Genomic DNA, 72089 nt, shown 5'->3' with positions numbered 1-72089 from the left:
TGGAGCTCAACAGGCCTCTCAGGCTTATCAATATTTATGGACCTTGTCAGAACAGAGAAGCATATTGGAACAGGCTTATGGGGGTTGAGTTTATGAATCAAGAGAATATAATCATAGGTGGAGACCTAAATTTCTCCCTTGGGTTAGCTGAATCTTGGGGTTCCTGGGGTCAAAGCGATCATCTCACAGTTTTTTTTGAAAATATTCTGGATTCCCATGATTTATTGAATATTGACCCTGCAAAGATCAAGCCGACCTGGCGGAACCGAAGATCGGGGGCAGAGGCTCTAGCTAGAAGGCTGGACCGTTTTTTGATCAAGGCCCCTCTTCTGGCAAGTTTGAATCTGTTTCATCAATGGGTGGGCTCAGGAGGGATCTCTGATCACTCTCCCATCTTTTTGGAGTTCAAGGATAATAACTTTAAACCACCTTTGCCTTTCAAATTCAACTCTTCATGGATTTTGGAGGCAAGCTTTCGGAAATTGGTAGCGGATTCCTGGATTCACTGCTCTCAGGATGAGCTCTCCTCTCCGGGGGAGGTTTTTGCGAAAAACTTAGCAGCTTTAAAAGCCAAAACAATAATCTGGGCAAAGGAGAAACGAAGGAAAGATGAGGAAGACCTTATAAGGATTGAATTGGCCCTCAAAGCATTCGAAGATTTGGCTCCTAGTGGAATGTCTTTGGCTGCCTTAAGGGCTCAGTTGGTTCAACTTGAAACTAAAAGAATCAAACTTCTTCGATCACAAGAAGAAAATGGAGGTTAAAGAGCAGAGCACTCTAGCTTCAAGTTGGAGATGGAAATTCAAAATTTTTTCAACAATATGCAAGGGGCCATAAATCTATCAACACAATCTGGGAACTACAAGACCATGAGGGTAGAAAAGCAAGCTCCTTTGAGCAGTTGGCTGACATGGGGGTTAGACACTTCTCTGATATCTACAAAGCTCCCACAGGAATAACTCTCCCAAGCATCATCCGTACAACTGAAGCCTTGCCCAGGTTTGTCGATCCAGATGAGGTGGAAAATTTAAATTCCTGGGTTACTAGAGGAGAATTAGAAGTGGTGCTGAAGTGCTTTAAAAAGGATAAGAGCCCGGGCCTGGATGGTTGGTTGGTTGAATTCTACAGCTCCTTCTTTGAGCTAATTGGAGACGATCTTCTTCAGACCATAGAGGAATGTAGAAGAACTGGCAGAATGTTAGAGGCTTTCAACTCGACCTTCTTGGCTCTTATTCCTAAAACAAACAACCCTTCCTCTTTTGATGATTACCGGCCCATATCCCTCTACAATAGTATCTACAAAATCATCTAAAAATTTTTTCCCTCCGTATCAAACCTATCCTCTCCCGAATGATCTCCAAGGAACAGTTTGCTTTCCTCATCCAGCGCCAGATCCATGAAGCTATTGGGACAGCCCAAGAAGCCCTCCATTCGATCAAAAAGCTCCATAAAAAATCCATTATTCTTAAAATCGATCTGTCCAAAGCCTTTAATCGTGCCTGTTGGTCTTACCTCCAGATTACCCTCACCCACATCGGCTTTCCCTATGCCTTCATCTCCTGGATCATGGGCTGTCTCACTTCAGTCTCTTACAGTATCCTCATCAACGGTGCTGTCTCAGGGTTCTTTCATGCGAAACTTGGACTTAGACAAGGTTGCACTCTTTCTCTGTTGCTCTTCCTTCTCATTATGGAAGGGTTTAGTAGGCTGATTAAAAAAGGAAGAGAGGATGGCTCTCTCGCTAGTGTCTGGATCTCTGATATGTCATCTCTAACCCACCTTTTATTTGTAGATGTTGTTCTAATTTTTTAAATGGATCCTTTAATAACTCACATGCGTTCAAGTCCATACTATCCCTCTTTTGCAAAGCTACAGGTATGGAGCCAAATTTTGAGAAATCTACAATTATCATTGTAACCTGTCAGCCGCATGAAACAAGATTTGCTTGCCAACAATTTGACTATGTGCGGCAAGATCTAGACTCTGGACTAAAATATTTGGGATTCAGATTGAAACCAAATGGTTATCGAATAGCGGACTGGGCATGGCTCATTGCAAAGATTGAAAGCAGAATCAACATCTGGCAACAACGTTGGCTTTCTAGAGCTGGTAGGCTCACTCTGCTCAAATCAGTTCTGGAAGCAATCCTGGTTTATTGGATGTCGTTGGCCTGGATTCCCAAAGGCATCCTAAAAAGAATCCAACAAATCTGTTGTCATTTTCTCTGGAGAGGTCAAAGCACAGGGAGAACATTTGCTTGGGTTGGCTGGGATCGAATTGGTAAACCTAAAAAACTGGGAGGCTGGGGCATAAAAAACCTTTAGTTATTCGCAGAGGCACTTGCTGCAAAATTGGGCTGGCATCTCATAAACTCTAGAAGCCTTTGGCAGGAGGTAACCTTCTACAAATACATCCATCCACTCTCAGTCTTGGACTGGATCCGCAGCCCCTACAATTTTACTACTGGAGCCTCTATAATTTGGAAAGCAATAACTCAGTCCCTCCCCCTCATTAAGAGAGGACTGGCTTGGAAAATTGGTAAAGGGGACCAAGTGAGAATCGGTCTGGATGCCTGGAGTGGCTGCGGAAATGCTCACATCCTCCCACGAACACTCTGTAATCACCTCCAGAATGCTGGTATCACCCATTTAGCACAAATAGCAAATGTTAATCAGGATCTATGGCAGCAACAGAGCTGGATGGATCAAAGAATGCTCAACATCCTAGCTTGTTGGGAAGAGGATTGGCAACGGTTTATTGGGTCACTTGAGGAGGCCAATGTGTGGATCAACGATAATCAAGATGTCCTTATTTGGGCTCTTGACCCCCATGGTAGACACTCCCCTATTGCAGTTTATATCCTCTATGGCAGCAAGGAAAATTGGAGATATCTCTTGGTGGTGGTGCCACCTTTGGAAATTAAAAGCCCCTCCTAAAACTAGGCTATTTATGTGGTGCATCCTTATGGACAAAGCTCCTACAGAGCTTAAGATAATGCGCAAAGCAATCAAAGGCCCCTCCAGATGTTTCCCGTGTAAGCATCAAGAGGAAGATATAAACCATTTATTTCTTACCTGCATGGTGTCAACCTTCTTTTGGTCAAGGATCACGACCTCCCTAAATTTACAGATTGTCTGGGCGGGGCAAAACTTAGAGGAGGCTTGGCTCAGATGGTGGACAGAAGCGCAATCTCAGAAAGTCAGGAATCTGCCATTGCTTATTTGTTGGGGTATATGGTTAAACAGGAACAAATCTATTTTTATGGATGCCAAGATAAATTGGGAAACCTCCTGTACATCGCTGATGGCTATTTTTAATTTGATCCCAGAGGACCCTGTCAGCAAACCCCCTCGGGTCATTACCCTGGAATCTATTGACACTAATACCCCCTGGGGTTATTTTGATGGCTCGGCTCAGGCCGAAGGCTGCGCGGGGGGGGGGGGGGGGGGGGGGGGGGGGGGGGGGTGGTGGATTTGCATATTGACAATGTCGTGTCCTACAGAATTCAAGTTGGCTTAAGCATGGGTACCAACAATTATGCTGAATTGAACAGTCTTAAATATCTTCTACTATTTGCAAGAGAACTAAATTGCCAAAAGATTCAGATTTTTGGGGACTCACAACTCACTATAAACTGGATAAACGATGTATATCACTGTCACTTGCACACACTCAAAGATATTCTGGCTGATATCATCACTCTAAAGTCTCAATTTGATTCTTTTGCATGCTTACATATATACAGGGAAAGGAATGAGATCGTTGATCGTCTTTCCAAAGAGGCAGCGTAGCTGAACATAGGACAATGGCAGATTCAAGAATTCAGGGGAGGAACCTTCTACAGTTTTTACCATCAACCATCCATGGAGATGAATGGGCACATCATTGAATGATCTCTTGATCATTCCTTTTTTCCTTTCCTTTTTTTTGGTTCTATGTATATAAACTTTCTACTATTCACAGTTGTTTATTTTGGGACCGAACTCAGTTTTATCCTATTTCTGATGTTATCTGGACTTCTTTGAAGTTTATTATCAGCTACATCATGAAGGTTTTTTGTAAAGCTTATATATACTAATTGATCTGCACCTCAGAGATTGCATCTCATACATGCAACATTATACAACATGTAATTTTCTTATTATATTAATGAAAATTGCACTTTTTCCATGGAAAAAAAGTAACCAACGCAGAAGTTTTTCCCCATTCCAACGATTGAATTGTGAGATTGAATTGAATATAAAATGTTATTTTATGTTGTAACATGAGGTTCATGCTACAAGAAATCAACCCAAATTGAAACAATTATGCAATAAATCCCATTGACAAAGAATTATCACCATAGACAAAATCTAGTAAAAGAACATAACTCACCAAATAGCTTATTTTTATGGAACACAAATGACCAACTAATTAAAAAAGATCATGCGATCTCTACCCAACCATAAGTAGTTTACTATAGAACTCCACCCTCTAGCCATGTTATATTACCACTAGGGTGAATTAGGAAGAATTAGATTTTGAATCATCCTAAATGGGTTCCAAGCCAAGACAAATCTCACTACTGAGTTCTCCTGAAGATAGAACAATTCTAGGTATACATATTACCTACCCCTCATATTACAAGGAGGACTTACTTCTTTTCTAAATAGTCCCTCATTTTTTTTCCCTCCAATTCCCTTCAATGTGGAGATAGAAAGGTCCAACTATTATCTCAAAACTATTGTAGAATTTTTTAGTTCCTTTGCTCTTCTTAACCTGCGTATATCCTTATTTTCATGGCATCTCACATCTATTTGGTAATAGCTCTCTTCTTTCGTCTTTCTCACCCTTCAAAACTTCCTCTTCTTATTTTTCTAGCAACCTCTCTCCATCCATATAATTTTTCCATGCATAAATGCCACCAAGAATGTTTCCCTGGCTACTTCTTCTTGTTTCGAGAATATAGAGGCGACACATTACTAAATTACAGGGATGGTGGCTTAATCCTAGGAATGGTTTTCTCCACTAATTCCTACTTAAATAAGATGAAGATGATCAAGTAAGATAGATGGAAAATATATAGAATTTTAAACATGAAGAAATCCATTAGATTCCTCACCTTTCCCCACTTGTGGAATCATAACCACTATAGGTGCTCATGGTCTACCAGTCTTAGTCATCATTCATTTTTATGAAATATAAAAACAAATACATACAATATTCAAGAGTGTTAGGTTAACAACTTTCTTGCTTATTAGCGGCATCACATATTCTCTATCTAAAATTTAATTCTTGATTTCCTTCAGGATCAAGGACAATCCCCCATGCACTTGTCGCTTCAAAAAGTATGGTTGTAGCCATAATAGTTAGTGTCGAATCTTAATGATGATAAGAGGGTAGTATTTGATCCACTTATGTTTCTATGGGGAGTGAAATATAAGCAACACACATTGATCACTACCTTCGAGGTTCCTCCATGGTAATTTGAAAGACAAAACACTCTCATAAAAATTGAACCTTGGTCACGTATGAAAAACTCCTATATGAATATATTAAAAAGAACATATGTAAAATATTAGACCTTGGATTGAATGGGATACAAGATGACATCGTGTTTCTGAAAGGAAATGAATTATTTATTTAATTTAAGAAATGAATGAATTGTAAATGTTTGTAAAGAAATAAAAAAAGAATATTCCATTCATTACTTTCTTTAAGCAAGTTCCACAAGAGTGGCAATTGTTTATGCATAAATTTAACTATGTATATTGGTAATAACTTTATATGCATAGTAAGTAAAAGGAAAAATAGTGCTAGAAGAGTAGTATTGATATTTTAAAATGTTGGTATGCATATTAGTTAAACGTAGCAATGATCTTTACCATAGTGACTTGAATGCACAACAAAGGAGTTGGGTGATCAAGGGTGAGAGGCCAATTCACCACTAAATGCAAATATCGTTGCGATGTCTATGTAAGGCTTAATGGTAGCGACTCTATTCTTGTTGAGTTGGATAAGAAAGAAAAACCCTTCAACAACCTTGGAAAGCTATAAAAATCACAATATAGTGATACTTTCTCATAATTAAAGCAAATAAGAGTTATATACATAACACAACTTATTATCCTTATAAAAGTATAGCATTAGTTATTAATACATTAAGTGTAATTTATTTTTAAACAATAACTTTAAATCCAATCATTTAAAGGATTGGAATCATTACAAAAAATTATCTACATATATACATAAACATTTGTGATCTATGAGATAATATTTATACTATGTGTTGTCTAGGAAATCCTATATGCGGACAAAGAAGATCCATCTAGCTCAATGAGTGGGACTAGAAACCTACGTGACAATCTACTAGACACTTTCCTGAGTTACAATCGAAATAGGAGAAGAGGAAGATGGCCTACCTCAATTTGATGCTACAATGTTCTCCTTTGTTGAAGACCTTCAATCGCTTGCGCCACGGGCTCGGTCCCACTGCTCACAAAGTTTGAATTCCTGCACAAGAGATCAAGACACAACAAAGCATACGAGTACAAATAACATAATCGAAAGTAACATACTTAATAGATCAAGTGGCATTAAGATAAGTGATGCATTAACATACACATTTCTGGAAAATGAACCAGCAGTTGTATATATTAATAGAATAAAGGAGGAATCATACAACCAAGCCTTGATGTGAATAAGCTCTCCTTGAGTGAATTTCCAAGTCCAAGCTCAAGCTCTCCAAGCACTCCTTCACCAAGCCAAATGAGTAGCATGTAGGCATAATCTCAGCATAAGGGTGCAAATAGCCAAAGACCAACCATTTGGGAATGGGAGAGGATGAATATATAGGCAGGGAAAGGGAGTTAGGATCTCTCCAAAGATAGGAGAAGACCCTCATCTCAAGGAGGTAGCTTATAGAATAAGACCAAAAGGCCAAGTTGAGAGAACTCGACCTCATCCACGCTGAACAACCTCCAGCTCATTGTTCTGGAAGACTCTAGATCACGAAGCTTCTTGTCCTCTTTGGGAAAATTTCCTTTTAGGGATCATCGCGGGTATTAAAGAAAAAAGCGTGTTGACATCGCAAGGCTAGTATAGTACAACTAGCGACTAGCATAGGTTCCCAGTGTTAGGGGAGCGATGATGCCAAAATTAGGGTTTTAGAGCCCTTTCTTCAAGGGAATCTTTAAGGCATTTTTCCATCAGTGTTTTAGGGAGGATTTGGGCTACATATCTGGATGAGTACACTGCATTATGGTCATGTTTCGGACACTTCGGGGTATGTCATAGGAAAGTGTGGGAGATGTGACAAAATAATGTGTAACAGATGCCCTCTAAAGCATGAAGGGAGAACAAGGAGCGATGGCTAAGATGCTTTACGAGCTTTTGTAAGGACAAGAAAAAACACTGTCAGGAGACTACAAATAAAGGACACATATACATATACATATCTGATATCAAAACATGAATCCACGGTATGGACGCAGCCATCTGGATAGTAAGGACTATGAAAAAGATCCACGGTATGTGTGCAGCCATCTGAATGAGAAGGACCATTTATAAATCTAAGATCCAAGGTATGGACGCAGCCACCTGATATAGAAGGATCATCATAAATGTAAAGTCTCACAGTATGGTCACAACCATCCGTATAGAAGAAACATGTGTACAATCATGAACATAACTCCACGCAACCTGAGTCATATCAGACAAGACTCAAGGTCTTGCGCTCCATCCCAACCTGATTAAAGTATGAATTCTAACATGCGAATGAATGTGTCAAAGTCGAACATGCTAGAAAACCACCTGATTAGTAACCAATGATGTGGATCATTAACATGCACGGGAGAAACCGCCAATAATGACAATGGCTCTCAAGATATGACAATACAATCCGTGAATGTGAAAAATGAAGCTGAATTCGAACACTCGTGGAATCACCCAATTGAAGGCCAATGATGAAAACCTGTTGTCAGATGCAAAGAACTTGCCATTAAGGCATGCAAGCTCTAAGGTACTGCAAGGGAGTCTCTAAGTAATCTTCATGGATAATGAGCTGAAGTCGACAGGAAGTGACCCATTGAAGGAGGGTCATAATGATTCCCCCATCATCGACACGAAACGAGGAATATAATGGAAAGAAATGAATAGGATCCACGACTGTAGCAAAGGACCAGACAATGTATACGTAATAGACTGCAGATAGGACTTCTCTTGAACATCGACGACAAGACTCCGGAGTGTGGCAACATTTGACTCAACATAAGACCAAAGGTCATGATGACGAAATGGAATAGTGAGATGAGAGGAAAAATGGATCACCAAAACTCGGAAGGACAAGTGACTGAGTGAGGATATGCAAAACCCGACACGAGAAAAAGATGAGTGTCATGTTCAAGAGCAACATGTTGCCTATAAAAGGGATGTTTCACTTTCATTTTCCTCACTATTTCTAGTGAGTACCTCTTTATTTTTACACAAGCTTGAAGAGGATAGCATATGCTTCTCGTATAAGTTCAATCTTCAAATGAATCCATCCTAGTAAGTTTTATGAGTCCTAGGAGGGAGAAACTCGGTCTCATCACGGTGATAAATCTTTCACCGTTTAATTTTTTACGAGTCCGACGAAAGAATAACTCGATATATTTTCATATTTAGAGAGTTTGAAAAAGAGACAAAAAAGACAACTCCATCATGTCCCTTTTCGTAATATGTCTCTCAAACCCTCTAAGGCAGAAAACAATATTCAAGAGAAACTCTTCACCATGTTGACCAAGGTGTGCCTATTTCGTAAATAGACAATATCAGCCCGAAAAAGGGGTAAACGTATACTGAGACAACGTCTTCATTTAATTTAATGAGTTTGAAAAGACAAGTACTCGACAATCTTTTTATTTTTTGAGAATCATAAAAGAGCTTAAAGATGACTCCACCTAGAGGAACGAGTGGTATAAAAGGATAACAACTGGTTCTGGTCATGATGGAACTACTCAAAACATGTAAGGGTCAAGAGGCTGGCTAATAAGACCACCCATTATAGATGTTCCTCAGGGAAGGATAAAACAACCAAGTGAAAGTGTATGATCAGCCAAAGAAATGGTTTCATTTTTACACAAGCTTGAAACAAAGATAAACTATGCTTGAGATAAGTTTGTGTGCCCCCAGCATCATGACTCAATTCAAGGTACATGCCCCCCAAGCTTCATTTCATTCACATAAGTAGGCTACTGGTTACTAACAGGTGGATGGAATGAAGGTTCACTTACGAGATCAAGTGAAAGACTCGACTGGGATTTTAGGAGACCTAATCGAAGACTCGAATTAGAAGGGGATTTGTTTCATTTTTTAATGAGGTTGACATAGTAAAAGAACTATCCTCATGGATATCTAATTCATTTTTTAACAAGGTTGACACAGTAAAAGAACTATCCTCACGGTCCTTGTTTCATTTTTTAACAATCTTGACACAAGACAAGGAACTCTGCTCCATGGTCCTTGTTTCATTTTTTAATGAGCTTGACACAAGACAAGGAACTCTGCTCCATGGTCCTTGTTTCATTTTTTAATGAACTTGACATAAGACAAGGAACTCTGCTCCATGGTCCTTTGATCATAGACCAAAAGAGACCATGGCTTCCAAGAGGTTCTCATTAGATGGGAGAACAACACTCTGGAAGGGATACATGTCCAGGGATCCAAATGAAAAATCAGGATCCAATGCCCCTAGTACATGATGAACTACATCACCTACTAGATCATTAGTAGATGTGGACAAGGAACATGTGGCCATGTAATTAACGTGTCGTGGGGGTGATACTGCTTACACATAAGAACCATTTAAGGATGATGGTTGATGGGGAGTTGATTCAGGACCAATGAATGTAAGCTGATCAATGATCACAATGCTTCCTTCATGCGGGAAACACATCACTCGAAAGAGGGAGGAAACAAGAGCTCCCATGACGTTAACATAGTCACAGCTAAGGAGTATATTAAAGTCTAAAGGGCCTTTGACAACCATCTCATCTATATATACAATCTTCCCTCCCAAAGTAGCAGGTAACTTAGGAAGGATCCCTAATGGTTGACTGGTTCCTCTATTAAAAGCTAACAGATTCTAGGTGATGGGGACAAGGTGAGGAGAACCTAAATAGTGCCAAGCAGTTGAGGACAAGATGCTAAGAGATGCACACTCATCTATGATTGTTCTAGGTATGACCATATGGTAAGCATGTACTATAACCTGGAAAGGCACATAAAGTAGAAGATGATATCCTACCAATCGACTCCAATCAAAAGAAGTGACCAAACTACTTGGAGGGGGTGTTGTAGGAATGAGAGAGCTGCCCCTTGCTCTATGGGAACAGGAGAAGTGCTCTCATGCACCTCAGGAATGGGAGGATTTTCCTCTAGTTCAGTCGAAACTGAAGAAACCAGAAGAACGTGAGCAGTATGAGGTTCCCTCTCTACCAGAAAGGTACGATTAACCAAAGGTGGAGTTAGGTCTACCGTTTTCTCAACTAATGGTTGGTTGAGAATGGACTTACGAGACTCACTTTCAGAGAGTGGGGTTGACCAAAGATGACTTTTGATCAATCACTAGATCAAATAGTGAAGGATCAGGGGAAATATTTTGATACACAATCATAAGACGGGGTCGAGAAGCTATAAGTTTTCCAACTCTTTGGAAACTTCATCCATAAGAGGACAAAGGTGAATGAGATGATTACCTTCACATTACTTATAGGGAAATTTGACTTTCCCATTTTTCCCATATGCTTTACTGTCACTAGTTGAAGGTTTATCACCAACATGATCACCAGAGGCTGATAAAAAAGGTCGATGTGAACCTATGGACCAAACTTCTAAGACCTTGGGAATACTAGAACAATTCCGAAGAAGGTGTACATAACATGCAAGGGAATTTTACTTTCTGGCACTGGTAGGAGGATTTTTCGTCATTAGTTGCATCCATAGCAATGGCTACTTGGTTGCCCCCTTTCTTATTTTTCTTCTTCTTCTTCGTCCTCTCCTTCTTCTTCTTAGCTTCCTAGTTACTAGAATCCAGACTTTCACCAGGCGAAGAGTAAGAACGGGGTGAAGAAATAGGCAAGAAGGCAAGGGGTCAACTTTAGGATCAAAATGAGTTTGATGTTATTCAGGTGGAGGAGAACTTGGTTGAAAATCAGTTTGAACACTTAGAATCACTGAGGTCAAAAAGGACCAAACTGGCAGACCAATGGTCAATCCAGGAAGGGACAACGTTGTCATATAGGGAGCACCAACATTTCCAAAAGAAGGAAAAGGACTAGGATTCCCATCAAGGGGGTTTCCTTGGTTGGTAGACTCAGGAAATGTTTCCATTGGTATTAACCTAGGATATAGTAAGGAGTATTTCCACAGGAAAGATGCTTTTTCCACGCTCAATTAATTGATTTTAGAACTTAAAAAAATAAAAATAAAAAAAGGGGGAATCTAGGAAAAAGGGTTTACCAAGTATGCGTGAACTGCTATATACACCTTAGCCGAAACCAAGGACTTAACATACGGTGGAAAATCTCCTCGAATGTTTTATTTTGTGTATGATGTTTACAAGGCAGCTGACTCGGTTACCTGTGGCTAAAGGATAACAACCTAATGGGGTCTCCCAATATATACTCGACGGTACGGGGAGAACAATTCCGTGTTAGCACTGTCTAATGAATAACCGTTCGGTGAGAGCATTTTCATATACTTGCCATACTGAAGTGCCTCCGATAGACACCCGAAAGTACTGGAGAACCTTCGATATACTTCCGTACTTGAACAAGATTTCATCCCTGGAATACAATGCAAGAAGTTAACGACAATTGTTATGTTTAAAGACGTCGAAACACATCTCTAGCCTAGACCTCTAGACATTTGTGTTAAGTTCCAAATGCTCCTTAGGTTAATTGAGTTAAATTTTAAGTTTATCTTCAATTAAGTTTCGGTTTTAATGGCTTAAAAATGTCACCTGTTCCTATAATGCAACTAAAAAAGAAATCTAATCTTTCATTTCACTAACAAATGCAATGCCAAGATGTGATCCTATAAGAAACGAAAATCGCTTCCCTTTCACTAAGATGCAATAATGATTTTTTCCTTTCACTTTGATTCAATCAATGAAAACTAATGCAATGAGCAAAGGAAAATGCAATCAACTCAACTCAATGAAAATTTCTTTCACTTTATGGTTTTGAATGCAAGAAATGTCTCAAAAATAATTAAGTGATGAAATCTTTCAATTTTGCTTTCCAAAACATAAGAATGAAGACAAGTACTCTCTTACAGTTCAACAAAAGAAAACAATTTGTAATCTATGCTTGACAATGGAGCTAAATAAATCTTCAAAGCATCAACACAACTCGACACTAATGAAAACAACTTCACATCAATGAACCAAAAGAAACTTGAAAAATATGTCCTGATTGCAGGAAGAGTCTTGAACGGGAGCAATCAATCTCAGAAAAGCAGACCAAATAATGAGTGGAGGGTGTCCTAGAAGCCCTAGAAACCCTAGAAAGCAATGAAGCTTCAAACACACATTAACAAAGTCAAGAGACAATTGCATTCATACAAGCATAACAACCAAGATAAATACATTGTAGGCACACTCGAAAACCATTGATAGAGGCCAAAAACATTGAAAACAAGAAGAAACCCTAATTTTTCTTTATCCTCTGGGATCAGCACGCCTGTTATAGGCAAAAGAGCGATGCAAGGGTAATCAAAGTGACTATAATTAAAAAAGAAACAATGACAGTGCGACTGTTAAATCTAAACCCGCGATGGGCGAGAAAAATAAAAAATCTTCAAGACCAAAACAAACTAAGTGTCCTCAAGCAATAACCAGTGAGTGCAAGTAGCTTCAGAGAAGCAAACAGGCTAAGAAACTGATGGTTGGTCAAACTCATCATAGAATCTAATCGAAGGAATGGATGGAAAGGGTCATAGCTTCCCTAGTGGAGTCACCATTTTGTTTTCTAGACAATCCTCTCTGTGGACAAAGATGATCCCTCTAGCCCAATAAGTGGGACTAGCAACCTACATGACAATCTACTAGACACTTTCCTAAGTTACAATTGAAATAGGAGAAGAGGAAGATGACCTACCTCATTTTGATGCTATAATGTTCTCCTTTGTTGAAGACCTCGAATTGCTTGTGCCACGGGCTCGATCCTACTGCTCTCATCGTTTGAATGCCTCCACAAGAGATCAAGACACAACAAAGCATACAAGTACAAATAACATAATCGAAAGTAACCTACTTAATAGATCAATGAGCATTAAGATAAACGATGCATTAACATACACATTTATGGAAAATGAACCAACAATTATATATATTAATAGAATAAAGGAGGAAGCATACAATGAAGCCTTGATGGTAATAAGCTCTCCTTGAGTGAATGTCCAAGTCCAAGCTCAAGCTCTCCAAGCACTCCTTCTCCAAGCCAAATGAGTAGCATGTAGGCACAATCTCAGCATAAGGGTGCAAATAGCCAAAGACCAACCATTTGGGAATGGGAGAGGATGAATATATAGGCAGGGAAAGGGAGTTAGGATCTCTCCAAAGATAGGAGAAGGCCCTCATCTCAAGGAGGTAGCTCATAGGGATAAGACCAAAAGGCCAAGTTGAGAGAACTCGACCTCATCCATGTTGAACAACCTCCAGCTCGTCGCTCTGGAAGCCTCTAGATCACGAAGCTTCTTGTCCTCTTTGGGAAAATTTCCTTTTAGGGATCATCGCGGGTATCAAATCCAAAAGCACGCTGGCATCACAAGGCTAGTATAGTGCAACTAGCGACTAGCACAGGTTCTCGTGTCAGGGAAGCGATGATGCCAAAATTAGGGTTTTAGAGCCCTTTCTTCAGGGGAAGCTTTAAGGCATTTTTCCATCAGTGTTTTAGGGAGGATCTGAGCTGCATATTTGGATGAGTACACTGCATGATGGTGATGTTTCGGGCACTTCGGGGTATGTCACAGGAAAGTGTGACAAAATACTCTGTAACACTATGTGCATTTTATTTTTAAAAATATAATAATTCATAATAGTAACAATTATGGATTCCCAGTGTGCTCATATATTAACATTACCATTACTTTTGTAATGTACATAAATACATTAACAAAAAATATTTGGCTCCTCTTTCACTTATTTATAAGTTAGATGTCTCATGGGTTAGTGTTGGGGGTGTTAATATACGAAATTCACGTGGAACAATTAAATGTTCAAATCAACAGGTTTTGTTGTTGCTTGGGACCCACACACTGCTACAAATCGTTAGAATTCATTTATTACTTGTAGAGAAAGGAACCGTGTAGCTACCAAAGAGGAGATGGAGAAAATCATAACAGTTAAAGGGAATTTGAAAATACACTGCAAAGAAAAGTATGGGAAAATTTAGAAATGGAATGAATGGGTCTCAAAAGATTTTTGATTACATCAATATGCGAGAAAATAACAGCAGTGAAACCATCGAGTTTATTATTGTTGAAAAATAAATTGATTTATGGTTATATATTCACCCATTGCAATTGTAAGAGTTTGAAAAAAACTTAAAATTTCACATTAACCATGACCTACTTTTATCTTAACCATTTGAAAAAAATAAAAATAAAACATTTTCTTAAAAATCACATCATTATTTTATTGATAATTATCTAAAAATAAACATAAAAAATTCATTATATCAAATTTAAATTATAATATTGATTAATTAATATAAAATTTAAACCAATCAAATTTTATATTTATTATAATTATAAATTTTAGGATAAATAATTTGATTATAAAATATATATATATAAATTTCAATTTTTGTGTTTTATGCAATAATTAATTTTTTTTATATCTTAATATATTTACGCTGTAAGGCGTTTTCCTATGAAAAGCATTCCCTGAAATGCCACTCTGTCGCCTTTAGCACCCTTTGATCAATTGTTAGACGATTCAAAAAATTTTAACCATTAGATCTCATCACCGCCACAACTGCTTCAACTGTCAAGCGCATGAACCCTAACCGCCTGAACTGTGAGCCTAAAACCCCATAGACGCAGCCCATTTTCTCAAAGCTTCCACTTTTTTCTGCTTAAAGCTAGCCACACGAAAAATAATGTGGAGAAGAGATGCCATTACTTCCTGAATGGACACAACACGGTGGTGGCTGCCTTCTTTACCTACCCAGGAATGTCGGCAACCGCTGAATCTTATTCTTATGTGATGCCATATTTTGAAACATGTCCTTTAAATTTATGGGGAGTTTGATTTCAATGGTGGCATTCCTCCCATACAATCGTTCTGGAAACCCATACAATTTTTCTTCTCAAACGGTTGCTTCAATTTTTTGTTGATGGCACCGATGCCCAGAGGGAATTCTGCTTACGCTTCAGGGCCCTTCCGATGAAGGTACCATTCCGTCATTTTCCTTTCAATTTTTTCAATTAAGCACGCCCATTTCTATTTTATCAATTTCATGGAGATATGCATGCGGTGATATTGATTGTTTTTTTGTAGAGAGGGGTTGAGCAGGAGATCGAATCCCCAGAGCGAACAATTGCAGTTGAGGGTCGATCCCATTCATGGGGACCTGGACGAAGAGATTGATGGATTGCATCATAAGGTTTCCCATCTCAAAAATGTAGGCCATGCATCCCATATTTGTTAACCCTTGTTTGTCTACAAACCCCAATAAAGGGATCTTGTATTGAGCTTTGTACTGAAATTGCTCTGTAATTTTTGAAGGAGTTTGTGAAGGTAATATTTGCCTTTTTGTATTATTTTCATCAACTTCCAGATAGCTCAGGAGATAGAGTCAGAGGCTAGGTTCCAGAATGGGTTTCTCAGCCAGCTGGTAAGGATGAATTCTCTCAATATTTCCTTTTCTTGAAAATGATGCTCAAACATATCAGAAATGTAATCATATCACAAATAAATGATCACCCTCTAAGGAATTTAGGGAAAACTATGCAAGAAAAAGAATAAAAAGAGAGGACATCCTCATGCCCAAAATCTTAATCGGTCTGTCTGCAGGTTAACATATCAGAACAAAACTTACGCGACAGTAGTTTGATGCAATATTTATTTTCTTCCTTTTTAGAAGTTATTTTGATAAACACGCCTCAGGGTCGAGGTTTCACCACATTACACAGACTTTCTTCTGCTCAGGTGCCATGCCTGATGGGTTTCTATTCTGCTAGAGCTGCACAGGGCTTACATGGTCCCTTACCCCTTTTTGACATGCCATTCGGGTGGGGCAGACGAGATCAAGAAAGAAAACCCCAATGGATGGCTTAATTTTTACTTTTGGGTTACCAATTTTTTTGTTAAATCACATGTAAGATGGAATGTGGTGTACATTATTGTTTCAGTAATAGAAAATTGAGAGCATATTTTGTGACATTAAGAAAATAATGTTGGACTATATTCATGGTCTTAGAAATCGGTTTTTAATTATGATAGAAATGTGAAGGCAAACCTCGCTGTTGGATTACTGCGTCGACCAAAAGCATATCATTTGAGGCTTTTCAATTGAATTTGTGTTAAATGCAGATTTTAGGCTGGAATTTTGCACTCACTAACTTATTTTTGTAGGGAAGAGAAGTCTCCCAAGAAAATCAGAACAAAACAGAGGTCTATTTCCAAATTTTGTTTGAGAGTCAATAAATTACAAAACTGAGTATACTTTGAGTATATATTTTTGCTCAGGAAGGATTACTTGGAGTATATATTTTTGACCAGGAAGGATTGATGTTAGAACCCTTTTTTTGGATTATTTATGTAATGATTCCGTTTTTATTGTTTAAGCAATTGTCATGTCTTTCATTATAAAAATAAATTGAAGGAAACATGGAAATAGGAAAAGACAACAACAGGGGTGTATCTTAAGAATTTTCATGTGAAACTGCTGATCAATATGATGTGAGAAGCTGGTAAGGTATTAATTCTTGGTTTAGGTCTTAAATACTGTCGGGGTTGTGAGTTTTTTCATGGTCCATTTAAATCAAGGATTAGGTTTCACCGTTGGCATCCTAAATCTTTTTCAGCATTTTCTTTCATGCATTGAACGTCCATTTCTGGATGTTGTTTAGTGTTGAAATCAATAATTCTTACAACATTTGGGTTTATAAATTAGAAACAACGAAATCTATTTTAAATTGTAGAAGGAAATCAATTTTATCTCATTGATGAATTCTCAATCCATGAGATAACTGTAGTTGAAATTAATTCACTGACATGTTGATGATGTAATTGATACAGGTTTGTGATTTTTTATTCTTGATAGCTTCAGCAAGTTGTTAGTTTAAATCAGATCGAAAGGATTCTTTGCTCTCACCTATAACTAAAATGTAGGAAAATGTTAGGTCATTTACAACATTTTCACATACAATGGTTTAGTGACTTCCTATTCCTCACATCAATGCAAGTGTTAAGTTTGGAGTGTTGCCCATCAAGATTCTTAATTTAAGAGTTATCCATAATTTGAGTCTTATCAATAAAAACACGAATTCTAACTTGCAGTACACTGGATTCAGCAAACCCAGTGTCGTGTACCAATTGTGTCAACAAGGGCAAAGAAGTCATTTTCAGGACCCAAAAGCTGAAGAAGGGACTCTACCAGATGGCATGTCACTAATTCTCGAACTAGGTGTTAGCTTGGATATCAGAGGCATTGACGAGAGAAACTGGGTTTCACATGGATTTAATAGTGACGAGAAAACCGATGGAGGAGCTCAGGATCAATCAGGATGCTACTATTGTTATCCTACCACCCCATATAGGGCTCAAAGATCGGGGCATGACGTTTTCCACAACTCTACAATAAAATAAAATGAGGAATAAATTGCTGCTACTATTTTTTTCATTATGATAGAACTGTGAAGGCAAACCTCACTGTTGGATTACTGCGTCGACCAAAAGCATATCATTTGAGGCTTTTCAATTGAATTTGTGTGAAATGCAGATTCTAGGCTGTAATTTTTCATTCACTAACTTATTTTTGTAGGGAAGAGAAGTCTCTCAAAAAAATTAGAACAAAACAGAGATCTATTTCCAAATTTTGTTTGAGAGTTAATAAATTACAAAACTGAGTATACTTTGAGTATATATTTTTGACCAGGAAGGATTGATGTCAGAACCCTTTTTTGGATCATTTATGTAATGCTTCCATTTTTATTGTTTAAGCAATTTTCATGTCTTTCATTATAAAAAGAAATTGAAGGAAACCTGGCAATAGGAAAATACCACAACAGGGGTGTATCTTAAGAATTTTCATGTGAAACTATTGATCAATATGATGTGAGAAGCTGGTAAGGTATTAATTCTTGGTTTAGGTCTTAAATACTGTCAGGGTTTTGAGTTTTTTCATGATCCATTTAAATCAAGGATTAGGTTTCAGCGTTGGCATTCTAAATCTTTTTCAACATTTTCTTTCATGCATTGAACGTCCATTTCCAGATGTTGTTTAGTGTTGAAATCAATAATTCTTACAACAATCGGAAATAGATCTCTGTTTTGTTCTGATTTTTTTGAGAGACTTCTCTTTCCTACAAAAATAAGTTAGTGAAGGCAAAATTCCAACCTAGAATCTTCATTTCACACAAATTCAATTGAAAAGCCTCAAATGAGATGCTTTTGGTCGAGGTTTGCCTTCATATTTCTATCATAATGAAAAAAAAACAGCAGCAACAATTTATTCCTGATTTTATTTTATTGTAGAGCTATGGAAAATGCCATGCCCCGATCTTTGAGCCCTATATGGGGTGGCAGGATGACGATAGTAGCATCCTGATCGATCCTGATCTCCTCCATCGGTTTTCTCGTCATTTGGGTTTATAAATTAGAAACAATGAGATCTATTTTAAATTATAGAAGTAAATCAATTTTATCTCATTGATGAATTCTCAATCCATGAGACAACTGCAGTTGAAATTAACTCACTAACACGTTGATGATGTAATTGATACAAGTTTGTGATTTTTTATTCTTGATAGCTTCAACAAGCTGTTAGTTTAAGTCAGATTGAAAGGATTCTTTGCTCTCACCTATAACCAAAATATAGGAAAATGGTAGGTCATTTACAACATTTTCACATATAATTAAAATACAGGAAAAGTTCTAGGCCATTTACAGCATTGCACAGTTATATTCTATTGAATGGTTGCTTCTTGTTCTTTTGGGTATTTGTTATTAATTTTGCGTCTCTAATTTGTGTAGCTTATTTTTAAAAGTTGCCTTCATTATCTGATTATGTAATGACATGGTTGTCGCAGGAAATGACAATGATTAAATCTCAAGCTGGAGTTAAGAACAACATGAAAAGATTAAACAAAAATATAATACAGAAGGGTTCTAATCATGTAATGCATGTAATTATCTTTGGTTTGTTATGCTTCTTCATTGTATATCTATTATCCAAGGTGTGGAGAAGATGAGCAATTGGATTAAAAGTGACAATAATTCGAGATTGAGGGTCATTTCACCTATTCTCGCAGTTTTAGCACAGACCCAATCTGGGTTGTTGGAGAGGAGAAGGTAGGTTGTGCTTACTTACCCATTTTCTTGTTTACAGTGCATTTTACGTAAACAACTCCTTTGACTATTTTCAGTGTTTCATTCCCATGCTCTAGATCTCTGGTATTCTATATACTCCAAATTTAGGAAAAGCGAAGAACATGTGCTTTGACAACATAGTTACTAGTTTTGAAAGGTTCCATAGGCTTAGGAGGTTCCCATTTGGAAAAACTTTAGAAGGTTAGGGAATATGAAACCTATATAATTATAATCATTAAAAAAAAAATTGTCACAAACATTTGGTTCATTATTTCATTATCTTCGACCTTTTACTCCTGAAATCAACAGACTCTCCAACATATTAGGCATGAAATTCCTCTAGAAGATTTTTGAAGTTTGAGAAAATAGCTCATTTTCCATTGAAGCTAGGATCATGGATCATAACTAACTTGAAGAAACCAAGTCTCTGATTCTAAGACAATCTCTCTTAATCACTTTATTTTGCCCCTCTAGATCGTATTGAAATTCCCTCTTTAATTTCATGTCAAATAGCGAACCTATTAAAGAAGTGAATTCCCTCTGCTTGGTTCACGATCAATTCTTTCGCATTCAACTAAGGGAGGAGGTGAGAAAAATCCCTTTAATCGTAATGGAAAATCCATTACACAGGCTAGCCCTAAGGCTTATGGAGAATACAACACGCATGTTGACTTGGAACCTAGGAACAATGGTTTAGTGACTTTCTCTTCCTCACATCAATGCAAATGTTATGTTTCGAGAGTTGCCCATCAAGATTTTTAATTTGAGAGTTATCAATAAAGACACGAATTCCAACTTGCAGTACACTGGATTCAGCAAACCCAGTGTTGTGTCAACACGGGCAAAGAAGTCATTTTCAGGACCCAAAAGTTGAATAAGGGACTCTACCAGATGCAATATCACTAATTCTCGCACAAGGTGTTAGCTTGGATATTAGAGGCATTGACGTGAGAAACTGGGTTTCACATGGATTTAATAGTGATGAGAAAACTGATGGAGGAGCTCAGGATCGATCAGGATGCTACTATCGTCATCCTGTCACCCTATATAGGGCTCAAAGATCGGGGCATGATGTTTTCCACAACTCTACAATAAAATAAAATCAGGAATAAATTGCTCCTGCTATTTTTTTTCTCATTATGATAGAAATGTGAAGGCAAACCTCACTGTTGGATTACTGCATTGACCAAAAGCATATCATTTGAGGCTTTTCAATTGAATTTGTGTGAAATGCAGATTCTAGGTTGGAATTTTGCATTCACTAACTTATTTTTGTAGGGAAGAGAAGTCTCTCAAAAAAATCAGAACAAAACAGAGATCTATTTCCAAATTTTGTTTGAGAGTCAATAAATTACAAAAGTGAGTGTACTGTGAGTATATATTTTTTGACCAGGAAGGATTGATGTCACAACCTTTTTTTTGTATTATTTATGTAATGATTCCGTTTTTATTGCTTAAGCAATTGTCCTATTTTTCATTATAAAAAGAAATTGAAGGAAACCTGGAAATAGAAAAAGACCACAACAAGGGTGTATCTTAAGAATTTTCATGTGAAACTGCTGATCAATATGATGTGAGAAGTTGGTAAGGCATTAATTCTTGGTTTAGGTATTACATACTGTCGGGGTTGTGAGTTTTTTCATGGTCCATTTAAATCAAGGATCAGGTTTCAGCGTTGACATTTTAAATATTTTTTAGCATTTTCTTTCATGCATTGAACGTCCATTTCTGGACACTGTTTAGTGTTTGAATTTTTTTTTTTTTTTTTTTTTGTAAGTCAGATATGTATATTATAGAACAAAATATGTTACAAAAAAGTCTGCCGAAGCAGAACGAGACCTTAGAAAGACCATTTTACCAGGGCTGACAGCAAGCCCTTAGCTTTCAAAACCAAGCTGCACACCTTGCAGGGCGGCCTACTCTTAACGCTGTTACTTATTGCCACGACACTATCAAAACTTGGACAGAAGCAGAGTAACATAACGAACTTACATAAGGCCGAAGCCATAACAGAAGACAAAAGAAAACCAGAAGAAAATACTAAGGAAACCCGCCAGTACGAGGAAAACCGCCAATTCGACTGACTGTGTCTAAGCCCACGTCCAGAACATGCTTGTCAACTCTGGCCTGCATATCTTGCATGGATTGGAATTCCTGTGCTTCCTTCATCTTGTTCTGCTGCACCAGGGGATCCGGGCTCAGAGTTTGCCGAAGAAGCCTGATGAGCAGAGTCAGTTTCTTGTTGACAGTTTCCACTGCATCATGCACTGTGGAAATTCTTCGATCCAGCGATTCATGGATTTCATGAATTTTTGCTAACTGATCCTCCGATAGGGAGTTCCCCTTCCCAGAATGCTGCTTCCCTTCGTCCTTTGAGTCCAGGGCTTTCGCAAGGAGGGTTTTGATTCTCCAGCTCTCCGCTTTAGTCCGAACATATTGAGTGGCTCTTTTGGAGGGAGTGCCCGGGTCATGTAACCAGTCAACCTCCTCCGCAATGATACCTTCGGTTCGCTGCGCTTCTTCCTCTTTCACAGAAGCTTCCAGTTCCGCGATCTTGCGTTTGACCCTGGCTGCTGCTCTGGTCTCGTACATATTCTGCGCTGTTCGTAGCTCTTGGTTAGCCGCCGAACACCTGCAACTCCCCGCCTCCATACTATGCTCTCTAATCTTATCGCGGTGATCACTTCTACAGACAGGAAAGTGGCGGTCTCTCGCAATGCCTTGAACTGAGGTGAAAGAACCAGAGCCTCGACTCTCCGTTAAATAGCTATTTTCCATAAAGTTTCCCATAATGCGCTCTCCCCTCCGATGCAGAGTGGAGGTACTTTCGTAATTAAATCAGAGGATATCCGCACAGATCAAACAGCTCCTCCCTGACCTGACATAAATGTTGCTGAAATCCTTCCCATCAAGGTTGTGCCAAGTGTCCCTTCCTCTCAAGCGGACTCTACGGTGTCTTTCGTGGCAAGAACTATAATGATAGTATCCAAATTTGGCCTTCTCTTGCCATAAAGACCACCGCCGCTTCTGTCTAGTCGTCCAGCTCCCGTGATGAACACCCATGCCGTTACCGGTATCTTCAGTTATACGGCGCCGGAAACAGAAACCGTTGCCGGTCAAGCCCGGTCGGTTTCGTTTAAGTCTTGCTGTGCCAACTGTAAACATCTCGCCTTCAGGTTCGGGCAGTCCACTTCCTGCCAACAACTGTCCCACCCCCTGTCCTGATTGTCCACGCCACAATTCGCCAGGTAGTCCGCCAGCCCGTTTGCCTTACGCCTTACCGCATGAAAGACTAAACCTTTCATTCCGGCCATAAGTTCTGCAATATTCTCCGTCACCTTGGCGAGCCGCCAGTGTTTTGTGGCTTTGTTCGCCTTAGTGCCTCCTTGAATTCTCTTAGCTGTTGATATAACCAGTGACGAATCCCCTTCCACAATTACATTGCATTTTCGAAGGGATTTTAAAATTCTCAGACCATGCTCAAGCGCTGCAAATTCCATCTCATTATTCGTGCTTTCCCCAAGCGCTCTATAATATATATGCAGAATTTCTCCATGCTGGTTTCTTATTGCACCTCCAATTCCTGCCATGCCGGGATTACCTCTCGAGGCCCCATCAAAATTCAGCTTCAAGCCCCCTTCCGGCGGGCACTGCCATTTGTCGATCTGTGAGGATGGAAGCGTTCTGTGTCTCGAAGCTGTGATGCTGCTGGTGGCTTCCAGTCGAAAGCATTTCAGGATGCGTAAGTCTTGAGCTGAAGGTTTCTCGTTACTTTCCTCTCTGCATTTCGTTTGAATTAACTGTTGAATGTTAGTTAATATACTGTCTTTAGAGAACTCTATGTTCCTGTGTTCATCTTGAAATATTCTACGGTTACGTTCCTTCCAAATAGACCATAGTAAGAAGCCTGGAACAGACTTCCATATGCTGTTGACTCTTAGGATGTTGGAGAAGTATTTTTTCCAATTTAGAATGGTTCTGTGAATGGATTCTCTATCGCGGTCAGAACTGCTGAGAATCCCTTCCATCCAGCTCCATAACTGATTTTCCCATTCACATGCATTAAACAGGTGGTTGATAGTTTCCTCTTCCGCGAGGCACATAGGGCATCTTGAGGGTCCCCTGAATCCTTTCTTGCACAAGTTGTCCCAGGTTAAAGTTTTGTTTCTCATTAGAAGCCAAAGGAAGGTCCTGATTTTCGGCCAGAATAGGCTGTCCCAAACTTTGTTGCACCATGGCACGGCTTCTACCTGTTCTTCCTTTTCTATTATATCCCTAGCTTCTTTTAATGAGAAATTTCCATTGCCTTTTAAACCCCATCTCAGCTTATCATCTTCTTCAGTTTTCCGAATATTTCTTTTGAGGATTCTCTCATTGAATTGCTGAATGCTTTCGTTGTTCTCCTCTGTGCTCCCAGGATTTAAATTAATCCAGTCCCTCCATATCGGATCCCTACTGCTTTGAATCCAATATTGATTAACTCTATATCTACCCTCGTTTTGACTTATTCGCTTGAGGGTGGATAGCTCTGGGGTGTCCAGTTTAGGGAATTGTTGCCATGCATCTTCCCAGAACATGGCAAGCCTTCCGTTGCGAATCTCCCAAAAGCTGTGCTCCTGTACTAAGCTCCTATTATTCCTGGCATGGTTCCATATTGACGAACCTTCCGGGACTTCCTGTAGTCTTATGAGGTCCTGAGTATCACAATCTGGAGTATACTTCTCCTTCCAATGCCTCGCCCAAGGTAAATTGGGTTCTTTAATCCATTTCCACCATATCTTAGCTCCACAGGTTCTGTTGACCACAAAAGGATCTACTAAGTTCAGCCCCCCCATAGATTTTGGCTGGCATAGCTTATTCCACGCCACCAACGCCCATTTCTTCTTATCTCCATTCCCATTCCATAAAAAGGATCTCTGTATGTTTCTCATTTGCTGCAGAATGCCCTTGGGAGCTGGAAGTATAGAAAGTAAATATTGCGGAATTGCCTGTAGAACAGCCTTGGTTAAGATAAGTCTACCCGCCAGGTTTAGAGCTCTGTGCGTCCAGTGCTTGCACTTTTTCTCCATGTTGGCTAGAACCTTCTCCCAGTGAATTTTCTGCCAGGGTTTTAGAGTCAGGGGAGCACCTAGATATTTCGAAGGCAGGGAACCAATCCTGAATCCAAGAAGCTGGGACAGGTGAGCTTGAATTGCCGGATGAGTGTTGAAAAAAAAAATTGTAGACTTAGAGAAATTAATCTCCATGCCAGAGGCTCGGCTGAAGAGATCAAGGATGCCCCTGTAAGCCAAAGCCTCCTTCACAGTGGGTGTACCGTGTAACATGGTATCGTCCACAAACTGTTGATGTGTTGTGGCTGGTATCGATCTTATCGGTTGCAGACCTTTTATGGATCCTTCTGCTTTCTTCTTGGCTATGATTCTGCTTAATCCTTCCATTAGGATAACGAATAGGAAAGGGGATAGAGGATCCCCCTGTCTTATTCCCCGCGAAGGAGTAAAAGGGGCTGAGGGAGCGCCATTGACAAGTATTGAATATCTTGGAGATTTGATGAGAGCAAGAATCCACTTGATCCAAGCCCTGCAGAAACCAAATGCATCCAATACAGCTTCAAGGTATCTCCAGCTTACTTTGTCATAGGCTTTTGATAGATCTAATTGCATTAGCATACCTGCTTCTTTTCTCGAATGAAGTGAGTGGATCATCTCCTGCGCTAACAAGATGTTATCTAGAATTTGTCTACCCTCAACGTAGCCCGATTGCTCTTCCGAAATGATACCAGGAAGAATCGACTTTAGTCTGTTAGCTATGACTTTTGAAATAATTTTATAGATAACATTACATAGGGCAATAGGTCTGAATTTATCAGGTGTCTTTGCTTCTTCAACCTTAGGAATGAGCGCTAAAAAGGTGGAGTTGATGGATTTTAGAATAGTTCCTGAGCGTCTGGAATCCTCAACTACCTCCCAGACCTCCTGCTTAACAGTGTTCCAACAAGCCTTGTAGAAGTTGATGGTAAATCCATCTGGACCTGGTGCTTTATCGTTAGGCATACTCCTAATTGCCTCCTCCACCTCCTCCAGAGAGATTTCCCTGCTAAGGGCCCAATTCTGATCTGAGGTAATGGATTTAGGAATGGCTGCTGTGAGTTCCCTGATGGCTTCCTCTCTGTTTATAGGCGGTTCCTGTGCAATTGAGCTGAAGTGATCTGAGAGCAGAGCAGATATGTCATTGTGATTCTTAAATATCTCCCCTGCATTGTTTTTTAACTCAAGAATCTTGTTAGCCCCTCTATGGTCTAGAGCCGACCTGTGAAAAAATTTCGTGTTCTGCTCCCCCTCTTTTAGCCACTGGATTCTAGATTTCTATTTCCAAAGAATCTCTTCTTGCATACATCTGTTGTGCCACTGCTGTGAAAGATCTTTTTCCTGCTCAACAGCTTCGACACTGTGGATGCCTGCTGCCCCATCTCTGTGAATCTGTTCCAATTTACTCTCTAGAATGGCTTTCTCCTGGAAGATGTTTCCAAAAACCGTTCTATTCCACTCTTTTATCTTTTCTTTAGTTGCTTTCAGCCTCTTTTGTAGATTAAACATTTTGGAACCTCTTGCCTCCAAAGGTTCAGACCACCATTTCTCAACCATTTTGAGGAAGTTAGGGTGGTCTAACCAAAACTTTTCAAATCTAAATGGTTTATTCCTAGGAGTACCCTGAACTTCGACAATAAGCGAGATTGGCCAATGATCCGACCCACCACTGGGAAGGATATCTGATTCTGCTGTTATACCATCCATTATTATGCTTTCTGAGATCAAAAATCTATCCAAGCGAGAGGCTATCAACCTCTCTCCCCCCCTTCTGTTGTTCCAGGTAAACATGCCACTCTTGGGGTGTATGTCCACCAATCTGACAGTCTCAATGAAACTTGTGAAGGCTTCCGCATCCCTATTAAGTTTCCTAAGACCCCCTTTTTTTCCAGAAGGGTGGTTATCATATTGAAATCACCCCCCAGAATACACTTAGACCTTGGATATCGTTCAATAAGTCTGGTTATTGAATTCAAAAAATTTATTTTATCTTCTAATTTCTGAGGACCATAAATATTGATGCAAAGGAAGGACCCAGAGTTACCTGTGGGTTGAAATTCCACCGCTATGAAGTGTTTGTTCGCCTCAGCTGATAAAAACTGGATTTCCCTTGCATCCCATAGTGTTGCAAGGCCTCCTTCTCGTCCCTGGCTTTCAATCTCTAAGACTTCTAAATTTCTCCCAAGCTTCTTACATAGACTGTTCATGCTAGAGTTGCTACATTTAGTTTCTTGTAAGAATATAATTTCCGGTCTGTATTTCTGGATTTTCCTCTTTAAGATTCTGTGTTTTGCATGGCTGTTAAGCCCTCTTGCATTCCACGAGATGATCTTCATGTTTAACTAAATTTCTTGGTAGGACGGGAAGGCGCTAAGTGCCTTCATCTTCCCTGAGTTTATCATTATCATGCCTAGCTCCTGTAGAACTTCACCACTAGTTCTACGGCCTCTTCTTTTCTTCATCTTTGAGCTGGATGTTTTCCATAGGAGACTTTTCGAGTGGAGGCTATTGCCTTTTACTATACCTAGCTTCCTATTCTGCTTTTCTAATTCTGCTTTTTGCCTTGCTATGAACAGGTCGTTTACCTTCTTGATTTCTTCTTCCGGTGCGTTTTCTATTCCTCGAGCCTTCCAGTTCTCAGCAATTACTGGTAGATTCATCCCCTCCCTGGCTAGCGCCTCTTCCCACTCTTGATCCTCACTTCCGCCATCACTGGTGAGCATATCAGTTTCTTCTTCCGTCTCCTCTGTTCTCTCCTGCATTTGAACTTCGTTGTTGAGGTCTCCTTCATCCGTTCCTTCCCTGGTTGGTTCTTCCTTTTCACCATGCCCTGCATCTGATGTTAGGGTTTTGTGCTTGTCCTCCGAATCTGTTTCAAGATCTAAGATCACAAACGAGTTGCTGTGGTTGTTTCTGTCTGTATTACCTTTGATATTCTTCCTTCTATTAGCTCTCTGTCTAGACTTGGGTTTTATGAAGGTTTCTTTGTCTTTGTTGGCTTGTGCTGTTTCGGTCTCTGCTTCCTTCCTAATCATAGGGCAATCTCTCATCAAATGCCCATGTTCATGACATTTGCGGCACCGGAAGGGAATCTGCTCATAGTCTATGGCCTGAAAATAATCCTCGTCCCTATATTCCAGCCAGAGCCCCTCATGCAGTGCCCCGGAAACGTCCATTTCAACACAGATTCTGGCGTAAGATGTGTATCTCTTTTGTAATGTTGCTTCCGAGGCCTTGATGAATGTTCCCAACTGGTCACCAATTTGTTTCAAGGCATTTAGACCCCAATAATCTATTGGGAGAGAGAACAAACGAATCCAGACTGGGACTTGAGTAAAAGATTCTTTCTCTGGGGCGAAGTTTGTGGTGGGCTCCAGTATTGTAGCAATAATGCTACAACTCCTGGAGCTCCCTATCTCTAATTTTATCAACCCGGTAGTTCGTAACAAACTTGGAAGCGACGGTGCTGTATGCACAAGTACTAGCTCTTGTCGCAGCTGTCACTTGGTCAGCTGGCACAAGTCCGCTAGGGCTCAAGCCAACTTCTATATGCTCTCAGAAGAAGCTTTCTAAATGATGGATGAAGACTACCTCAAAGGAAATTAACCTACTTTGCAATAATGAACTGAAAGCCAACAAAACAGGGAAACCCTAGTAAACCCTAATTTGACTAGTCTAATCTCTATGATGCAATGGTGGGTGTGCAAACTTCTAGAAATGATGCCATTACTTCTAGTGATATGAGATGAATGAAACTAAGCTACTTCTACTTAAAAGAACATTGTTTTTGTATTTTTGCTTAATTGGTTTGGAGTTATTATGATTTTGTTTCTTATTAGGGTTTGACTGCGCAGGGGTAGTTCGAAGGGAAAGAAAGCTTGGGAAAGGTCAGGAGGGCTAGGAGAGGTTCCAGAGGATCCAAAACATCATTCCATAGAAGTCCACAACGTTCAGGTGCTCGGCAACCGAGGTTACAGGTTTCTACAGGATGTCTGTAGGGGATCCTACAGGAAGCTTGAGATTTCTACAGGAAGTCTGCTAGCTTCTACAGGATGTTCTGTGGTTGGAGTTTTGGGTGTTGGAGGAGTGGTATAGGTGGATAGGTAGGATGGGAAGGGGGCTTATGATGGCTCAGGGACAGAGATATTAGATGAGGAAAGAGTGCTTGCAGCTAGTTAGTGAATGGAAGGGTGGAAGCAATGAAAAGTCCAAAAAGATAGAGCTACGTGAACAGTGGAAGTGTTGGAAGGCAAACGATATGAACGGAGGTTGGGTAGGTGGCTTTAGACGTGGTTGAGAAGAAGAAGAAGATAACAGAGTGATGCAACGCAATGTAAAGGAAACAAATATGCACAAAACCGAGAATTCATCAACTTATCCTACCTATGTTATTAAATCAACGAACAACAATGTATACTTCAGGGAAAAATCGTGCATGGAGTTGGAATGAGGAAACACTGCTCAAGATCAGAATGCATGGATGGATCTATAATTAAAATGATTGTGTTTCAGCTTGAATGAAAGTGTATGACTGCGTTTTTGGTGGCTGGTACGGTCTACACCCCCAATCTCTAAACAGAGATGGCAGTGAGTGCACTATCAGCCTTTTCTTGGAGCTCTAATGAATGTTGATCCTTCTACTCTAATCTAAGCAACTAAAAGCACTTGAACCATAAACTAATCCTACTCAATCACATAAAAGAAGTCAAATCAACAGACTGTAATCTCTAAATGGATGTCAAAACAGAGGAATGAAATGCTGAAAAGAAAGACAAGTAACAATACAAAGAAGAGGAGGTCTATTGCTCTCAGGTTGGGCCCTAACCTGAGAGCTATAGCTCCCTTAGAAACTCAGAATTGAATCAAAAGCTGCCTGTCTTTATTGAATAATCATGAGTCTAATGACATGCCAAAACTGGCTTACAAAGAGCAAAAAACCGAGCTGTAGCTCGTGCTTAGAAATTGCAACAGTAGTTCAAAAGTTCAAAAAAGCCCCTATCAAAGGCCACGACCTTAATATTTATACATGATGAGGATCAAGCTAGCTTCCTCAATTAATGGAGCTTGGCTGTCCAACTAAAAGTTAAACTGCTGTAAACTACTGTTCCTGTAGAACCCGTTGGCTGCCTTTAAACTTGGTGGGGAGAGTTGTTGGAGCTCGGAGTTAGGGTGGAGATCACGAGGGAGGTCATTAAGGCTGTAGACAACCTCCCTATAAACCTGCAATGCCACCTTTGTTGTCTCCTTGTCTCCTTCTGCGTGGTCTTTGCTCCCTTTAATGCCAAAAAAACCTGAAATCATCATGTATTAGCCACGTAGATATAATGCCTGCCCTTCTTCCTACAAATAACACGAATATACCAAGAAATGAATGCATAAGTGATAAAAGATGAAGGGTTGAGCAAGGTAAGTAGGCCAAATGAGCCCAATTTGTTACCAAAAATTGGGGCTCATCATCACCCCCCAGCAAAAATATTTGCTCATCCTTGAGCAACTTAGTCCAAATCTTCATCCTTCATTGATTTTACTGCTTCCCTTACATCCCAAGCCTCTGTGGTAGTGTCCTCCTTGCTGATATGAAACCCAGCTTTCCTGTTCACCTCTTCCCATTGTTCACTGTCATCCTCCTCTGTGCTGCCTTCAGTCAATCCTAGCAGCAGTGGTGGGCTGAGTTTAAGGCCAATCCAGCTGGCCTGGAGGCTTTGCATGGATTTCTTGTAAAGGTCTACCCTTGCCAAAGCTTCCCTCATCCGAGTTGGGGTATGGTACTCTCGGATTTTCAAACTGTGTGCCAAGGTATTCCATCTGCGTGTTCATGCTTGGGCAACATTTTCTCCTAACAGTCTTTCCATGTCTTCAAAATGAGCTATGGCTTGGGCCTGTTGGTCCATAAATCTCAAGGAGGCTGTGGGATCTGAAGACAAGTGTTGGTGTGCTGAGATGAGTGCAACTGGATCCTCTGGTTCTGCTCGAATGAACAATGGCTCGTTCAATTCTCGGTTCATGACCGATTTTGCTTCAGCTGCTCTTTGATCCTCATGGTTCAACCATGAAGCGAACGCCATCAATTGCATATCACCCAAGGCAGTATTGGGATCCCAGGAAACTTCATTAGGCAAGGCCAAATTTTGGAGGTAGAACTCTGCTAATTTGGCTTTATCTTCTGACGAACTAGTACTGCACAACTCATAAAATTGCTGTGGGTCTTGGATCTGAGAAATACCTCTTTGTGCCAAGGTATTTATTTGGAACTGCAGCCATTGGTCTTTCAAGTACAAACCATAGGATTTTGCAGGTTGTCTGCACTGTATTGCCTCCATGGCCCAACTGGCCATGCAGGCCAATTGTGCTTCCTTTTGCTGCAGTTGTTCTTTTAGAGCTTGCACTTCAATTTGTGCTTGCTGTTTTGCTTCCTGTAGAAGTGTCATTGGCTCCTCAAGACCGGTGGTCAACTCCTTTTTGCCTTGTTGTTCTTCTGTGGTGTCTTTGGAGGATGTACCTGCCCCTGCCCTCAGCTCCTGTAGCTGCAATCTTAGCTTCTGGTTTTCTTCCTGTAGGTACACTCTTTGGCAATTAGCCACATGTTTAGCCATGGTGAATTCACTCCTGATCTCCTTGAGTTTCTCTTGTAAGGGACCTATGTCCGCCACACCCTTTGACTTGGCGATCTTCATCCATGTGTGGGTACGGACTCTTTCTTCCTCTAATGCAAAAAACAAGGGTACAATAAATTTCTGCGGTATGATTTTGCCCGCCTCTAAAAAGGTGTAGTATGAACTCAGACTAGGCTGAGGGCTGGGCTCTGGTATATGTTCTTTTTCTGCCTCTTTAGGTGGCTCTACCTCACCCTCCCTTGGTGGCGATGAGGGTCCTTCTCCTTCCCTCTTCTCTGTTTCTTGTAGCCGGGCCAGAGTGTCCTGTAGAACATTTTCAGCCTCCTGTAGCTGAGCTTTTTCAGTCAACAGGTCTAACCTTTCTTGCCACATATTTTTCTTTGGGCTCCCCTTCTCATAGGTGACTGTTATCCTTGAGGGGGACTTTTCCTTGGGAGAAGCAGGGGTATCTTCAATGACAATCGGGCTGCTGGACGAAGGCTATGGCTTGCCCGTCTTTATCCTAACACTTCTTCGAGCTTTAAAGTATAAAGGGGTCTCCCTCTTTCTCTTTTCTTTTGTCTTAGGTGGCGTGCTGAGGCCAGCTAGTACAGCTTCTGCCTCCCTTGCTAGAATATCAGCCATCTTCTCCTTGGGTTTCGCCTTTCCAGGGCTTCCTGTAGAAGACCCTGTTTTAGCCAATTTCGGGCTTCCTGTAGAAGCCCCTTTTTCAATAATTTTCGGGCTTCCTGTAGAAGACCCTTTTTCTGTTTTCGGGCTTCCTGTAGAAGACCCTTTTCCAATAATTTTCAGGCTTCCTGTAGAAGCCTGTTTCTGTTTTCCTGTAGACACAGGTGTCACCACCTTGGCTTGCTTTGTTGCATGGGTTTTGCTTTTTGATTTGGTTGCGGGTGCTGACGAGGTACTTTTGCTGATGTGGACCTTCTCAGCTTTGTCCGTTCTGCTCTGCAACCTTTTCTCTCTTGCTGACAAGATGGGTGTGTCACCTTTTTCCTCAGCATCCTTTTTCTCGTGCTTCCTCGTTTGTTCTTTCTTCTGCACTGTGGTCGGGGTCTTCTGGCTTGTTTCTTTCTTTTCCGCAGCCACTGCTTCTTTTTCCTCACTGCTGGAGGAAACACTTTCCTCGGTCAGCATCCTTATGTCTCCATCTCTTATCAAATTTCTGAATGATTCCCATGAGAGGGGAACCTTATATGAATGAAGCGCATCCTCCATGAGAAGTTTGATCAATCCATGGTGGGTTACCTGATCTGGTATGCCTTCTTTTAACTTTGTGGCACACTCCATTAGAGACTGTAGCAAGAAATAAGGAATGCTCAGTTTGTTTTCTACAGGAAGATCAATCTGGTGTCTCAATTCAGTGAGCAACCTGAAGTGATACGCGTATACGATGCTAAAACGGCCTTCACAGGTTATATACTTCATGATTTGCAGGCTAACTTCATTCCATGGTGGCAGCAAGCTGGTTCTTCGCACCCCATTTTTGTCCTCCGTGAATTCCTCCTCAGGTGGAAAGAATTCTTTCTTTGCCTGCTGGCTCAACTTCCTTTCTTCCTTATCCCATGGCAAACCCATTGGAAGTTCAGTAATTCGACTGATATACTGCGGGGTGAGCTTGAGGCTTAGGCCCCTGAAGTTCACGGTGGCCAGTGTTTTGGATTTCGGCCTCAAGGCTTGTAAAAATTCTTCTGCCACTTCGTCGTCATGACCCTGCAACTTGTCGCAAAAGGATATCCATTGTGCCCGTGTGAAGAGCTCCACCACCTCCTGGTTTTCTCTCAATTTTGATGAATCAGTGGGTTCCCGCCTAATAAACCCACCTGGCATGATAAAAACTGTTGCTAGAGGTGGCGAATGCGGAAGAAGTTTAGCTTATTGGGACAGAGCGTAGAATTACGCTTCCGTCGTGCAAATAATCCACAAAACTTATCCCTGAGGACCTTAACACAGTTTAATTTACTGACATCCTGTAGAACGACAGTCTATGCACAGCAGACAACAATTTCAACCATTTCCTACAACCAGAATGTAGACGACGATCCTGCCACCTTTAAAAACCAATTGCATGGAGAGTTCAGGGTTACCTTTTTATCTGCCACCTTTTTTACGTGAGGAACCCGCCTTCCCGCAGAAACAACTTTCCTGTAGGAGCAGCTTTCCTGTAGGAGCAGCGTGATTCCTGGGGAAGACTGCAGTTGGTCTGCGCTCTCGGTGGTGTTTCTCAGCCGTTCTGATAGCCAAAGACTTGGAGTTTCAAACTACAGAGGGATCTGAATGTTCACTCGAGGTTCAAACGGCGAATGATAAATGCATGCGACCAATCTAGCCGATTAGATTTGAATCGGCGGAATCCGTGGCGCGGGGGTGAGATGTCCCCGCGGGACCGTTGGATGACGTCGTTCCATCATTTGACTGCGCGTTCACTTACTACCGCATCATCCCTCCAGCAGATCCGCCGCCGTTTCTTCTGCTAAATCCGTTTTTTCCGACGGGGATTGTTCTCACATGTGTGCTGATCATTCCTTTTGTCACAGCCGCCACCCAAACATCTGACTGGACCATTAACCGGTCGACGTGGCCAGTCAACTGGCCATACAGCCGCTCAACCCATTCACCTTACACTTTGCAAACAATTCAAAGTAAAATTCATGCGATCTGACGGAAGAGAGGGTCGAGACACTTACCTGCGCGGCTGCAACACGATTTTTCGGGTTTTGGACGATGATGAATGGATCTATCTGCTGCTGGTGAATTTGCACAGGCCCGGAGGTTCACGTTTACAGGCTGCCGACGATGAAGTTGATGCTTGGCTGCATGCGTCTGCGTTCATTGCATATGGCCAGCGCTATGAATAGTATACACTCTAGCGGGATTAACTGTTACAGGACTCCCGCGGGATGTCTTGTAACAGTTCTTCCTCCTTGGGTGCATGCTGCACGACGAAGGATCTGGCCTCCCGATCATGCTCCCAGGGCTTCTGGATGACTGGGCTGGATATGGTATGAGATCTCAGAGTTTTTTCATTAAAAAAAATTTCTTTTCCTTGAGAACTCATCGATCTGCTTTGCTGGTGCAGGTAACTTCGTTGCATGTCGACAAGGAGGGCAGGACGAGGTGACAACAATGTGCAAGGGAGATAACAATAGCTTGCATGCGTCCAAACCGATCCTTAGTCGTTAGATCTCCTCATAAGATGGATTCTGGGCCGTCCTGAACTTCTACAGGAAGTTTCCTGTAGAAATACAGAGCTTCCTGTAGAGAGTCTACACCTTCCTGTAGAAAATCTGCATCTTCCTGTAGAAAATCTGCGTCTTCCTGTAGAAGATCTGCGTTTTCTTGTAGAAAATCTGTGTCTTCCTGTAGAAGACTCAAGCTGTAATAAAATTGCACATACCTTATAGAAAATGAGTATTCTTGGAGGAGGTGCTGGTCAGGTCTCCTGATAGCATGATAAGGACCCTTAGCTTTGAGTTGAGAGGCTTCCTCTCCTCCATAGAACACCTGCAACCTGCATGCAATTTTCCATTATGAATCTGCTGACCTTGTTTTTATTTATTATTATTTTTTTTTTATTTTTTTATTTTTTTTATTTTTTATTTTTTTAAGATAACAGGGGCACCTCAATGAGGTTTTCACCCTTGCCATCTACCCTGAGCGCCTCAGAGAGGTTTTCACTCAAGGATCTTTTTTCAAATCTCTTTTTTTTTTTTTGAAAGACAATAGGGGCGCCTCAATGAGGTTTTCACCCCTACCGCCTGCCTTGGGCGCCTCAGAAAGGTTTTCACCCAAGGATCTTTATTATTATTATTATTATTATTTTTTTTTGTTTTAGATCTTTCAGGGTATGCCCAAAGGAGAGGCATAACCCTTCTCTATGACCAACACTGATTTCTCCATAGTTTTGATGAACTCTTGCCTTGAGAGAGGCTTCCTGTAGTTCTTCAATTGATGCCCATTGACAAGCATGGGGATGGCTTCCTCATCAATGGTCCGAATAAGCACAGATCCATTGTCATGACATTTTTCCACTGCATATGGTCCTAGCCATCTGGTTCTCAGCTTTCCCTTGAAATCTTTGTATCTGGAGTCATACAACAAAGCCCAATCTCCCGGCTGGAATTGCTTGTCATGGAGACGTTGGTCATGCCACACCTTTCTCTGAAGTTGAACCACTTCTGAGTGAAGGAGGGTCTGCATTCGGTGCTCATCCATTCCATTCAGCTGCAATAACCTTTCTTGTTGTGCATGGCTGAGATCTAGATCTAGCTGAGCTGCCATCCTCAAAGTGTTGTATTCGAACTCAATGGACAACAAAGCTTTCTTCCCATAGACCAACTCATAAGGTGTGAAGCCGGTGGTGGTCTTCCAGGTTGTGTTGTAAGCCCATGTGGCCTCAATCAGGCGATCTGCCCAGTCCTTTCTGCCGCTGCTCACCACCTTAGTCAAGATCCCTTCTAATGCTCTATTAGTGACTTCCACCTGCCCATTTGCTTGAGGGTGATAGGGGGTGGAAGTCCTATGCTTGATCTTGTGGTGAGCTAGTAAGTCTTCAACCAGGTTGGATGTGAACTGGCTCCCTTGATCAATGACCAGCTCTCTTGGGTAGCCAAACTTGTAGAAGATGTTTTCTCTTAAGAACTCGGCCACCTTTTCTTTTGTTGCTGCTTTGATTGCTTTAGTCTCTGCCCACTTTGTCAGGTAGTCAGTACACACAATGATGTAAGACCTTTGCCTCGAAGGAGGGTTGATGGGACCCACAAAGTCCATGCCCCACTTCTCAAATGGCTCAAGAGTCACTTGAGGTTGGAGAGGCATCTCATCCCTTTGAGTCAGTTTCCCCATTCTTTGGCATTGGTCACATTGGCTGATATATCTTCTGACATCTTGATGAAGTGTGGGCTAATAGTAGCCTGCTTGCAGGATCTTGAAGGCAGTCCTCTTTGATGCAAAATGTCCTCCACAAGGCCCATCATGACAGGTGAGGAGGATATCAAGGACTTCCTCCTCCCTTACACAACGCCTTAAGATCTGATCGGGGCTAAGCTTGAACAGATTGCCCCCGATCCAAGTAAATGAGGCACTTTTTCTGATGATTCTGCTCTTCTCTCTTGAAGATAGGTGCGAAGGGAACTGTGCTGAAACAAGGTAGTTTGCTATATCAACAAACCATGGAGAGAGTGCTGAGATAGCAAACAGATGTTCATCAGGCATCTGGTCATCCACTGTTCCATCCTCATCTGCAGACAAATCCAATCTAGATAAAAAGTCAGCAACAACATTTTCTTTACCTGGTTTGTCAACAATGGTCAAATCAAACTGCTGCAACAAAAGTAACCATCTAATAATACGGGCATTCACATCTGGTTTATTCATTAAATATCTAATTGCAGCATGGTCTGTATGTACAAATGTTTGATAGCCAGTGATATAGTGTCGGAACTTGTTCAGTGCATGGACCACAGCCAAAAACTCTTTCTCAGTTACAGTGTAATTCAGTTCAGCTTTGGACAAGTTTTTACTAACAAAGTAAATGGCATATGGAAGTTTTTGTTCGACTTGTCCTAAAGCTGCACCTATGGCTTTGTTCGAGGCATTAGTGTGGATGTGGAAATGTAGGGCCCAGTTTGGACCTCTCAGGATTGGGGCTGACACCAACTTGTCCTTTAATTCATTCAAAGCCCTCTGACAATCATTAGTCCACTTAAACTCCACATATTTTGCCAACAGGCCAAACAATGGCGAGGCTAGCTTGCTGAAGTCCTTAATGAATCTCCTGTAATACCCTGCTAATCCTAAGAAACTCCGAACATCCCTTACCTTTTGAGGAGGTGGAACCTTCTTGATGAGAGCAATTTTGTTAGGATCCACCTGTAACCCTTGACAAGAAATGGTATGGCCTAACACGGTCCCTTCAGTCATCAGGAATTCACATTTTTCAGGACTAAGGGACAGGTTCATCTCAATGCATTTGGTTAGGACTTTTCCCAGATTGGACAATGCTTCCTGGAAGTTGGCCCCATAAGGACTGAAGTCATCCATATAGATTTCCACTGCATCATGGACCAGCTCCGAGAAGATGCTCAAGACAGCTCTCTGGAAGGTAGCAGGAGCATTGCATAGCCCAAAGGGAAGAACTCGGTAGGCAAAGGTACCCCAAGGGCAAGTGAAGGTGGTCTTATCTTGGTCTTCCGGGCTGATTTGAATCTGGTTGTACCCGCTAAACCCATCCAGGAAAGAGAAGAACGTCTTTCCTGCCAGTCCATCCAACACTTGATCTATGAAAGGTAGAGGGAAATGGTCTTTCTTGGTAGCTTTGTTCAGTTCTCGGTAGTCCACACAGATTCTCCACTTCCCATTCTTCTTGGGAACCAACACTAGAGGGGACACCCATTCACTATCTGAGATGGGGTAAATGAATCCGGCATCCAACAGCTTTTGCAATTCTTCCTTGACAATGTCCTTAAGGGCTGGATTCATTCTCCTCTGAGGTTGCCTAACCGGTTTACAACCCTCTTTGATGTATATGTGATGGGTACAGACCGAGGGATGGACTCCTTTCATCTCCTTATAGCTCCAAGCAAAAGCATCTAGGTGACTGGCCAACAGGCTACACAGCTCCTTTTCCTGGGAAGGAGATAGGGAGGAGCTGATCTTTAACGTTCTCTCAGGGCCGAACTCCACATTTTTGACTCTGGGAGTGACAGGGTTGGTCGTACAAAGATCCACTAAGGTGCTGGCTTGGGCATCCTCCACCAATTTCTCTAAGGATAGTGCACTGGAAGGTGGATTCTGGATCAAAGTCTCAATCAAGTCATCCTCGGTTGGGGGGTCTCTTCTGGTGGTATATAGGGTGCACAAAGGTGCTGAGTACACTTCATCCTCTTCTCCTTCCTCCAACCAAAGTGGTAAGTCATGCTCTAAGGAAGGTTGGGCAGGAGGATATAGGACTAGCTGCTTGGACATAGGACCATTTTTGATGGTCATATTTCCTGCACGACAACTTATGTAAGCATCTGCAGTGTCTAACCAAGGCCTTCCCAAAATAAGAGGATATCCAGTAAGCTTTGCCTTCGGTTGCAGAACCAAGAAATCTGCAGGGTATTCCCAAGAGTCGACAGAGACCAAGACATCCTCCATAATCCCTTCGGGAGTCACAGTGGAGCAATCTGCAAGTTGCAGAAATGTCGAGGTCTTCCTCAAGGAACCCTGAAGATTGAGTTTGAGCATGGTATCCCTGGTCATCACATTAATGGCGGCCCCCAAATCAATCAAAGTGTGAGGTATGATGATGCCATTGATGTGGACATCTACTACAGGACTCCCAGGATCTAGATACTTTGGGCAGATGACTTGTCCTAACATAAGGTCAGACAGTTGTCCTAAGACATTGATGGTTGAAGCATCTCTCTTTCGCCTGCCTGGGTGTTTGAAACACTTTTCCTTAACCAGTTTGTTGTATATTGGCACATCCTTGATGGCTTGGAGAAGTGGTATTTTTACACACAACTGCTTGAGCTCACCCAGAAGCTCATCCTCCTCTGGGTTGGGTTGTGTGGTGGCTGTTAGTCTCTCAGGAAAGGGTGGAATAGCCTTTGGTTCACTTTCCTGTTTATCTTCCTCATCCTCTGGGGGAGGAGGTTGGCGATCTGGAAGAGTCTTGCCAGATCGAAGATTGATCTCCTGGATCTCCATAGCATAAGTAGGGCATGATGTTTCCCTAGTGTACACCTGCTGGGCCTGTCTATTGTTGGGGTTCGGGTTCGGTTGAGCAGGTATTTGAGGTTGCCTTGGAGGAGCAGGAGGTAATGGTTGAGGTTGAACTGGTGGTGGAGGAAAAATGGCTGGAGGAGTGTTGTATTGGGGCCTCCACCCCGACTGAGGTGCATTCCACTGAGGCTGTGGCTGGGCATGTGAGTGATAAGAATGAGTAGTGGGTTGGGTAGGGTACTGAGGTGGATAAGACCATGGAGGAGGCATAGACCAGGAAGGATGAGCAGGGGGACCCCAGGAAGGCATAGGAGTCGATTGGTTGGGGCTGTAATAAGCTTGAGGTGCCCCTTGCATCCCCTGCTGGTAAGTTCTAGGTCCTTGTGGCCTCCTTTGGTTGAGGTAATAGAGAGGTTCAGTGGGAGCTTCTGTCCCTTGGTACATGGCTTTAAATCCAGGTAAGGTTGGACATTGGTTTGTGGGATGGTCCTCCTCACAAACGAAACGCACTTCAACCGAATGCAATGGAAATTCGTTCTTAGGGTGTCTCCGGGTACATCTAGGGCAGAAGATAGCCAAGGCTCTCTCAGTTGCTTCCTTCTTTTGCTGGATCCTGAATGTGTCCAGCTGCATGGCAATGGTCTGTCTCACCTCACTCTTAAGATCTTCCAATTGATTTGCAAACTCATGTTTGGAGAAAGGGACACCAGTTGTGAGGAGGTTTCCTCTACCTCGTTTCCGAGCTGCCCTGGAGTGGTTTCTAAACACAGTCTTGATATCCTCATAAGGCAGTTGGTAAATGTCCCCCCCAACTAACATGTGAAGGGTATCTAAGAGGTCTTCAGGGACTCCTCGGAGCAGGACCAACTTGAGGGATTCAGGGTCAAGTGTGCACCTGGCCCGCTTATAGCTAAGTTGGAACCTCTCCTCATAATCCTCTAAGGACTCATCATTTCCCATGGTCATCCGAAAGATTTCTCCCTTGGTTTCCTTGGACCTACAGTAATCCCTGTACTTGGTATTGAAAGCTTGCTGCATCTGAGCCCAAGTGGTGATACTATTCCCAGGTAAGCCCATGAACCAACGTAATGCTGCATCCTTAAGAGTTGAAGGGAAGAGTTTCAGCTTCTGCTCATCTTCAGTATAGTCATAGGTTCTACAAAGGACAACAAACTCAAACAGGAAGGTATCAGGATCTTCAGTAGTCAGTCCATGGAAGTGAGGTAAAGCGGAGGGGCTAATGTTCTTCATTTTCATCTCTCCATTGGTCTCTCGGATGGGGAAGGCACCTTCTATTCTCTCATCCTCTCTTCTATTGTCAACCATAGCTTCAGATGGGGTGGTCTCTAATTCTTCTTCTGCTATAGGATCTTCGTATATCTCAGGAGGTTCACCTATAGGTTCTTCTGGATCACTGTCACCGAAGAAGAGAGAAGGGTGACTCAGTGATGTGGTGGGGGTGTTGGGTAAGAATTTGCCTGTTTTATCTCGATTCCTACGAGGCATGAAATGGAAAGACTTTTTGATTGCTTTTGTTTTTTCTGTGGTACCTGCAAAACTGAAACAGATTGATCTACAAATAACTATAAAGATGCAGAATTAAAATGAAAGCAGGAAAGAACTAATCTACTTTGCTCAAATGAAATTGCAAAAATGAAATGCTAGTCTACACTTGCAGAATTGAAACACTAATCTACGCTTGCAGAATTGAAATGCTAATCTACGCTTGCAGAAATGAAATTGCATAATTGAAATGCTAATCTATGAAAGCAGGAAATGCTAATCTATGAAAGCAAGAAATGCTAATCTATGAAAGCAGGAAATGTCTATGCTACTTTTGCAGAATGGAAATGAAATAAACTACTTAGTAGAAGGCAAGAGTAAGAAAATAGAAGAAAAACAACAATTACTAATACTCTGACGCTTCCCTGGCAACGGCGCCAAAAAGATGGTGGGCTCCAGTATTGTAGCAATAATGCTACAACTCCTGGAGCTCCCTATCTCTAATTTTATCAACCCGGTAGTTCGTAACAAACTTGGAAGCGACGGTGCTATATGCACAAGTACTAGCTCTTGTCACAGCTGTCACTTGGTCAACTGGCACAAGTCCGCTAGGGCTCAAGCCAACTTCTATATGCTCTCAGAAGAAGCTTTCTAAATGATGGACGAAGACTACCTCAAAGGAAATTAACCTACTTTGCAATAATGAACTGAAAGCCAACAAAACAGGGAAACCCTAGTAAACCCTAATCTAACTAGTCTAATCTCTATGATGCAATGGTGGGTGTGCAAACTTCTAGAAATGATGCCATTACTTCTAGTGATATGAGATGCATGAAACTAAGCTACTTCTACTGAAAAGAACATTGTTTTTGTATTTTTGCTTAAGTGGTTTGGAGTTATTATGATTTTGTTTCTTATTAGGGTTTGACTGCGCAGGGGTAGTTCGAAGGGAAAGAAAGCTTGGGAAAGGTCAGGAGGGCTAGGAGAGGTTCCAGAGGATCCAAAACATCATTCCATAGAAGTCCACAACGTTCAGGTGCTCGGCAACCGAGGTTACAGGTTTCTACAGGATGTCTGCAGGGGATCCTACAGGAAGCTTGAGATTTCTACAGGAAGTCTGCTAGCTTCTACAGGATGTTCTGTGGTTGGAGTTTTGGGTGTTGGAGGAGTGAAGGAGTGGTACAGGTGGATAGGTAGGATGGGAAGGGGGATTATGATGGCTCAGGGACAGAGATATGAGATGAGGAAAGAGTGCTTGCAGCTAGTTAGTGAATGGAAGGGTGGAAGCAATGAAAAGTCCAAAAAGATAGAGCTACGTGAACAGTGGAAGTGTTGGAAGGCAAACGATCTGAACAGAGGTTGGGTAGGTGGCTTTAGACGCGGTTGAGAAGAAGAAGAAGATAACAGAGTGATGCAACGTAGTGTAAAGGAAACAAATCTGCACAAAACCGAGAACTCATCAACTTATCCTAACTGTGTTATTAAATCAACGAACATCAATGTATACTTCAGAGAAAAATCGTGCATGGAGTTGGAATGAGGAAATACTGCTCAAGATCAGAATGCATGGATGGATCTATAATTAAAATGACTGTGTTGCAGCTTGAATGAAAATGTATGACTGCGTTTTTGGTGGCTAGTACGGTCTACACCCCCAATCTCTAAACAAAGATGGCAGTGAGTGCACTATCAGCCTTTTCTTGGAGCTCTAATGAATGCTGATCCTTCTACTCTAATCTAAGCAACTAAAAGCACTTGAACCATAAACTAATCCTACTCAATCACATAAAAGAAATCAAATCAGCAGATTGTAATCTCTAAATGGATGTCAAAACAGAGGAATGAAATGCTGAAAAGAAAGACAAGTAACAATACAAAGAAGAGGAGGTCTATTGTTCTCAGGTTGGGTCCTAACCTGAGAGCTATAGCTCCCTTAGAAACTCAGAATTGAATCAAAAGCTGCCTGTCTTTATTGAATAATCATGAGTCTAATGACATGCCAAAACTGGCTTACAAAGAGCAAAAAACCGAGTTGTAGCTCGTGCTTAGAAATTGCAACAGTAGTTCAAAAGTTCAAAAAAGCCCCTATCAAAGGCCACGACCTTAATATTTATACATGATGAGGATCAAGCTGGCTTCCTCAATTAATGGAGCTCGGCTGTCCAACTAAAAGTTAAACTGCTGTAAACTATTGTTCTTGTAGAACCCGATGGCTTCCTTTAAGCTCGGTGGGGAGAGCTGTTGGAGCTCGGAGTTAGGGTGGAGATCACAAGGGAGGTCATTAAGGCTATACACAACCTCCCTATAAACCTGCAATGCCACCTTTGTTGTCTCCTTGTCTCCTTCTGCGTGGTCTTTGCTCCCTTTAATGCCAAAAAAACATGAAATCATCATGTATTAGCCACATAGATATAATGCCTGCCCTTCTTCCTACAAATAACACGAATATACCAAGAAATGAATGCATAAGTGATAAAAGATGAAGGGTTGAGCAAGGTAAGTAGGCCAAATGAGCCCAATTTGTTACCAAAAATTGGGGCTCATCAGTTTGGTTTCCATGGTCGCATGTACAGACCAGCTGAAGCCAGAAAGTATGGGCCACCCTCAAAAATTCTATCCTTGTCTTCTAGGTTGGAGAATACAACTGTGAAGAATCCCTTGGCTCCCAAATGAAGTTTAACATCCCCCCTCGGCTTCCATTGTTGTCTGATCCAATGACAAAGAGTCCTTTCAGATGGCCAAATACCCATAAATTTGCAAATGACAGCATGTTCTGCCATGTGCTCTCTGTATGCCTGAATCTCTGGGTCAGTTATTACTACCCTGAGGTTATTGGTCTTTTTTGGTTTGCAGACCCCATTTGATGAAGAGTATCTATTGGGGCTTGTGCTTGTCTCCCCCTCCTTTTCCGGCTTTCCTTGCCTATTATCTGTTTGCTCCCTGTCTTCTCCTGCTTGTCGCTCCTCGTTTTCTGATGATTTAATTATTGAGGCGATTTTGTCTTTAGTTCCTGTCAGGATTTCATCCACTTTGCCTTTGCCTTCCGTTGTGTTGTCTGGCTTGTCAGTTTCCCCTTGTATTTTCTCCTTATTCCTCCTGTCGTTCTGCTTGTTATTGTCAAGCCCAGAAATCCTGACCCCTTCCTTCTTATTTTGCCTCTGCTTCTGCATGATTATCTGTTTGAAAGTAGGGGTCCCACTGGACCCCTCTGCTCCCATCCGGTCGGTCAGCTCTTGACCTTTTCGAAACAGTGCTGCTAAACGAGAGATGACCACTTCCAGCCCTGCAACGGGATCAGCACATCAGGAACCCTAGTTTCGCCCTCGGCTTCTCTGCGCTTATGCTATAGCTAAACATAATAATTAACCATTAGACCAAATAAATAATTCTTACAACGCTTGTGTTTAGAAATTAGAAACAATGAAATCTATTTTAAATTGCAAAAGTAAATCAATTTTATCTCATTGATGAATTCTCAATCCATGAGACAACTGCAGTTGAAATTAACTCACTAACATGTTGATGATGTAATTGATACAGGTTTGTGATTTTTTATTCTTGATAGCTTCAACAAGCTGTTAGTTTAAGTCAGATCGAAAGGATTCTTTGCTCTCACCTATAACCAAAATATAGGAAAATGTTAGGTCATTTACAACATTTTCACATATAATCAAAATGCAGGAAAAGTTCTAGGCCATTTACAGCATTCCACAGTTATATTCTACTGAATGGTTGCTTCTTGTTCTTTTCGGTATTTGTTATTAATTTGCGTCTCCAATTTTTGTAGCTTATTTTTAAAAGTTGCCTTCGTTATCTGATTATGTAATGACATGGTTTTCGCAGGAAATGACAATGATCAAAGCTCAAGCTGGAGTTAATAACAACATGAAAAGATTAAACAGAAATATAATACAGAAGGGTTCTAATCATGTAATGCATGTGATTATCTTTGGTTTGTTATGCTTCTTCATTGTATATCTATTATCCAAGTTGTCGAGAAGATGAGCAATTGGATTAAAAGTGACAATAAACTACTTTTTCTTGGGTTGAAAATGAATGGCTCAAGGTTCCGTTTATATATGAAATATAAAGATCCTTCTTTGAAATTTGGATAAGAAAAATCATTTTCAGTGTAGAGTTGGGAAAGGAAGATAAGTTGATTTTGATCTATCATAAACATAGCACAAGGGATTAGAGGTTCTTATAGGTTTTTGTCTATCAAAAATTGCGTACTCTGTTTTAAATGAGTTCTATGCATTATTATACCAAGTTATAATAACTGTAACCGAACCTGTTTTGGAGTGTCCAAAATTACAAACCAGACCAGAACCTGCTGAAAATCCAGTTGAATAAAAAACACAATGTTTAATTTTAAATAAAAATTTAAGTATTCATGTACATCAATGTATATATCATGTAAGGGTGAAAATAACTAATGGCATTGACACACGAAACATCAAGACTACAAATGGCCTTTAGAATTCAAAAATAATTGTACTACAAATAAGTCACTACATGTCCTCATTTAGAGTTAAAAAATAGTTGTATTACAAACAATTCACTTCATGTCCTCATGATCATCCCCTATATCAAGATGCTCTCTTTGAATGGGTATCATCAACCTCTGACTTGATGGTTTGGAACCTGTGGTGGTAAAAGTGACTGCAAATCCATCGAGTTAAATTCATTCTCTACCAATGTTGCATGGATGACTTTCCATGATCCCCTCCAAGGAGGGATCAATATCCTCTAAGATTATGGGATTTGAGTCTGGTGTGGTGTCCAACAACCTGTTGCACCTCAATCAAGGGTTATATTGCATAAAGACTAAAGCATTCAATTGTTGTTTTTCCAACTGGCTTTTGTTTTTCATTTATATGTTCTTAAACATTGTAAATGTGCTCACACCCAATAGCACTCACAAATACTTAATGAAAAGAATGTGAAGAGTGTGGGGAAAATAGGCGGTTAGGTAGGGATCTAAATAGAGCTATGTTATTGTTGAAAAGGGGCCTAGATCCTTCTTTTTTGGTGTTTTTTCATGGGTCATGGACATGTGTGGTTGGGGTCGTATAGTGTATTGGTTTGTAATTGAACTGGTCCAAAACTAATTTGGAGGGCAAGTCTCGACAAAAATTGTTTAAAACTGGTTCGTTTCGAACTGGACCGGTTTCTGATAACGATATATTGGAAAATATTTATTGTTTTAAGGAGAGTTTTAAACACATTAACAAGTTTGGGAGAGGAGGATTAATCTTGGTAATCAGTAAGTGAATTCACAGTTAGCTGTCTAGAACATTAACTCTTTTCCGCATAAGTAGGGGTTCCCTACGAAAGAACTTGCATTTAAATGAGAAAACGGGCTTTGTGGGACAAGACTGGAAAAGTTATTTTAAGAGAAATTTGTGGTGATCAAGTTTGTCATTTTCATAAATTTAGTGGAAATGCTCTCGTTGAAGTGATTTCTCAATAGTTTTAGAGAGTAGAGATTGCTTATGATGGTGATTTCCATTGTGATGGGACTGTTGAATTCATTTTGGATAAATCAAAATTTTTAAGATAAATATTGTTACCAATTTCCTTGGAATCATACTAGACAACCTATTTGTTCTAATATTGATATATGTCAGGGCATTGAAATTTCTTATCTCCCTAGGAATCTTACCATAAAGGCTATTATTGCTAAAATTGATGTTTTAGAGAACTCAAGTTGCTTATCTCCCAAGGAATCTTACCGGAAAACCTATTCTTGTTGAAATTGATATATTCACACTTACCGAGATGGCCAATATCTAAGGGAACATTACTAGACAACCTGTTTGCATTGAAATCAATGTATGTCACAACATTGAAGTTGCTTATCTTCCTAGGAATCATACCAAAAAGGTTGTTCTTACTAAAATCGATATGCTCAATTTTACCGAGACATGCTATATCTGAGGGAATATTACCATACAACTTTCTTGCGCTGAGATTAATGTATACCAGAGCACTAGTAGACACCGGGCTATTAATATCGTGGTAATGTACAATGATGCTTTTCTAGTTTATGCCTTACGACGTTTCCTTTGCAACATTTGGTGCAATTGCTAGTTTATTCATTTCAAACTTCATAATCAACCAATATATTTCAATAACCATTAAAGATCATCTCGTTTATGTTTCAATTTATTTCAGTCATGCCCGTTGCATTTCCGCTAGGGAAATAGTCATCGATAGATACATACATAATGCAACTTTCCAACAATAAATTATTAGCAAAGAATATCCAAACACAGGATCATTCCATGGTGTTAGGTAAACTAATGCTTATGCATTAATTTTATATTATTAATGCAATTTTCTCAATTGTTTTTATATAATTAACACGAGTTACATAGTTGTTTTTCATAATGTAATTGGTAGTGGGATACCCAGTGATTTATTCTATTATGACATGTTTATGCCTTTTTGTGTGTGATAATTTTGTAATTGTAAAATTATTTTTGGAATATTGAAATTAAACACAATTTGAATCAAGTTTTATCTGAAATACAAAAGTAAAAATTTCATAGCCAATAATCAAACTACCATAATTAGATACATGCAATTTATTTAGAAACATCATCTAAGGATTCAATAATATTGATTTCAACCATATAATGGAAAATAAGGTTTGTTTTTTTTATTATGGGTTGTTTGAATACTAGTGATCAATGGAATGGAATGGAATGGAAAGGAACACTTTTTGAGTTTGTTGAGAATGTTATTTATTATAAATTTAGTTGGTGGTATTAGTTTATATTAGTGTTACTTAAAGTTATAAATTTCAAAGTATTAAATTTTGTTCAGAAGTAATACAATTTTATAAGATTATTTGGATGGAAAGGGCTAGTTATGTAAACTTGAAGCTAGTCTAACAAGATTGTAATTCAATTTATCAATAGTCTATTATCTCAATTAAAGGCAAAGATAATTTGTTTAGAAAAATGCAGATAATTTTATTATAAAACTTTAAAATATAATGTGAAATTCATCTTGTTTTCTTTTAGATCTCTATTATAATTTGTAGAAAAGTGAATATAACCTCACATTAGGAAGAGAAAAATGATATCTTATTCAGATATTTGTTTTTTAGCAAGTGTTACTAAAACAATAGTGCCAAAAACAAGTTTCAGGAGAGCAATAACACCATCTTAAACTATGTATAGTGAGGAAATAAATTCTCCCTCAAAAATCTATTTTAATTTGAAAGACAATTGAAAAGTAAAAATTTGAAATTTGAATAATTGTTGCATATTGTTTAACCAATGTTATGCATGAAAAGGTGAGACCATTCTTGCAAGATGTTTGACAAATATTTAGATAGTGAGACTATTCTGACAAGATGTTTGACAAAATATTTAGATGAGTTGCTAAATTTATATTTGCAAATATTTTGATAAAAGTATTAAGCGGAAGCTAAACTAAACATGTATATGCATGGTGTACACATGGTTGTAGTTTTTTTTTACAACCAAGCTTCACAAGGACTTGGAATTACAGAGAACATTGTATGAAATTTCACCAATGATGTTGTATCTTACTTAGATATGAGAGTTCATGAGTTTTGATCTAGGGTCTGTTGCAAGCTAGCAACATAGTTGCTTCATTATCTCAATTGTAGAAAAAATGATCTCAATTGCACAAAAGACGTAAATGGTAAAAGAAGATTATGGATGCACTGAACCCACTGAGATAGTAAGTCGCAGGTAGAAATAACAATGGTGTCAGGTAGAAAATAATAGTGGCAGTATGTAGAAAATAACAATATTCTTAATTATGTTGCAACTTTGTTTAAACTTAGATTAAATTAAATTTTGTAAATTTAAATGAACTTTTCTTTCCTATTCCTATTGTAATTAAAAACTTAAATTAATTCAATTTTTATAATTAAAAAATATAAAACCTTATTCCAAATATTATTTTCCCATAATTTTTATTTTATTATATAAATAAAAAATATCATTATCTTATTAATAAATATTAAAATTATTGTTGAATTTAAACTTCTGATCCATAAAATTTAAAGGAAAAAAATTTCTATGAAAATCATACCATAATTCATTTATCAACGCATTTCAAACTAACATATATAGTTAACCATCAAAACAAATTATATTTTCAAAATACAAACAAAACTCATACACCATAACAATCACAATCAAAACAAATTATATTATCAAAATACAAACGAAACGAAACTCATACATGGTCAACAATCAATCCATTGCCAAAGTACATTGCATAACCTTCAACATAGACTAATAAGGCGTTTAACGAGCATAATTAATACCAAATCCATTCTTTAATATTTGACTTTTGATTATTATTATGATATGCCAGACCAGATCACAACAGTCACTTCATAAATCTATATTCCAAATGAAGTCGCTCCCTCCACCTGTTATCATCAATTCGGAATCCGGAATTGGATGCTATCGTCATCAACCTCTATTTTCTTTGAATGGTACACCTGAAATTTTAGGTACAACACTGTCGTTGTAGTATAGTGGTAAGTATTCCCGCCTGTCACGCGGGTGACCCGGGTTCGATCCCCGGCAACGGCGTTAAGTCTCTTTTGCTTGCTTTTTTATCAAACAACTGTACACAAATCCAAATCCACCTTCTCCGAGCATGAGGCGCGACTGACATTCCTGGTTGCAACCCTGTGCTCTGCATAGGTAAACACCCGGAGATTGTGTGGGGGCCTCTGTGACGAGTTGGTCATTATGTTGGGTTCAGGGGAATCAATGTTCACAACTGAAGAAATTGTCTGAGTTAATTTCAGAACCTCCTCCCTTCTGGGCACGACCCACCACTCAAAGACCTCGTCCATATTGATTTCTTCTTGATCCTCGCATCTTCCTTCCTCACCTCCTTCCTTCTGGGCACTACCCACCACTCAAAGACCTCGTCCATATTGATTTCTTCTTGATCCTCACATCTTCCTTCCTCTCCCATCTGCATATGAAAAATGAAAGCACATCATCCTGCAGAATCTTGGGTTTCTGTCCCAAATCTCAGCCTTGAAGTTCGATTTACAATTAGTTTTAAGCCTAGAAAACGAATCTGCCCAATTCATGAATTGGGTAAAAGATGTTTCTATCTATTACCACAATGGAGGTAGAGTAGGAGATGGCACCAGAATTTCGTTTTTGTTTACTAATCGATCAGATAAGCCTTCCAAACCATCACTGTCCATTGCAAGCCTCCCAGGCATCTTCCGAACCATTATAGGCATCCTAGGCATCAAACCTCCAGGCCGTCCAATACCAAAACTGTTTCCTGCACCCATACCATAACATTAGATGCACCACGACCATTGCGCATGTTTGTTGATCCGGGCCTTAAACCAAGCTTCTGAATGGATCTCATTTATAGTTTTAGCTTTTATCTCTCCACGGCTAGAGATCCAATTATTAGCATGCAAGTCAAGAACATCAAGAACCATGAACATCACGAACCATGAATCTCATTCGAGATGCCAAGCGTTGATTATTAGCTAGCTGCTTCATTGAGGCGAAATAAGAATCTAGGATAGAAAGTGATTTGGGGTTTTCTTCAAACTGTTTTTCAACGGTTTTGAAAACCTGGCAAAGAGCTTCCACATTTTCTTCAGTTGGAGGAGACTTTGCATCCTGGCCTAACAAATGCTGAATACAATGATGAACAAATGCTGAATACAATGATGAACAATTTTTTCAGGTACTATTTTCTGCTTACAAAACTGCTTTGCCCCAGTGCTGAAATGATCTGATAAATGAAAAAACCAGCAACTACAAAAGTCAACACTTACGAATGTTAGGACAAAATCCACAGAAAACTAGAGGAAAAAACCGGGGAGAGAGAGTATCCCAGCAAGTAGAATCCCAACCGGTAGAGTGTTCATTTAAAATAGGAATGACACCTCCCCTTTAATTGTTTTGTGTTCCCTATATTTTTTAAAGGTTAATAAACTAATTTAGAGTTCTAAATAATGATTAAGATACTCAATCTATGGAGATTTAAGAATTCAAATTTATTATTCTAATAATTTTTATTAAATTTTGGGTGAATTTTATTAAAAATGTACTAGGGAAAAGCAAAAATTGTAGAATATTTAGATTATATTATTAAAGCTTAATTGGTTTACATTTTCGTCTTTTTTCTTGAAATTTGGTGGTAGTTTTTTTTTGTGAGATTGCTATTTTTCATTGTTTGAAATGCATTTTTGAATTCATAGAGGAAAAACCCTCTAGGGTGCTCACTGTATACAAATTTAAAAACTCAAATATGTCTTTCCAATAATTTTTGGCTAGATTTCAGGCAAAACTTATCGAACAATATATCAAGAAAAGAGAAAAAGCATATAGAACATTTAGACTACATTGTAAGCTAAGGAAAAGTCTAATTGTGTTGAGGTGTGAAGCAAATGGTCTTGAAGTTTCTAGAGACTATGCGAGAAGATGCTGAAAGAGAGTGTCGATGAGGTGTTTTAACCACCACCAACTCCCAAATAAAGCATACATCATTTTTTAAAAACTCACATAGAAGATGGATTTTTCTCTGTAGAAATCTAGATGTTTCCTCTGCCCAAATTTGTTAAAGAAGTAGTTAAATGCATTGAATACTCTAGAAAAATCTAGAGTTGAAGATTGTAGAGAAGCCATGCCTATATAAAGAAGTGATTGTAAGTTGCTCTCACAAAGTCAGTAAGGCTTGTGAAGAAATGTAATACAAAAATATAATTTTGGCTCTTACGCGTTGTTTAATTTTTTGTTGCAAGATTCCTTGTTGTGTCTTCTCTCTATAATTTATCTGAATGTTGTAGCTCCTCTATCTCATAGTTGATTTGGAGTCTACATCCAATTTTTGGATCGTTCATAATCATTCGTCATCATTTTTAATCTAACAATTGGTAGCAGAGTGTCAGGTTGTTCTTTTTAATTTTTGGATGTGCCAGGTTATTGTTGAGGAGAATTATGAGCATGGAGATAGTGACAATAAGTGATATGGAGAAATTATATGGGGCTAATCTTTGCCTATGGAAGACATAGATGGAGGACGCACTGATTTTAAAGGATCAATGTTTTCCGATTGAGGGATTAGCAAAAAGTCCCTCATCAATGATGGATGAAGACTGTAATAAGCTAGACAGAAAGGCCATCACCACAATTCGTCAATGTCTAGCAAAGAACATATATTTTAACATTGTTGGAGAGAAAATTGCAAAAGGTCTATCGAAAAAATTGCATGATCTATATGAGAAAAACATGACATTGAACAAAGTTTTCTTGATGAAGAAGTTGTATAATATCAAGAGGAAGGAAGGTGCTTTAGTGCCAGAGCATTTGAACGACTTTAATATAATTACAAGTCAAATTGCCTTTGTCAAAATTATTTTGGATGACGAGATTAAAGCCATCCTATTATTGTGCTCTATGCCATATAATTGTAAGAATTCGATAGTAGCTATCAACACTTCAACACCTACAGGGACCTTGAAGTTTGATGACATCAACAACAATTTAATGAACAAGAAGCTACGTTGCAAGTAAATGGTGGAAAAGAAGGGAGGATAAGCTCTAACCTTCACTGACCGCGACAAGAAGATTGGTCAAGCTCGTCATGGGCATTCAAGGTCAAGAGGCAGATAGAAATCAAAGAAAGGGAGAATCACATGATTTCATTGTGGGAAGTCGAGACACATGAAAAAGGAATGCCGAGTTTGGAAGTGGGAGTAGAAGGAACAAAAATGAAGTAACACAAATCAGAAATCAACTAGCACAAATGAAGGTGAAACCCATAGCTCCAGAAAGTGATGTTTTATTTACAGTTTCACAAGAAGATGCATGCTTATATACCTCTAGTTGTAGCATTGATTGGATCCTTGATTCTGGGGCATCTCATCATGTAACTCCAAGTAACGATAATTTCATTACATATGGGACTAGTGATTATGGTAGAATACATCTTGGAACAATCATTTCTGTAAAATTGTTGTAGTGGGAGATGTCCAAATCAAGGGGAACGAGGGACAATATATTTTGTTGAAACATGTCAGGCATGTTCCAAAAATGCACATGAGCCTAATCCCTGTGGGACAACTGGATGATGAAGTCTTCACCTGACAATCTTTGGAAAAAGTGGTTGGAAGATCAGAAAAGGAGCATTGGTCATGGCCAAAGGATCAAAGACAAGAAACTTGTATACATTGAGGGCAACAACAAAAGAAATCAAATGTTGTTACTGTTGCAAGAGAAGGAAACTCAACAAATTTATGGCATAGGCGTGTGGGTCACATGAGCGAGAAGGGTCTAAAATTCCTTGCCAACAAAATTTTGATTCTAGGTTTGAAATCCTATGATTTTGACTTTTGTGAGAATTGTATATATGGTAGAGAACAAAGGGTTTCATTTCATAGAAGTGGCCATGAATGAAAGAAAAATATGCTAGAATTAGTACATTATGATGTATTCGGGCCTGCCGATATTAAGTCACTAGGAGGAGCCTCATGCTTTGTGAAGTTTATAAATGATGCATCCAGGAAAGTTTGGGCCTACTCCATGAAACCTAAAGGAGAAGTATTTGAAATTTTTCAAGAGTTTCATGTTTCTTTTTAAAGGGAAACTAGCAAATTGTAGAAATGCTTAAGAAAAGATAATGGTGGAGAATATTACTTAAACTCCTTTAAGGATATTGTAATAGATATGGTATGGAAGCATGGGAAGAATGTTCCTCGTACTCCAAGAGAATGGTGTTGTAGAAAGGATGAACCACACTATCATGGAGAAGGTTAGGAGTATGTTTTCTAATTTCAGGTTGGAAAAGCACTTTAAGCAGAAGTTGCCAAAGGACCACCCATTACATCATAAATCTATCACCTCCTATAGCCGAGGATGGCGGTATCCCTGAAAAGAAAGTAGACTATTCTCACCTCAATTTTTTGGATGTGAAGCATTTGTGCATATTCCCAAAGAGAAAGACCTAAGCTAGATGACAAATCTATTGATGCATTTTTAAGGGATGTGTTGAAGGCGAGTTTGGTTACCGAGTATGGGATCCAGTTAAAAATAAAATTACTAGAAGCAAAGATGTCATATTTAATGAATTAGAAATGTTTAAGAGGTTTGTAGGAAATATGGAGGTAAATAAGGTTGTTAACAGATCCGACAAAACAACAAGAAAATGTTCCACCACTACAAAAAAATGAGCATGATGGACATCAAGATGAACAAGAAGGAGAAATTTTGCAACAACCATAGCAAGAGGTCCAACCACAAAAACCATTGTAAGAGGTCTAGTTGCAACATCCATTGCAAGAGGTCCAATCAAAAAACACTCCACCATAGTTGGTTTGCAAGTCTCTAGGCCTCGTAAGCCCTCATAGAGGTATCATCCCTCAAACTATATTTTGTTCATTGATGAAGGAGAGCTTGACTATTTTCAAGAAGCTTATAGATATGAAAATAATGGAAGAAGGCTATGTAGGAAAATATGGACTCCCTATTAGAAAATCAAACCTAGGAGTTGGTGATGCTTCCAAAAGGAAGAAGGGCCCTATAGAACAAGTGGGTATACCAAATCAAGCATGAGGGTCAAGGAAAGAAGAGGTACAAGGCAAGACTGGTAGTGAAGAGATTTTCCTAAAAAGGAGGTATTGATTTTAATCACATACTATCACTTGTTTTTAATATGTCATCAATTAGAGTCATTTTTGGTCTTGTTACTGCCTTGGATTTAGAATGCGAACAACTAGATGTAAATACCACCTTCCTTCATGGCAAATTGGAGGAGGAGATTTATATGGAGCAACCTAAATGTTTCAATGTAAAAGGTAAAGAGAATCTAGCTTGTAGATTGAAGAAGATCCTTTATGGGTTGAAACAAGCACCTCACCAGTGGCACAATAAATTTGATTCATTCTTTGATGCATGGTTTTAAAAGACTTATAAGCTTATAATTATGTATGTATCAAGAAGTATGACCATGAAAATTATATTATACTATTGCTATATGTGGATGACATACTCATTGTTGGACATTGCAAGATAATGGTTAACAGGTTATAAAACGATTCAGAAATTAATTTGCGATGAAGGATTTGGGTCCAACACAACAGATATTGGGAATGAAGATTATTCGTGATAGAAAGAACAAAAAGCTATGACTATCACAAAGAAAAATATATTGAGAAGGTTCTTGACAAGTTTAACATGATAGATGCCACATGAATCAATACTCCTCTTGCAGCCCACTTCAAGCTAAGCACTAATTTTTGTTCTTGTGATGACAAGGAGAAAGAAGAAATGAGTAGGGTTCCTAATGCTTCAATAGTCAACAACTTGATGTGTGCCATGGTATGTACACAACCAGATATTTCACATGCATTGGGAGGTAAATCTCTTTTGCTTGTTTTTTATCAAACAACTGTACACAAATCCAAATCCACCTTCTCCAAGCATGAGGGCGCGACTGACATTCCTGGTTGCAACCCTGTGCTCTGCATAGGTAAACACCCGGAGATTATGTGCGGGCCTCTGTGACAAGTTGTTCATTATGTTGGGTCCCAGGGAATCAATGTTCACAACTGAAGAAATTGTCTGAGTTAATGTCAAAACCTGACCTCCTCCCTTCTGGGCACTACCCTCCACTCAGAGACCTCGTCCATATTGATTTCTTCTTGATCCTCACATCTTCCTTCCTCACCTCCTCCCTTCTGGGCACTGCCCACCACTCAAAGACCTCGTCCATATTGATTTCTTCTTGATCCTCACATCTTCCTTCCTCTCCCATCTGCATATGAAAAAAGAAAGCACATCATCCTGCAGAATCTCGGGTTTATGTCCCAAATCTCAGCCTTGAAGTTCAATTTACAATTAGTTTTTAGCCTAGAAAACGAATCTGCCCAATTCATGAATTTGGTAAAAGATGTTTCTATCTATTACCACAAAACCGGGTAAAGTATTTTATCAGAAGATGTCTTTTCAAAATAAAAATGTCATTGAATTTTAGCTTCTATTTATCAGACAATGTCTTTTCAGAATACAAAAACTCTAGAAGCTTCCCAACAAGTTCAATGTGACGTTCACTGTTCTCCATATCTAATAAGATTGCTTGTTGGACAAATGTAGGATAGTAGTCCCGCCACTTCACTCCTGAACACACAGCTTTGCTTCTTCACAATTTCAAACACTTAAAATACTCGAAAAGAGGTTGAATTTTTATTTAAGTTAACAGGTGGTTTTCCTGAGGCTAAAAAGTTTTTTCATAAGAGGCATGGCCCCAAGAACCACTCATAGTCATCAACCAAAAGCATAGATAAAGGCCAATATTTCTTGGAGAGCCAATATTCTTATTGTTCAGTTAAGGACTAATTCTCATAACTCCGTTGTGAAACAGAGCGCTGGAAATGGCTAGAAGAAATTTGGGAAGAAAGAGCATGCATTTTTTGTTCTTCCTGAAAAGTGGAAACATAAAAACATTTCATTTTAGAATGTGAGGCCTTCAAAGACAACAAAGAAAATTATGCAGATACGCTGGCAGCTAGCTCTTGGGATAATCTATTTAGCAAAGGGCTTGTCGAGAAACTGGGAGCTTCAAAGAAAAAGGGCTGAATACATCAAGCAGAGTAAGAAGCACTCTGTCTGGTAAACTATCTTTAACCTCGTGAACATTAAAATAATTTCCTTCTTCTTTCTCAAATTTTCAAATTTTAAAATACCTACCGTATATTTAGATCCTCCGCATAGACCTTGAATAAGAGGCTCAGCTGACGGCCTAGGTGTTGAATTCTGCAGTTGTGTATTTGGCTTACCAGTAAAAAAAAAACCAGTGCCCTATGGCAAAAGCCTTGCATTACCAACTGAAGGCTTTAAAACTGGTGCTTGGGATCGACCTTGACTTGGAGGTAGAGTAGGGGATGGCACCAAAATTTCATTTTTGTTTACTAATCGATCAGATAAGCCTTCCAAACCATCACTGTCCATTGCAAGCCTCCCAGGCATCTTCCGAATTTAGGACAAAATCCACAGATAACTAGAGGAAAAAACAGGGGAGACAGAGTATCCCAGCAAGTAGAATCCCAACCAGTAGAGTGTTCATTTAAAATAGGAATGATACCTCCCCTTTAATTGTTTTGTGTTGCGCATATTTTTTAAATGTTAATAAACTAATTTAGAGTTCTAAATAATGATTAAGATACTCAATCTATGGAGATCTAAGAATTCAAATTTATTATTCTAATAATTTTTATTAAATTTTGGGTGAATTTTATTAAAAAATGTAATAGAGAAAAGCAAAAATTGTAGAATATTTAGATTATACTATGTAAAGTTTAATTGGTTTACATTTTCGTCTTTTTTCTTGAAATTTAGTGGTATTTTTTTGTGAGATTGCTATTTTTCATTGTTTGAAATGCATTTTTGAATTCATACCGGAAAAACCCTTGGGGTGCTCATTGGATACAAATTTAAAAACTCAAATCTATCCTTCCAATAATTTTTGGCTGGATTTTAGGCAAAACTTATCGAACAATATATCAAGAAAAGGGAAAAAGCATATAGAACATTTAGACTACATTGTAAGCTAAGGCAAAGTCTAATTGTGTTGAGGTGTGAAGCAAATGGTCTTGAAGTTTCTAGAGACTGTGCTAGAGATGCTGAAAGAGAGTGTCAATGAGGTGTTTTAACCACCACCAACTCCCAAATAAAGCATACATCATTTTTTAAAAACTCACATAGAAGATGGATTTTTCTCTATAAAAATTTGGATGTTTCCTCTACCCAAATTTGTTAAAGTAGTTAAATGCATTGAATACTCTAGAAAAATCTAGAGTTGAAGATTGTAGAGAAGCCATGCCTATATAAAGAAGTGATTGTAAGTTGCTCTCACAAAGTCAGTAAGGCTTGTGAAGCAATGTAATACAAAAATATAATTTTGGCTCTTATGCGTTGTTTAATTTTTTGTTGCAGGATTCCTTGTTGTGTCTTCTCTCTATAGCTTATATGAATGTTGTAACTCCTCTATCTCGTAGTTGATTTGGAGTCTACATCCAATTTTTGGATCGTTCATAATCATTCATCATCATTTTTAATATAACAATTGGTATCAGAGTGTCAGGTTGTTCTTTTTAATTTTTGGATGTGCCAGGTTATTGTTGAGGAGAATTATGAGCATGGAGATAGTGACATTAAGTGATATGGAGAAATTATACGGGGCTAATTTTTCCCTATGGAAGGCATAGATGGAGGACGCACTCATTTTAAAGGATCAATATTTTCCAATTGAGGGAGTAGTGAAAAGTCCCTCATCAATGACGGGTGAAGACTGTAATAAGCTAGACAGAAAGGCCATCACCACAATTTGTCAATGTCTAGCAAAGAACATATATTTTAATATTATTGGAGAGAAAATTGCAAAAGGTCTATCGAAAAAATTGCATGATCTATATGAGAAAAACATGACATTGAACAAAGTTTTCTTGATGAAGAAGTTGTATAATCTCAAGAGGAAGGAAGGTGCTTCAGTGCCGGAGTATTTGAACGAGTTTAATATAATTACAAGTCAAATTGCCTCTATCAAAATTATTTTGGATGACGAGATTAGAGCCATCCTATTATTGTGCTCTATGCCATATAATTGTAAGAATTCGATAGTAGCTATCAACACTTCAACACCTACAGGGACCTTGAAGTTTGATGACATCAACAACAATTTAAGGACAAGAAGCTACGTTGCAAGTAAATGGTGGAAAACAAGGGAAGATAAGCTCTAACTTTCACTAACTGGGACAAGAAGATTGGTCGAGCTTGTCATGGGCATTCAAGGTCAAGAGGCAGATAGAAATCAAAGAAAGGGAGAATCACATGATTTCATTGTGGGAAGTCGAGACACCTGAAAAAGGAATGCCGAGTTTGGAAGTGGGAGTACAAGGAACAAAAATGAAGTAACACAAATCAGAAATCAACTAGCACAAATGAAGGTGAAACCCATAGCTCCAGAAAGTGATGTTTTATTTACAGTTTCACTAGAAGATGCATGCTTATATACCTCTAGTTGTAGCATTGATTGGATTCTTGATTCTGGGGTATCTCATCATGTAACTCCACGTAACAATAATTTCATTACATATGAGACTAGTGATTATGGTATAATACATCTTGGAAACAATCATTTCTGTAAAATTGTTGTAGTGGGAGATGTCCAAATCAAGGCAAACGAGGGACAAGATATTTTGTTGAAACATGTCAGGCATGTTCCAAAATGCACATGAGCCTAATCCCTGTGGGACAACTGGATGATGAAGTCTTCACCTGACAATCTTTGGAAAAAGTGGTTGGAAGATCAGAAAAGGAGCATTGGTCATGGCCAGAGGATCAAAGACAAGAAACTTGTATACATTGAGGGCAACAACAAAAAAATCAAATGTTGTTGCTATTGCAAAAGAAGGAAACTCAACAAATTTATGGCATAGGCGTGTGGGTCACATGAGCGAGAAGGGTCTAAAATTCCTTGCTAACAAAATTTTGATTCTAGGTTTGAAATCCTATGATTTTGACTTTTGTGAGAATTGTAGATATGGTAGTGAACAAAGGGTTTCATTTCATAGAAGTGGCCATGAATATGCTAGAATTAGTACATTATGATGTGTTTGGGCCTGTCGATATTAAGTCACTAGGAGGAGCCTCATGCTTTGTGAAGTTTATAAATGATGCATCCATGAAAGTTTGGGCCTACTCCATGAAAACTAAAGGAGAAGTATTTGGAATATTTCAAGAGTTTCATGTTTCTGTTTAAAGGGAAACTAGCAAATTGTAAAAATGCTTAAGAATAGATAATGGTGGAGAATATTACTTAAACTCCTTTAAGGATTATTGTAATAGATCTAGTATTGAAGCATGGGAAGAATGTTCCTCGTACTCCTCAAGAGAATGGTGTTGCAGAAAGGATGAACCACACTATCATGGAGAAGGTTAGGAGTATGTTTCCTAATTTCAGGTTGGAAAAGTACTTTAAGCAGAAGTTGCCAAAGGACCACCCATTACATCATAAATCAATCACCTCCTATAGCCGAGGATGGCGGTATCCCTGAAGAAGTCTGGACTGGAAAGAAATCAGACTATTCTCACCTCAATTTTTTGGATGTGAAGCATTTGTGCATATTCCCAAAGAGAAAAGACCTAAGCTAGATGATAAATCTATTAGATGCATTTTTAAGGGATATGTTGAAGGCGAGTTTGGTTATCGAGTATGGGATCTAGTTAAAAATAAAATTATTAGAAGCAAAGATGTCATATTTAATGAATTAGAAATGTTTAAGAGGTCTGTAGGAAATATGGAGGTAAATAAGGTTGTTGACAGATCCAACAAAACAACAAGAAAATGTTCCACCGTTACAAAAAAATGAGTATGATGAACAAGAAGGAGAAATTTTGCAACAACCATTGCAAGAGGTCCAGTCAAAAAACACTCCACCATAGTTGGTTTGCAAGTCTCTAGGCCTCATAAGCCCTCATAGAGGTATCATCCCTCAAACTATATTTTGTTCATTGATGAAGGAGAGCCTAACTGTTTTCAAGAAGCTTATAAATATGAAAATAATGGAAGAAGGCTATGTAGGAAAATATGGACTCCCTATTAGAAAATCAAACCTAGGAGTTGGTGATGCTTCCAAAAGGAAGAAGGGGCCTACAGAACAAGTGGGTATACAAATCAAGCATGAAGGTCAAGGAAAGAAGAGGTACAAGGCAAGACTGGTAGTGAAGAGATTTTCCTAAAAAGGAGGTATTGATTTTAATGAAATATTATCACTTGTTTTTAATATGTCATCAATTAGAGTCATTTTTGGTCTTGTTACTGCCTTGGATTTAGAATGCGAACAACTAGATGTAAATACCACCTTCCTTCATGGCAAATTGGAGGATGAGATTTATATGGAGCAACCTAAATGTTTCAATGTAAAAGGTAAAGAGAATCTAGCTTGTAGATTGAAGAAGATCCTTTATGGGTTGAAACAAGCACCTCACCAGTGGTACAATAAATTTGATTCATTCTTTGATGCATGGTTTTAAAAGACTTATAAGTTTATAATTCTGTATATATCAAGAAGTATGACCATGAAAAGTATATTATACTATTGCTATATTTGGATGACATACTCATTGTTGGACATGACAAGATAATGGTTAACATGTTATAAAATGATTTCAGAAATTAATTTGCGATGAAGGATTTGGGTCCAACACAACAGATATTGGGAATGAAGATTATTCATGATAGAAAGAACAAAAAGCTATGACTGTCACAAAGAAAAATATATTGAGAAGGTTCTTGACAAGTTTAACATGATGGATGCCACACAAATCAATACTCCTCTTGCAGCCCACTTCAAGCTAAGCACTAATTGTTATTCTTGTGATGACAAGGAGAAAGAAGAAATGAGTAGGGTTCCTAATGCTTCAATAGTCGACAACTTGATGTGTGCCATGGTATGTACACAACTAGATATTTCACATGCATTGGGAGGACTGAGAAAATTTCTTGGTAATCCAGGCAAACAACATTGACACATAGTAAAATTCATTTTGAGGTATCTCAGAGGTACTAGTCATTATTGTTTATGTTTAGGAAATAATGATATTGTGCTTGCAAGTTTTACATATGCAATTATGGCTAGAGATGTGGACACTAGAAAGTCGACCATTGGTTAGTTGTACACATTTGCAGGTGCAACAATGTCTTGGGTATCTAGGGTACAAAAATAGTAGCCATCTCCACAACAAAGGAAAAATACATAGCTACAAAGAGGCTTGCAAAGAATGTTGTGGATGCAACAATTCCTTTGGGAGATAGGAATAAAACAAGACAAATATGTGTTGTATTGTGATAGCCAAAGTGCTATCCATTTAGCAAAGAATCCAACACTCTACCCATGAACCAAGCATATTGACATGAGGTACCATTGGATACAACAGGTGTTGGAGGAAGGACATTTCAATTTGGAAATGATTCACATAGCTGATAATCCTACGTATATGCTTACCAAGATATTGCCAAAAGACAAGCATGAGTTATGTAGAAGCTTGGTAGGCCTTATAGTAACTTAATGCACAAACTTGGAGTAAGGATTGTCTACATATGCCTTCATTTAGATTCAAGTGGGAGAATGTTGAAGTGTGAAGCAAATGAAGGGTCTCGAAGCTTCCATAGACTATTGGAAGAGGTTGAAAGACAATGTCAATGAGGTGTTTTGACCACTAACAACTCCCAACTAAAGAATATATTTTTGTTTTAGAAACTCACATAGAAGACATTTCTCTAGAAAAATATGGATGTTTCCTTTGCCCAATTTTGTTAAAGAAGTAGTTAAAGGAATTAAATACTGTAGAAAATCTAGAGTTGGAGGCTCTAGAGAAGTCATGGGCCTATAAACAAGTGATTGTAAGCTGCTCTCACGAAGTCAGTAAGGCTTGTGAAGAAGTGTACTACAAAAATATAATTTTGGCTCTTATGTGTTCTTTCATTTTTTGTTGTGAGCTTCCTTGTTGTGGCTTCTCTTTATAGTTTACCTAAATGTTGTAGCTCTTATATCCCGTAGTTTATTTCGAGTCTACATCCAATTTTTGGATTGTTCATAATCATTCATTTATTTTTAATATAAAAAAATGTTCTACCTTTTTGCTGAAATCCAATGACACATTGTTTGAAATACATTTTTGACTGCATAAATGGATATAGAGCCCTAGAAAACCTCGTAGAACTCAATCTATATAGATTTAATATCTAAAATCTAACATTCCAACATTTTTTAGTCGAATTTCAGGGAAAGCATATTGAGAAACATACTCATAAAAGGGAAATAACATAAAACATTAGACTACATTCTAAGTTAAGGCAAAATCTATTTGTTCTACATTTTTTCCTTTTTAACCAGAATTTGGTGATACACTTCTTCATGAGACCATTATTTTTGGATGTTTGAAATCCATTTTGAATGTATAAATGGATTTAAAACCCTGAACAATGCTCAGGGAATTTAGTGTATACATATATGACAACTTAAATTTGTCATTCCAACAATTTTTGGTTAGCTTATGGGAAAAACTTATAAAAAATATACCTAGGGAAGGGAAAAATTGTATAACATTTAGGTTACGCAATAAGTTAATGCCAACTCTAATTGGTCTACATGTTTATCATTTTTACTAGAATATGAAGATATATTTTTTGGTGAGACCATTATTTTTTATTGTTTGAAATGTATTGAATGTGTAAATGGATTCAAAGCCCTAAAAAGACCTTGAGCACTCAATCTATACGTATTTAACGATTCAAACCTGCTCTTCCAACATTTTTTGGTCAAATTTCAAGAAAAAACTTATTGAAAAATATACCCATGAAAGGGAAAAATTGTAGAAGATTTAGACAATGCTATTAGTTAAAGTGAAATCTATTTGTTCTATGTTTTTACATTTTTTGCCAAAAAATTGACGATATTGTTTTTGGTGAGACCATTATTTTTTGTTGTTTGAAATGCATTTGTACATGCATGCATGGATTCAAATCCCTAAAAAACCATTGAGGTGCTAAATATATACGGATTTAACAACTCAAATATTGCATTCCAATCATTTTTGGTTAGAATGTTGAGGTTGTTCATGTAAACTTGACTCGGTCAAGTTACCAACAGTTTTTGAGTTCTAGGTTTTATGAGAACCCATCGTTTTTCCCATGGTATTCATCTATAATGCAGCCTATTTAAAGGCAAAAAAACTCCATGTTAATTTGTCCTCGTGATTAGTGGGATCCCAACAACCCATGGTTTTTCCCATTATATTCATATCTAATGTAGCCTATTTGAAGGCAGAAAAAATTCATAGGTGTCTTTAGACACCATCACTTCTATCGGTGTTCTGTGATCCTAACAATTGGTATTAGGTTTTTTTAGAAGTCATTGGAACATGAAAGAGACATAAGAGTATGGCTCACACTAATAAGAAAAATCATAGGATAAGCAAGGCTAAAAATTAATGAACATGCTCGATGTGTGGCATAGACTTACACTGAGAGGAAGAGCATGTTGTGCACTAAGAAAAACACATGGAAAACAAGCCCATCACAGAGAAATCTCCTACACAGAAGAATCCGACCCCTAAGGGCGAGAAGAGGATACTAGCAGGAGACCATTGCAATGGTAGACCAAGTCCGAGTGGAGCATAATAGGTGTGAAGGAATTCACCAAAATATTTTGCAGTGAGCTGTGGGTGGAAATAAATGACAATAAAATTTGGGTGGAATGTAGGTTGATGGATATAAATAATTACTGAGGCACTGTCTCAACGAGTCAATGTGTTTGCCAAACCCTGGGTGACATAAACCATGGATTAGAAACATAGATGGTGCATAACGAGAGCTCTGCCAGCGATGGAATTTAGAAGAAAAAGAGGAGGAGGCATGGTATTCAAAATGTGGAAGTCAGCCTGAGACGTGCTCACGCAACCATAAGGCAAGCGATTTGGTAACAAAAACAAGAGATGAGGGGTTCCCATGTTCCCATTGGTGAAATCTACTAAAACACCCACCCCTTTCATTTGAGTTATAAGGAAATGGAGAAGATTTTCAAGATTTTTGTGTATTGATAGGGGGATCTTTCTACACAATGGCCCCTGTGGGAATCTATATATGGCCCCTGAGCTTAATTCAATTTCATATTCCTGGAATATTTCAGGATCCAAAGGACATGTGCAAGGTCAATTATTTGACCTTGCCCATGTCCCTCGAATCCCAAAATATTCCAAGAATCTACAATCGACATAAGGATCGACATAAAGATGCTCGTATATGACCGTGAATTTATGTTGATTGAATATTCCTAAATTTTCGAAAACTCTCTATTGATAGAGGAGTCAATTGTTTGACCCCTCTCTTGAATATCAAATTCCAAAATATTTCTAAAATCTGCAATACAACGTAAGGATGCCCATATATGAGGGAAGGTAGATTCATTTAGGGGATTGAATTGGGGAATCATTTTGTGACATCGAATCTGGAGGATGATCACGTTTATTTTCTACCCTTCAAAAAATACATGATGGTGAGATAATTTTAGGAGCCCAAGATGTATGATCCATGCCCTTAAGATTATTTGTGAGAGATTACATTGGGAAGCTAAATATTGTGTGTAGGAATCATCGCGATTGTGTTGTAGGTCATAATTATTAAGATTGTGGACGTGGACCTAAGAGTGACAAGGAAAAGAAAAAAAATCCATTGCGCCTTCAAAGAAGAAACACTATCATTTAGAACATGCTACAAAGAATGATAATGGAAAAAAGAAAAAAAAAAGTGTGATATTCATTTGATCTAACTTGTGATTATTGAATTGATGTCAATGATGAAATCATAGGTGATACAATAATGAGAATGAAGGATATGGCGTTGGATGCATTTAATGTTCGAACTATGAAGAGGACACCAAAATTTGATGTTTTATTAAAGTTTCTAACGAAAAACCTCAAGGGATTTGTGGAGGCCATGTTGGTGTATGACCACATGTTGAAAGTGATTGATAGCTGTGTTTTGTTAGAAAGAAAAAAACCAAACTATATTTCATTGAATAAAAGGTAGTTACATCGATCATAGTTCTATATATTTTGTCAATCAACTAGAATATATAGTCCAAGAAAGAACAAAAAGTTCACCCTTTAGAGTAAAAAAACATTCCAATAACTAACTGAAAAGAAGACACGAAGGATGAAAAAAAAAACAAAGTACCCATACATTAGGATCTACGACCCAATGAACTACCAAAATATATGACCTGCGAAAAATAAAATTAACAAAAATAAGGATCAGTGATTTGACTCGTGGTCCACCTACACAACCGATCCTCCTTTATATATTGCAGGAAATGCATCACATCTTCTAGGAGACAAGTAACAATGTTTCCAGATGATACAGGAATAAAAAAATAGCAAGCCTTTAGAGACAAAAATTTCTAGCATTGAGGAGGATGCCATCGACAAAATATTCATAGTTGATAACACCCAGAAATGAAGAGCACCCACATTTGGATAAGCGGTCAATCACTAAATTGTTTTCTCTATATATGTGAGCGAAATAAATATGCTTAAAGGACACCACCAGGGAGAGGATTTTTTGCATTAAATGAAATATGGAGGGAGGTCCAAAGTTAAATAACCCCTATGCCCATTCAATTACAGTTTTGGAGTCCCCAAAAACATCCAACTCCTCAATATCCAACCAACAAGCACATTTCAAAACGCTCCAAAGAGAAAGCAACTATACTCTAATTTTTGATCTTGTACCCCCACCAACTAAAGTGATATGACGTTATGAGATCCATTGAAATGTGTGCTCCACACCCACAAATGCCTCATATTGAGGCACCATAAGAAAACCCCACCAGTGTATATGATTCAATCTCCCTAAAGCTGTTTATTATCCCTTGTGGATTCGAGGTCCTTGGCCCAATATCCTGGAAGTACTCCAGTATCTTCAGCCATGTTTGACGCACTTGAGGGAAAATCTCCTAAACATTTTTTGTGTTCCTGCTCCACCAAATACCCCAAACTATGTAAAAATGGAGAGTCTTGAATGCCTTCTATCGCACAATCCATTTGGTAAGATAATTTTCCATGTATGAGTTATCTACCTCTACTTGTATATGTAGGATACTTAGCACCTTGTTCTAGATGGTAACCACAAATGGGTAGGTGAGGAATAGATGGACCACCTCTTCCATTACACCACCACACATGTAGCAAATCCCTAGTCCCTGGAAAACTCTTTTAGCAAGATTCTCGCACATAATGATGCGATTGTGCAAAACCAACCACATGAAGCACTCTAGCTTCAACAAGATCTCCCAAATCCATGCTTGTAACAACCATGCTGCAAGTATTTGTGTATCCTGTCCCTTTGTTATATACGTATATAAATCCTTTACCATAATTTGGCTTGTTATTTTACGACCACCCCAAGGCAGAGTATCATCCTTATCTGTCAGTACTACACCGACATGATTGATCTGAACTCTATATCGATCCCATTCTTCCACAAAATCCCCTTGGTAGGTCAAGTTCTCTAGATTTCGGCCATGCATAGGATATTTGTGTGGAACGATAGTGGAAAGCCAACTAGTTGAGCAAGTAGATACATATATGATTAAGAAAATATATAATTGGAGCAGAGAGAAGGTGGTTATGTTTCATAACTTTGATAGTATTTTCCATAACTTTGATAGCAGCAAGCCCAACTTCAATATTATCACCCTTACCAACTTCCGACCGTAGGTTTCCGACCACCATTGTGTCGCCTTCATCAAGTTATGCCATATCTGAGATGCTTTGGGATTTTGAGGAGCACTTGCTAGTATCCATTCTTCTAGAGACTGTTTCCTTAAATATCTTTATCGAACAATCTGATTCCATAAGCCTTGGCCTTGGAAGGCCCACATTAGGTTTTTGGCTAGCGCAAAATTAAAAACTTAAGTGACTCTAATTCCCCAACCCCCATCTCTCACGTCTTGGGCTATAACCTCTAGCCGAGCCAAATGAATATTCTTGTGTGTACCAGCGCCACCCGAGAGGAAGTTGGAAATATTTTTATGTACTATTTTAGTGACTTCCTTTGCAATTTTGAATAGATGCATCCAATATACTGGAATTCCCTGATAGCTACTTTGATCATTACTAATCAACCACCTAGTGTAAGTAACTTGTGAGTCCACAAGTTTATTTTTTTCTCAAACTTCTTGATAAGCCACTGTTAGTCCCGTCACTCATACTTATTTGGCTTCTGTAAAAAAACAAGATACTTGAATCCTACAGCTAATAGAATGACTTTGACCTCAAATAAGTTGGTTATTTCCTTCATCGTCTCTGCCTCTGAGCTATAAAAAATAAACACATTTTTATCTCTATTCATCATATGCCCCGATGCAACCTTGAATATGGATAGAATGAGGTGGAAGACCTTCCATTCGATTATGTTAATTTTCCCAGTGAAGTGAATCATCAATGAAGATGAGGTGCAAAATATATGTATTTATAGTTACCCAACATCCAATAGTTAATCCATTTTCTCTAACATCATGAATACCTCTACTCAGAAATTTAATTACTAATATGAATAATAACGGTGATAATGAACAGTATTGTCTAAACCCCCCTGTAGATCTTGAAGAAAGCAATTGGTTTCCCATTGATGAGAATGGACAAGTTTGCTGAAGTGATGCATGCCATGACCTAGTCAATGAGCCAATGGGAAAAAACCAATTTTGTGTAAGATTATCCACAAAAATTCCCAATCGATGTTGTCATATCCCTTGATCAAGTCAATTTTCATTAAGTATGTTTCCACTCTGCTAGTTTTGATTGTGTGGGTGCATTCTTGGGATATAGCGACAACATACTAAATTTGTCAGTTATCTAACAATCCAAATTGTTCTAGTGAAATATGAGATGACAATATCAATTTGATTCGATTGGTTATGATTTTTGAAACCATCTTGTACACTGTATTACATAAGGAGATAGGTCTATAATGTACAAAATAGGAAGGGATAGTATTTTTAGGAATCAAAGTAATGAAGGTAGTGTTGATGGAGGCTGGGATGTGGCCAAGAAGTCTAGATTCTTCAACCATACCCATAAGATCCATCCCCATAATATCTATGAAATGTATGTAAGGAGGCAAGTAACAAGAAAGCCCAAGTTAAGATATGGATCAACAAAGTTATAGATGTAGCGAGAGAGTGATCATATGAAAGAGAAAAAGGAGATGAAGTCAATGGTGTTTTAGGATAACAAAGGAGCCACTGTGATGAGAGCCGTAGTGGTTTGTGTGATCACACCAGTGGTGAGTGAACACCATAACGGTTTTGGTCCAAGGCTACTAGTGGTGAGTGAATACCATAAAGGTTTTGGTCGAAGGCTAGAGTATTTCCCCATGAAGTTGTAAGACCTGTTGTTTAGGTGTACATATTGCATAGGAGTACATGTTCTTGTGAGGCCTTAAGACTTTGATCAACCATACACGTAGTGCTGCGACACATGGAGTCATCAAAGTTGTGGAATTGACCACCTGGATAGGTACTAGGGTGGTAGGTGTACTGGTATCCTAACTTAAGGGGGAAATCTGAGATTTCATGACCTTGATCAAGCATACATGTAGTGATGTAATGCACGAAGTCATCAAGTTGTGGAATTGACCACTTGGATAGGTACCAGGGTGGTAGGTGCATTGGTATCTTAGCTTGAGGGGGGGAATGTGAGATTTCAAGTGAGATGGTTGATAATTGATTTGGATTAGGTTAATTTTCCTAAGTGAAGGGGGATTTGTTTGGGTGGTTTGGGTAAACATGACTCAGTCAAGTTACCAACAATTTTCAAGTCCCAAGTTTTCGGAGAACCCATGATTTTGCCCATGATATTTATCTCTAATATAACCTATTTAAAGGAAAAAAATTCTATATCAATTTGTCTTCACTACCAGTGGGATCTCAACAATAGTGCCTTTAAACACCACTACTTCTCTTGATGTTTAGTAATCCTAACATAGATTTCATCAAAACTAATTAATAATTAATAATTTAAATAAGTGAAGAAATGAAAAATAATAAAATCATGAAAAATGTTATATTGTATTCAATTTTGAGTATTTTTATCAGTCCCTACTGCCTGCAACATGGGACTATTAGTAATCATGTTAATGGTCTTGGCATTAATCTATGCAAGTCTAAGCTAAAGTTTACCCTTCATTTTTCATAAAGTATGGTCGTTTAACCTATCACATGGACGCATTGATTTCCACGACCAATAAGATTTTTGATCGTATTATTTGGCCACTTCTCGAGGTAAAGCCACTATAATATCATGAAAAAGGGTATAATATCATGGTTAACCAAATTTGTTTGACTCATATTTATGAAACTAAAACTAATGCTAGTATTATTCTGTTGACATTAAATGTTTGTTTTCTTAGGTGCTAATATATATATGTATGTGTATGTATCTCTTGGTCAAGTAATATGGGCACACCACAACACATTTGGTCACATAATATAGGCACACCACAACACATGTCGCCAGAAAATGTCAGACCACATGGCTATTTGCATGTGCTAGCCATGTACATGAGAACCACGGTCTGTGTGTCTCACATAAAACTGTGAACATTTTAGAAGGTTGATTATTTTCTTAAATATGCAAGCAGCCTCCCATTCGAGGCTATTTCTTGTTGCTCGGTGGTTGGTATATTCGCTCAGTGAACACACTTGCATCACAATATGCTATAGAAATTAGATATACAACAAATTTGAATTAGGACATACATATATCTAATTCTTAGATATACAACAAACTTGAATCAACACAAACATATATCAGATTCAGAGGAGGTAAGTGATTTTTATTTTGCAAGTCTTAATACAATATACAAATTTTTGAGCATAGCGAGCTGCCCTAGGGTAATAAAAAAACAATACTTACTTACAATGGGAGGATGAGGGTCATACAATATACACTTAGTGGTCATAATCGATAGTCACCAGGCATTGTCAGCCGAGAAGCACTTGCAGTAGTTTCCCCTATTGATTAAGAACCAACAGGGGATTGCTTACCTTCTGCCATGCGCACTAGAGCACTGGATTTACAAACAATTGGATTGGAGGTGAGAATTTGAGATACTTGCTTTTATTACGCATCGATGAAACTGACAGAGTAACTAAACCCACACATAAAAACAAAAGACATCAGTTCTGAGTGGTCAACAATTACTTGAGCGAGGTCCTAACTCCTCATGGGTCTACGTGAAGAAAACTCCTCCTTACCACCCACTTAGCGGTAAGAATGCTCACTCAGGATGCAACATCAATAAGGAACATCCCCCCCAAAAAAAAGAATTAGAATGAAAAAATAATGGTCTATCCAACCTCCATTCATCATTTTAGGTTCCATGGTTATGATGTTACTAGTTTTGGTAGTTCCAAAGATGTAAATGATTTTGTGCTGGTTGAGGACCTTTTACCCTATTTGGTAGATCAACTCTTACACTTTGTAAAGAATTCAAACACACTTCAGAGATTTTCTAGTGACATGTCTCCACCACCCAAGTATCTAAATAGTTACTCTGAAGTAAATGATATAATCATGATACTTAATAGTAGTTCCTTTCATTTTCAACCTATGTTTAGGTTTTTCCTACCTAAACCAAATAGGCTAGAACTTAGACCAATTACCAGACCTCACCCAAAAGATATCATAGTCATAGATGCTCTCTCTATTATGTTATCTACCATCTTGAAATAAATTGCTTGCATGGATTTATACAAGAGAGAGGGACTCGAACCACTCTTTTTACGTTATCGACATGGAGCCGCATCGACCATTTCGTCCCAGCAAATATCTTAGATAGCTTAGATCATGTTATCTTAATGGAAAGCATCAAATTCTTTATAAAATATCCATGAGTGGTCGATCTTATCGATAAATTCATCAAAACGGAAATTCTTGATAAGGCTGGTACCAATTATACAGGATCTTCCAAAGGAATACCATAAGGTTGTTCGCTATCTCCTTTACTAATGAACATTTATTTACACTCATTTGATGTCAAACTTTCACGTCTTATATCAAGCTATAGAGGAATCTATTATCTACGATACGCCGATGATATACTAATTGGGGTCAAACAAGCCGACAATGAAGAAGAAGTACTTGGACAAATGAACACTTTCATTGCCAGCCCAAGGTTAGAATTAAAAATATCTATTTATCCTGAACAAAGCCACTTTATTAATCCCCAAATATAGATGGCGATTTGGATAACTCAATTCAACATGCAATTATCGTTGTAGATATGACTGCTATTGAGGAAGAGCAAGATCTAGAACTAAGAATATTGTTGTATCACTTCCACCTTTTTGAAGGTTATTTGTCCTCTTATAGCTCTTGCACAAATCTTGTTGAACTTTTCCCTAAGTGGAAAGAAATTATTGACTTATGCCTATGGAAGTTTGCTCATATATTGAAAAATCCTATTAACTTCTTTAAACACAAGTTCCGGGAAAAAATCCAACGTTCTGGTTTATTCCCGTCTAAAAGAGAGGTGAAACGAATGGTCAAACATGTCAAATCAGATTATCAGTGGAACAAACATTTTTTTATCAAACAATTATTTCATAAGCATTTTCCTTATAATAAGTAAGTTGTAAGTTTGTAACTTGGTAGCAATGTTGCTTTTTTGTTCCCTTTTCTTGGCTTAACTTGCTCTTTGATTCCTTTTCTTGGCTTAACTTTCTTTTTGGATCCTCGGCTAAGCCCAAGTAGCCAGACGAGAAATTGTTTTCCCCAGTTTCCATTGATGATCCCACGCCTTTATAATCATATAAATCCCATTTCGCCCCTTTATAATCTATCTGACAATGGTATTCTTTTTGGGGCATAGTTTATACATATATAATAATTATTAGCATGATCTACTCAAACACAAATAACATCATTATTGTTTAATTCATTATCATATGTATTTAATTACGCCGTAAGGCGTTCCCCTCTGGGATCAATTTCCTCAAGTGCCTCTCTGTCATCATTTTAC

The 72089-nt window shown here is 38.8% G+C and overlaps 1 protein-coding gene, 1 non-coding gene and 1 pseudogene across 2 annotated transcripts in view; all 3 read left to right on the top strand.

Moving 5' to 3' along the window:
- The window catches only part of LOC149240597 (uncharacterized), an 810-nt gene extending 46 nt beyond the window's left edge, over positions 1-764 (top strand). The window contains exon 1 of the mRNA XM_089370229.1: positions 1-764. This exon is cut by the window's left edge and continues 46 nt beyond it. Coding sequence (XP_089226355.1) covers positions 1-764 — 764 coding nt within the window.
- Positions 765-15359: 14595 nt separating this feature from the next.
- Positions 15360-19440, top strand: LOC149240596 (bet1-like protein At4g14600; annotated as a pseudogene).
- Positions 19441-48985: 29545 nt separating this feature from the next.
- TRNAD-GUC (transfer RNA aspartic acid (anticodon GUC)) lies at positions 48986-49057 on the top strand. The gene has a single exon. It is a non-coding gene; the product is annotated as a tRNA-Asp (tRNA).
- The last annotated feature ends 23032 nt before the right edge of the window (positions 49058-72089 follow it).

This window comes from Pinus tabuliformis, chromosome 8 (genome assembly GCF_031772625.1).
Source record: "Pinus tabuliformis cultivar Carrire ecotype Pingquan chromosome 8, CPIR1, whole genome shotgun sequence".
Taxonomy (NCBI): Eukaryota; Viridiplantae; Streptophyta; class Pinopsida; order Pinales; family Pinaceae; genus Pinus; species Pinus tabuliformis.
The sequence above is the reverse complement of the archived record's forward strand: the minus strand, read 5'-3'. Positions and strand labels throughout refer to the sequence as shown.